At 48.1% G+C, this 70,632-nt stretch overlaps 1 protein-coding gene across 4 annotated transcripts; it reads left to right on the top strand.

Moving 5' to 3' along the window:
• The first annotated feature begins 14,402 nt into the window (after positions 1 to 14,402).
• RPS6KA1 (ribosomal protein S6 kinase A1) lies at positions 14,403 to 49,386 on the top strand. 4 transcript variants are annotated; one of them, XM_072975030.1, is made up of 22 exons: positions 14,403 to 14,670; positions 20,649 to 20,693; positions 28,727 to 28,843; positions 29,092 to 29,173; positions 30,864 to 30,944; positions 31,127 to 31,206; positions 32,264 to 32,370; positions 33,043 to 33,080; positions 33,425 to 33,567; positions 33,972 to 34,042; positions 34,351 to 34,439; positions 35,440 to 35,504; positions 35,760 to 35,862; positions 37,330 to 37,460; positions 38,592 to 38,717; positions 38,934 to 39,023; positions 39,382 to 39,540; positions 46,074 to 46,235; positions 46,485 to 46,561; positions 46,839 to 46,956; positions 47,947 to 48,084; positions 48,438 to 49,386. In XM_072975030.1, exons 1-22 carry the CDS (start codon positions 14,608 to 14,610, stop codon positions 48,558 to 48,560), a joined length of 2,208 nt encoding a protein of 735 aa, XP_072831131.1. In that variant the 5' UTR covers positions 14,403 to 14,607; the 3' UTR covers positions 48,561 to 49,386. The 4 variants fall into 4 exon arrangements, with proteins under 4 accessions (XP_072831131.1, XP_006196886.3, XP_015095694.1 ...); XM_006196824.4 differs by lacking the exon at positions 14,403 to 14,670 and adding an exon at positions 15,357 to 15,373; XM_015240208.3 differs by lacking the exons at positions 14,403 to 14,670; positions 20,649 to 20,693 and adding an exon at positions 25,992 to 26,102.
• Positions 49,387 to 70,632: the final 21,246 nt, after the last annotated feature.

Genomic DNA, 70,632 nt, shown 5'->3' with positions numbered 1-70,632 from the left:
GCTCGAGAGGAGCAGGGTCTCAAAAGCAGGTCTCCCCGAGGGCGGCACTCCGCTCCCGTGGTAGCCAAGGCATGGTCCCCCGCCCCAGCCCTGAGAAGTGTCCTGGTGCCAGGCAGGCGCTGCTCCCTGTCGCCACACGGTGGCAGCATAGAGCCGAGCTCCGCGCCCTACCTGGGAAGCGCTGGGGAGGCAGAGCCTTATCGATTGGCCCTCTTGGGCTCCCTGCTCCTTACCCTTGCCAGGACAGGTCACGGCATTCTAGCCGAGGGCTGTTGGGTCTAGCCTCGCCTCAGTACCTCCGGCTGGCCCCTGAATTCCCGATCCTGGTCCAGGCACTCCCAGCTCACTTGACTTGCCCTCTACCTCGATAACCGCTCCTAGGGGCCACGTTGCCTCGTCCTCAGTCCCGTGCAGCACACCTGACGGGTACCAGGCCAGACCTCCCTCAGACTCAGGATCCAAGCTCGCCGGATCCAGACCGAGCGTCTGATCACACTTCCAAGTGCGCCAGCCCGGAGGGAAGGAGGTGGGCGTGGGCTCCAGCTCTTCAGTCCTCACTGCCTGGACCTCTGGCCCTGTCCGCCCGCTGCTTCCGCTTCCGGGCCTGCATCTTCTCAGAGCTTCCCTGAACGCCGCGAAGCCGCTTCCCAACCCTCAGAACGCTGGTCCCAGGGACTGACTGCACGGCCAGGGGCTGACCTGCAGAGGGGACCTTTTGCAGGCTCTGAGAGGCGAACCCGGCGCGCGCGGGCACGTGCCGAGGCGGGGCTTCAGGCGCGGGGGCTCGGAGGGGCGGGGCCTCCGGCCTTGGGTTCCCTTGGGCCAAGGAGACACACGAGGCGCGCGCGGGGTGCCGGGAGCGAGAACTATGCGGAAATGGGGCGGGGGGAGGTGCAAGCCTGGGGGCGGGGCGGGCACCGGCGGTGGTTTGAGGGAGCTCAGGGCCGACTATACCTGGGAGCTAAATGGGCCGGCCCTGGGGTTGGGCCGGGATTTGGGGCCCAAAAGCGAGAAGGGCCTGAGTGGAGAGAGAAGGAGGCAGGAACCCCGCCCACTTTCCGTGCTGAGTTCTTGGAACTAGCCCGGAAATCCTGGGACTCAATCTGGGGCCTAGATCTGTAGGCAATGGTTTTTATAGAGAAGGCTGATAGGGGCCCCCATTTGGTTTTTATAGAGACGGCTGATAGGGCACTCATTTCCCCTACATTCCAGGAACTGCTCAAGCTTTTCCGGCAAGTGTTTGGGGGCTAAGCAGCTCCCTCCTCACACTGCAGATCAGGCCCCATCCAAGAACCCGACCAGGCCCTGATGTCCCTCCAGAGCCCGCCCTTATCTTCAGTTTCAATAAGATTGGGGGAGAGGGTAAGTCTTGGGGGCCACATGCCACATACATCTGGAAAGATCTCCAGGCCCCAGGGCTTTCTCTCCCCCTAGTCCTCTTGACTCCAGCAAACTTACTCAACTTAGCAGAGGTATTAGAGGGGTCCCCATGGGGAGAAAAGAGGGAGTAATTTCAACTGGCTCCTTTTGGTTGCTGTCTCTAAAAGAGAACTTCGCAGGGCTGAAGACGGGATGCGCTCTTAACCCTTCCTGCCCAACCTAGAAGCTGGCAGGAGCTCAGCCAGCTCAGCGGTAGAACTGAGGTGCACAGAGTCTTGGATTCTTTAGCTTTCTGGTGCTCTATTCTGTTGTGGGCCTGGGAAACGAGGGGAAACCCTCCCAGCCTGTTCTCCGCCCCTTAAGTTTTTTTATTTTATGTGAAATTAATTCATACGTCTTAAAAAAAAATTAAACCTTATGAAAATACAGATTTGAAAATTGAAAAACCCTCATCTTCACTGCTCAGATAGCTGTTTTTTCTTGTTTATTTTCTTATCTTCGTGTTTATAACATACTTAACATATATTAAATATATGTGTGTGTGTATATATACACACACACATATATGTATATGGGGGTCACACTGCACATTACTATTTTGCAGCTTGCCATATACTGTGGACATTTTTTCTTGTCTTATTTATGGAGATACCTCATTTTTAAAGAGTTCATAATATATCAGAGTATGCGTACCCTATAATTCATTTGGTCCTCTACTCATAAACATTTAGTTTCATGCCCATGTTTATAGTGATCTTGGTGGTGTTTTTATTTTAAATTACAAATATGTACTTACTATAAAATCTTTTTTAATGAAACATTGATAAAGGCAAAAGATACGGACAAAGACAAAATGAAATTCACCATATTCCTACCAACTACAGATAACTCCTTTATCTTGTAAGCTACACCTTATTTGAATGCATACTATATGCCAGATACCATGCTAAGTCATTCATGGAACAGCAACCTGAGGTTTGGAGAAACAACTCTAGTGAGGCTTGCCCAAGGTCACACAGCTAGAAAGTGGCAGAGCCAGGACCTGGGCCCAACTTTCTCTGATTCCAAAGCTTTTTGGTGGCATCTTATTAACATTCAGGTGTATTTCCTTCCAATCTTTTCTTTTTTTCCTCCCCTATGCAACAGGACAAAAATACTCACACATAAATTTGCACTGCTTTTCTTCCATCCTAGGCTTAGATCTAAGGAGCCTTTGTAAGGAGGTTGGAGGGAGAGGAATAGCCCTAAGCAAAAGGGTCCAGTGACGTGGAGGAATTTCCTCCCAGTCCCCTCAGGAAAAGCTGCTACTGAGAGAAGGGAGGGGAGTGAGCTGGCAGAGTTTGGGTGGTCAGGAATTTGGAGAAAAGAGAAAGAAGGGAGAGTTTGGGGAGCTGTTGTGTTAGTGTGGAACTTTGAGGAAGAGATATTCAGGAGGGTTTTGAAAGAATGTCTTGCCAAGAGCTGTGCTGTGTAACCCTTTGCAGTTGCAGTGTCCTCCAGAGACCTTTTTTTTCCTGTCAATGCTTTATGTAGTTGGATCGATTTCTTTTGGGCAAGGAGGGAGCAAAAAAGGCCAGCTTTATTCGGGTTCACATGCATTGTGTATGTTTTTTCTTTTATAAAAATGAAATAGCCTCTCTTCCCTTGTTCACAAAGTACCCTCCACCTAGAATGCCCTGCCTTTCCTTTGTCTATCTCCATTTCCCTCAATCTCTAAGGTCCACCTGTGTCCATCTCTTTCCCCTTCTCTGTCCATCTCTTTCCCCTCCTGTTGGCTCCAGCTCATTATCACCCAGATCAGGACAGATGACTGGCTCCCTACTGGTAGAGCATATTAATTAGGGATTTTTCCAACACCAGAATCTCTTTGATTACAAGAAACTGTGCTGGTTTGTTGATTTTAGACATCTCTACATGTCCAGCAGAGTACCCTTGCACCAGTTACCAATCCGAGGGCAGAACTCTAAACACTTCTGCCCATTTCATGTATCTGAGTAGCCAAGGAAAACACAAGGCAGCCAAGTGCTGGATGGAACAACGCTTTACTCACCCAGAGAAGAGACAGAACAAGATCAGCTTCAGTAGTGGGTGCTGGCCCTTCACAGCCTGCACATCTCTCTCTCCCAGTGGCCAAGGCAAGCTCCCCTTTCTTGCACCACAGTGGAAGGACCTGGTCCCCTCCCAGAGGAGGATAGATATAGCAGTGGAATTGGCTAGATGCCATATGACAGACACATTTTAAGCAGAGACAAAAAGTATTCCTGGCATCTGAAACAGGAAAGATACTCCCACATAAGGTGATAAGGCTGTGTGTGTTCTTTATCTCTTGGTTAGGAACTGTTCTAGGCCTAAGGCTCATTCTTAAAAGATTAAGTGAGGATCAAAAGACTGCAGGCATGAGACTGCCTTTCTCAACACTTGGCCAGAGTACCTCTTGTTTCACTCTTTGCTTTGACTGCTAAGAAGCTCAGAACCTTTCTATTTCTGGATCTGTATTTTCTCCTTGTCCCAATTTTCTTAATTATTTACTTTTGGCCTTAAAAAAATTTTACTATGAAATATTTCAAACATACATAAAAGTAGAGAGGATATAGTAAATTGTCATTACCTGTCACCCATCCTTAATAATTATAAACATTTTGCCAATCTTATTTCCTCTACCTCCCCACCTTTCCCTCCCTCGGGAGTATTATAAAGCAAATCCCAGACTCATATCATTTATTGGAATTATTTCAGCATGTATTTTTAACAGATGGGGCCCTTTCAAACATAACTGCAATGTCAGTAACAAAGTTATCATGCCTCACAAAATTAATACAAATTCCCTAAAACCATTTAATATCTAGTTCATGTTCAAATGTCTTTAATACTTGGTTTGTTCCAATCAGGATTCACGTAAGGCTCCTACATTTCATTTGGCTGATATGTCTTATAAGTAACTTTTCATCTGTTACATTTCCACTTTTCTTTCCTTTCTTTTTTCATGCTATTTATTTGTAAAAGAAACCAACACATTTGTCCTGTAAAGGTTCCCACATCCCAGAAGATTTGACTGATTGCTTTCTGATGGTGTAGTTTAACTTGTTCTTCTGTCCCTTGTATTTCTAATAAACTGAAAGTTAGATCTAGAGATTGATTAGATTCAGGTTTAATGTCTTTGGTGAGAATACCTTATGGTGGTGATGCCTTCTACTTATTATTATATCACATCAAGGCACGTAATATTGGGCACTTGGCCTGCTCTCATTATAAAATTCCCCATCAGCCTTCTATCTGTTGGTTTTAGCATCCACTCGTGATCCGTTATTTCATTAGGTGTTATAAAACAGTGGCTTTCTGATTCTGTCATTCATTTTGCATTCATTAGCAGGAATTCTCCCACAAAGAATAAACTTTCCTCATTCATTATTTGATTTTCCTGAAATAGTTTGTACAAGAAAGACAGGATAAATGCTGATTCCTTTTATGGATTTTTATAAATTGCCTAAACTCCTTTGTGGAACAAAGTGTTGTTTTTTTTTCAAAGTGAGGGCAAGTGGAGTAGTGGAATGGAAAGACCACAGGCCTTAGACAGAATCCTGACTGCATCACTTGTTACTTGTGTGACCTTGGGTCATCTTTCTGAGCTTCAGCTTCCTTAACTGCAAGTTGGGGATATTGATCCTAACTTCCCCAAACCTTCAGTAGAATCACTTCCAGGCCTAGATAAAGCAATTCGTTGTACAAGAAGTAAAATATATTCATTGTAGAAAGTTTAGAGGATGCAGATAAACACAAAGAAAAGGATACCATGAGCTCTGTGAAAAGCATCCAGCACATGCTTGGCATATAGTAGGTATTTTTGACAACTCCAGCTTGGATCTCAGCATTCTCCTGGAAAAGAGTAAATTTAACCAGCAGTGACTCCAGCTTCAGCCCAAGAAAATCCTAGCAAGAGTTGGGGTGGGGGGTGCAGTCTCAGGGAGGAAGCAGGAGGTGGATTCGTCAGGAGCTAGTGATCTGCACTCAGACAAACCTGCCACAAACTTGCAGTGAAATCCTGTGAGAGTCGTTTAACCTCCCAAGCCAGAGTTTCTCACCTGTAAGATAGAGGTTGTCAAGGCTGACCTGCCAGAGTTGTTGGGAGGACCACTTGAGATGCTGATGTGGAAATGCCCAACTTGGAGACAACCGTCAGGAGGTGCTCAGGAAATAGGAGTTAGCTTGATCTGTTTGGGAACTCCATTTCTGAGCTCCCATCAGGTGTAAAGTCACAATTGTTTCCTGTAACTGAAAGGCTGAGGCCTGGCTTGGAGCCCAGCTTTGTCATAAAAGTGCTGTGTGAATTGGGTAAACCTCTTCCTCTGTGGGGCTTGGATTCTTCCACTTGTGAAACGGCCAGATTAGGAGTCCAAATCCAAATGCCCCTGGGAGCAGACAAGGAACAAGCAAACAAAATGGGCCAGGTTGAGACAATAGGGGATGATGAGGATTGTAGTGACCCGATGAGATTGCTTTATTTAAGAGAAGCCACAGGTGGGAGGGTAATAGCTCAGTGGTAGAGTGCATACTTAGTATGCAGGAGGTCCTGCGTTCCATCCTTAGTACCTCCATTTAAAAAACACATTACGAGGGGCTGCCACTCCATCCTGCTAATGGTCACAAAACAAAAATGTGAGCCCAAATGGCCTGAATTTTACCAAAGCTGGAAAGCTGTATTTTTAATTTTAAATTAAAGTGATGACAAGTTATTTGAGATATTTAGCGACCTGTATGGACTAAACAAAACAAACAGAAAGTAGGGTCAAGAGCATGGGCTCTAAAGTCAGAGATGTTCTTACACCAGCTTTACTGCTTAATAACGTATGTCCTTGAGCAAACCATTTAGCCTCTCTGTACCTCACTTTTCTTATCTGTAAAATGGGGGTAATTATTGCACCTACTTCATGGGATTGTTGTCAGGGTCACATGAGCAAGGACGGTACTAGGGTGAGGTTACTAGAGTGAGGTAAAGAGGAATTATCTTGAGTGCAAAGTTTAAGGGGGCAACAAAACATTCAACAATCAAGATAATTAATATTTTAATGTAATATTAAGTGTAAGAAGTCAAAGTTAAGGCAAAAAAAAAACATCCATGATGAGCAAAATACCAACATTTTAAGTAAAGACAGGTTCTGACCTTGCACTTGTATGACTTGGACTCACTCACCTCACCCTAATCCTGGGTCTTTGGATTCTGTCTTTATTCTTAAAATAAGATGATACACAAGGAGATCACCCATCCCACCTCCTGGCCCAGTGACTCAAGGGTGAGAGAGATAAAGCATTTGACTCTGTTCACTGCCATATCCCCAACACCTACAAGGTTGCCTCACACATGGTAGGACTTTAATAAATATTTGCTGAATGAGGAAAAAAAATGAAATGATACGTGTCAAACCTTAGAACAGTGCTTGGCACCAAGTAGGTGCTCAATAAAATAATGATGATTATGATTGAGAAGATAATAATGATGGGGGGAAGGTATAGCTTAAGTGGTAGAGCACATGCTTAGCATGCATGAGGTCCTGGGCTCAATCCCTGTACCTCTAAGAATAAATAAACCTAATTATCTCCCCTCCAAAAAAAAACAAAACAAACAAACAAAAATGAAGACAATAATGTCATTGTCTGTGGGTCCTACTCTATCTTCAGGCCAATGGTAAACCCAGTATATTTGACAGCCAGAACAGATCATTTTATTAACCCCAACGTGACAGAATTTTCTTCAGTAATAATCATGAAATAAAACAAATAATGGCAGAAAAGCAAAGAGACAGTAAAAATTCACTTTTATTGATCATCATATATACACTCAGACCAATAAAAATATTTTAGTAGAATAGAAATTACAGTACAAAGGAGAAAAAGTAATGGATGAATAGTTTTTAGTTCTATCAATGTATTTTTTTTATAAAAAGGAACACACACACACATACATGAAGAAATGCCTCCAAAAGAGGCAACTTGGTAGGGTTCAGAGAACGATTTGCACAGAGAATGACAGAACTGCAGTAACTCAAGGGTTTTTTCCCTTCGTTTTTACAGTCACTGCGCTATCATTGTTGATTTCAAATCTGCTGTTTAAATGCAGGGACATGAACGCTTGCGACATGAGCTCTAATGATGCTGACCTGCTATGAACTCTCAAACTGAAAGTGTATGTTGGGGCCAGTTGTGTAACCTGGAGTTTTTCATATTAGTTTCCATGTAGAATATATTATTTATTAAAGGTTAGGTGATAAAAATGTACTGATTTGAAGCACATATATATCTTTTTAAAAACTCATGATAATCATAGCTGTTATTTAGAACTTAGACCAACTTGGACCAAGAAAGATCTCTTCAGGAGGAAGGATTTTATCACCAAAGTTGTTTGGAACTGCCAGGGCATGGTGATAATAAAAGCAGGCTCACCCAGTTTCATTAATGTTTTAAACTTCTCTATAGACAATGCATGCCTTATTTCTTGCACATGGAGGGTTTGCCACCACCCTTACCTGATTCACCTCTGCCTCAGGCCATCAGTTTCCTATCTCTGGCTGAGACAGTCCCAAAAGCCCTTCCATAGCTGACATTGCACTACTTTCTAATTCTGGCTCTACAAGTTATATCAAGCTATGTGACCCTGGGTAAGTCAGGTCATTTCTCCAAGTCTGTTTCCTCATCTGGGAAACGGGAACATGACTCCAACTCATGCCTTACCCTATAAGGGCTCCATGAGGTAGTGTGGGAGAAGACTTTTTGTAAAGAGGGAGGAACTGCACACAACTGGCAGGTACACAGGTGACATTGATGACAAAGGTGATGTTGTTCATTTGAAGTCATGTAGCAGTTTTTCGTAGATCAAGGATCTGGAATAGGAGAAAGGGATCCAGTGGGTGCTGGTCTTTGCAAATCACTGACAGTGACTTTTTCCTTTCAGGAAAAGGCTGGATCCTCCTGGCCTGGAAGCAGGGGGCTGATCACAATGACCCTGGCTCCCGTGCTGCTGTCTTATAGCTCAGCTGGATGGAGCACTTCCCTTCCAGGGGAAGAGGGCTGAGCCCGAAGCAGGGTGTGAGGAAACACTGATGCCAGCTGGCTCTTGTCCTCAGAAGCTCTCTGTAATGAGCTTACCTGCTTGTTTAACTCTCTCTCCAAAGAGAATGTAAGTTCCTAGAGCAGGGGTTGACAAACTTTTTTTCTGAAGAGCCAGCTAGTAAACATTTGAGGCTTTCCCAGCCATATGGTCGCTGTTGCAACTACTCGACTCTGCTGTTGTAGTGTGAAAGCAGCCCTAGACCATACGTAAACGGAACGTGGCTGTGTTCCAATAAAACTTTATTTATGGATACTGAAATCTGAATTTCATATAATTTTCAAATGTTATGAAATATTCTTTTGATTTTTTTCAATCTTTTAAAGATGTGAAAACCATTCTCAACTTACAGGCACATAAAAAGAGGCCAGATTTGGCTCACGGGCCATTCATAGTTTACCCACTTCTATCCTAGAGGGGAGAGACCCTGACGGATATTCCTTTGTTGTGGCCCCTGTGCCCAGGACAGTGTCTGGCAAACAGCTGGTGCCCATAAGTATCTGTTGATGACCAACTGCTGCTTCTCCTTCTGCCCCTCTACCTGCAATTCCATTCCCATCTCTTGCTGCTACTGTATCCACCTCTACTGCTAGCTCCATCCTCTCTAAACAGTAGCAACAAGCTTCTGCCTCCCCCGCCCCACTGTCCCGGCTCCAGGCCAGTGGAGGAGCCCACTAGCCAGTTGTCCAATAGCCCTGGGCCTATCCCATCTGGATGCTCCTGTTTCTTCTCTTCTTCTCTGACTACTCCATCTTTGGCCTCATTCACTTGTTTGTTTTTCCATCATCCAAAGTCTTTTTAATAACAAAGCAAAAATCTGGGGTTAGCTTTTGTAGCGCCTGGCCCATCTGCCTCTGGTGCTCAAACTTCCTGCCCTTGGAATGTAGTAGGTTGCACGTGGCTGTGCAGGGTTCCTGAGGTCTCACTGAGATGCCTTTACACCTCTTCACCTTTGTGAGGACCCGACAGCAGGCCAGTGCCACAGTGCTTGGGGGAGTCCAGGGCCAGCTGGTGAGAATCTTGCCCCAGGTCTTGCGGATGGGGCTCCAGGTATGGCTGCACACACCTACAGTTTGGGCATTTCCTGGGCACGTACATCATTGGTTATAGTCCCTACAACCACAGCTGTTTTGCCTTCCCAGCCAGGAAGCTTCATCTTCTGGATCATCTGGGAAAGGGACAGAGGCGGCTGGTTGGTGCAGTTCATGAACAAACTCTTCTGCATAACTTGATTGAAGGAGTTGTTTTGTCTGGCCAGAAACCTGTACAGCCTGACCAACAGTCATACATAGATGTCCTGGTTCTCAGCCTCATTCTTTACCAGCCTCGTGATTACAGTCATGGGATTTCCTTAAAGCTGAAGCCTCTTCTCAAATCTTCATCTCGCACCCACGGAAAACCCATCCGAAGAGCTCCCCGACCCCAGCCTCCTGCCCTCCTACTTTGTAGGGGGAAGAATTTGAAGGGCAGGGAGAGAGTCTATGATTGTCACCTACCACTTCTATTGAGCACTTAGCATGTGCCAGATACCGCACAGGTATTTTGTTGCCTGATCTCAATACTTATAACCACTCCTAGTTAACCGATGTGGACAATGAGGCTCAGATGGGTTAACAGAAATGCTCAGAGTCACACAACTAGGAAGTGGCAGAGCTGGGATTAGAGCCCAGGTTGGTGTGGCTCTGTTCACAGCATATTTTGAGGGTTTACCCTATGTCAGCTGCGTCCAACGATAGAGCAGTAAACAAAATAGACAAGCCCTACCTCATGGAGCTTTGTTCTAGTGGGAGAAACAAATAATAAACAAACAAGTAAATATACAATATATTGCTGGTAGAGAGTCATACCATGAAAAAAAGAACATAAGGTGATACCATCCATGTGGCGCTTCCTGGATAGGGTCAGTTCTCAGAAAAGGTGACATTTGAGCAGAGGTGCAAATGAAGTGAGGGAGTGAACTCTGAGAGCTGGAGAGGAAGAACGTTCCAGGTGGAGGCCACAGCAGGAGCCAAAGCATGAGGTGGGAACATATCTGGCAGGAAGCCTGGTGGCAGGGGGACAGTGAGCTCATGAGTGGTAGGAGAGGACGGGCTGGGGGAGCAGGGAGCTGGGTCCTGCAGGGCTTTGCAGGCCCAGCAAAGTCCTTGGATTTTGTATGAAGCATGATGGGGGAGCCGTAGGAGGGTTTCAAGCACCCCCATCCCTCAGACCTGGATGAGGCAGACAAGAGACTTCACCACCTTCCCTGCTTACCACTACCCACCCTCTGCACACTGAGTCCCCCTGAACTCCCTTCTGGGCTGACAGTGTAGTGAGGTGATCAAGAGCATCAGCTTTTGTGTCTGAGAGAACTGGGTTCCCAACCTAAAAGTAATACTAGCTGTCAGACCATGGGCAATTCCATCACTCCCCAAACCTCAGTTTTCTCATCTGGAAAGGGGGGACAATAATTTCTGTCTCATGGTGGTGTTGGGGTGATTTGATGAGCTCTTGCCTGTAATACACTCAGTTCTAGGCAGGTCACATAGTTTCTCTCTCAATAAGCATTGTAGTTGATAATGATTATTATTTAAATGCTGAGCCAAGTTCTGGCATTTTGTAATCACTTGTTAAAGGTAACTGCCATTATAATTGTCCCCTCATGATGTTCCACCTGCTGCCAAGAGACACGTGTGCCAAGACCCTCCTCTACTGAAAGGCCAAGAAAGAATAATGACAGACTCTCTTCCCAGAGCCCATCCAGAACCCATGCTCTTGAACATCACAGCAAGCACATGTCCAGGCTGCAGTACAGGGACCTAAAACCCAGCGCTCAGGCCCTGTCAGCTCAGCCCCCTGCTCCATGCCAGAATAATCTCTTCCACACGATACAGAATACGAGTATGAACCTCATTGATGTCCAGCAGATCCCTTTCACATTCATGAGTCATTCATTTAATAAACACCTCAAATGACTGCCCAGAACAGCCTGTTTCAACCCCACTATTATTAATAATAATAGCATTTATCCACGACTCACAGTGTGGCGTTTCAGAGCATGGGGTTAGATTGCCAGGGTCCAAGTCCTAGCATTACCATTTTGTATGTAGCTGGATGATGTTGAACCTATCACTTAGCCTCTTTGAGCATCTACGATACGCTAGGAAGTGTGTCAGGTGCCAGGAAGACAACGAAGAGCCAAGAGGACCTGACTGCTGCCCTCTCACAGCTTACTGTCTAACTGAAGTGCCAGATGTTAACTGAATAATCACAAGAACAAATGGAAAAGTATACCTTGAGAGGCGCTAAGAAATGTCCATTGCCATGAGTGTGTATAACAAGGAGGTAAGGGAGGACGTCCTGGAGGAAGTGACTGTGGAGATAAGCTGCCTTGAGGAAGAGGGAAGACAGTTGCAAGAACAAGGAGCAAGGCCCTGTGGCAGTAAAACTGAAGGAAAGTCAGTGTGGCTGCAGCCTAGAGTAAGAAATGGAGAAAATTGTGAGCTGAGGCTGCAGCAGTATCAGGCTTTGTAAGCTAATGAATTGGTCTCTATAGCTCTCTGCTGAGTGACTGCAGCACACCTACAGCAATGATGGGCAGGCTGACCTGCCCAAGCTCCCGAGGCAGGGCCCAGGTGTCCTCTGGGCACATCGCTCCCCTCCATTCCAGCACCACCCATGCCTCTCCGATACCCTTGGGAGAGAGGACACAGGAAGTTAAACTTATTAATAGGAAAGCACAATCACTCCTGGGTCCTTAAATTGGCAGGATGCAGTTGATAGGGAATCCTTTCCTGTAACAAGGGGAAGGAAGAGGGCCAGGAGCACAGGAAGAGGGCAGACTGAAGGCAGAATCACTCCAGTTTTCCCCTCACCTCTGCCACTCCTGCCTATCCACCTCATTTCCCTCGCCCAGTCCTTTGCCCTCACTCTCTGGGTCCCAATATCTCTTACTATGTTCAACTTAAATCCGGCTTGCAGCCAGATATTTGACACCTGTGTGTAACCTGTTCCAAGCCCTGAGTAGGATGACTAGATTTAGCAAATCAACATACCCAGGATACCCAGTTAAATTTGAATTCAGATGAACAACAATTTTTAAGTCTAAGTATGTCCAAATATAAAAGCCTAGCCCTGAGCAGCAGGGGTTGGGCTTTGCAGACTGACTCTAGGCAGCTGAACTGGGTGATACTAACATGGATGTTAATAACAGCTGCTAAGCCTGGCCCTGGTTGCCTCCGGTTTAGCTCTTATCAGGGAGGTAATAGAGTGAGTGAACAAGAGAACGAACTCTGGGCCCAGACTGCCAGGGTTGTGTTTCAGCTTTGCCACTTTCCAGCTGTGTGATCTTGGAGAGACCCAGAAAATGAGATGCTTAACTTCTCTGTCCTAGGTTTCCTCATCTGCACGCTGGAGATGATAACAGCACCTAATAACCTCATATGGTTGTTGTGAGGACTAAATGAGTTTACAGGTAAAGTGCTTGGAACAGTAAGTGCTATGTTAATGTTCGCTGTAATTATTTATCTAGTCAAACCAGACTGAATGTAAACTCCATGAGAGCAGGGGCTTTCTTTTATTCATTGCTATAGGCTCAGCATCTAGAAGCAGGACTGTTTTATACTACATGCTCAAGAAGAGGGCCTGGGATGTAATATATAGTCATAAATATTTATTGAATTAAATCTAGTCCTCAGGATATACCTGAAAGATTGGGATTATAACAGGTTTAGAGACCTGAAATTAGCTTCCCAATGTTAAAAATGTGGCAGAGCTAGGATCCAAATCCAGATTTGTTGGGTTCCAAAGTCTTTTCCACTCAAAACTCAATTCACTTCAACAGTTGAGGTGCTACCTTGGGAAAGTCATGGAATAATGAGAGCATCTGGATTTAGGGGAAATCCTCACCCACTTTGATTTTTTAAAAGTCCTAATCCATTCTAGACTTGCTGTGTGACCTTGGGTAGTTCACTTTATCTTTTTGAGGCTGTTTTGTAATATGTAAACTCGGTGGTGGTGAGGACCCAAGGAAATCACGTGTTGGTGAAGCCTGGTTTGCAGAAGGCTTCTGATAAACAATCCTTCTTTATAACAGCTTTGCAAATGGCCTTTCTTCTCCACCCATGAAACCTGCAAGCCAATCTTTATACTCCCTGATGGGTCAATAAATGGGTCACGGCACCTCCACCCCAAACACCTCTTTAGGTGTAGGCTGAATCTCTCCAGGGGGAATCCCTCTCCCTGGACTTTTACTCCCTGTGCAGCCCAAGCGTCGGTCTATCCTGGGAGCCTGGTCCCTGTCCTCCTCAGAGTGGGGCAAGCTCACATTAGCCAGAGTTAGGCCTGTAGCTGGAGAAATTCTGGGGAGAATTGGCTTGAAAAGAGTAAAACATGAGCATTAAAACACTCTAGGGGCACTGTGGGTCCTGATGATGGCGAAAGAAGTGCTCGACCCTACGTGGGGCTGGAGCCCTGAAATCCCCAGGGGAATCCCTGTGTTGGCTGTAGCGGGGTCCCAGGGCCTCGTAATGAGGGGAGTAAGGCCCAGGGTCCTTTCCAGCCTCTGCCTGGGTCAGGCCCAGGACATTGGGTGAGTGTGCGAGGGGTTAGGGGAGGAAGGAGGAACAGGGAAAACAGGCCCGCTGCGAGGAGAAGGAACATCTACGGAGCGATCCCAAACGAGCAGAGGGTAGGAGACCGGTGACCCCGGCGGCGTGGTCCGCTGTAGGGGACCAAGTTTGGGAGGGAGGAGCCGGGAGGGCCTCTTCTGGGCGGTGCAGAGCGCGGGTCAGGGGCTCGCAGTGGAGGCGGGGCCAGAACGCCCCTCGCGGCGGGGGCGGGGGTCTGCGCCGGGAATGCCGCGCCGCGGGGGCTGGGGCGGGGCTTGTGTGGCCCCGCCCCCGCGCAGGTAGCCAATGGGCGCGGCGGCGCCGGGTGACGGAGGGAGCCGAAGTGCTAGTGCCGCGGCGGCGGCGGCGGCGGCGGACGGCCCAGCCGGGGCGCGAGGGTCTTGGCTGGGGCTAGGCGGCGAGGCGGCGAGGGGGCGAGGGGGCGAGGGGGCGCCGGGGCACAGGCCCGGGGATTCCGAGTCCCGGGAGGCGGCGTGGCCCGGGCCGCCGGAGGAGCGCGGGCGGCCCAGCGGCGACGCGATGCCGCTCGCCCAGCTCAAGGAGCCCTGGCCGCTCATGGAGCTGGTGCCGCTGGACCCGGAGGTGAGTGAGCGGGGCGGGGGACAGGCGCCGTCGGCCGGCGAGCCCGGGTCCCCACAGGGGCGGGGCGGCCTGCGGCGCCTCTGTAGCCTGGCGTGCGCCCGCGAGGGCGCGAGTGCCCTCCGATTTCTTGCCTCCTCTCCGGCTCCACCCCCTTATTCCCTGGGTGTGTTTGTGTGTGCTCTCTTGTGTGTGCGCGAGGGCAGTTTCGCCAAGCGCCGAGAAACCGCTTAGGCTGGAGAGGGATCCCGTGCTGCTTTGATATCTAGCTCCCCTCAACCCACTCACCTAGGATCTGTACCGGGAGCTGTCGGAGTTTCCTTCATTGGCGCAGATGGCCAGGGCTGGGGTGCGAGATGTCTCAGATTCTATGAGACAAGGGTCATGGGACCCCTACTTCTTCTTGACATCTCCCAGAGCCCTACCCCAAGAGCTCCCCACTTTTCCACTGCTGACCCTAGAAAGATTGCCCCTCTTGACCCTGGCAGTTGTAGAATGTGAGGTGACACCGCCCGTCTGGGGCTGAAACTCTTGGTTTTCTTTGCCCCAGGCTAGGGTCAGAGGACACCTATGTCCCCTGCCCCGTGTGGAGAAGAGAGTGGGGAAAAGCCCTTGGACCTTGTGAAGATTATTCGTGGAGATGAGGAGGACCTTGATGCCTACCTCCCTTCATGTGCCCTCTCCCATAGGAAGGGCTGGGCCCCTGGTGAGTTTGGCCTCTACCTGCCTAGCCTCTCCCAGAAGCAACTCCTGACCTCTGAAGATTCTGTGGTACCAGACCCTAAGCATGGAGAAGGCCAGCTCTTCCTGAGCCCTTTGACCCCCAGGGTCAAGGTCAAGCCCCCGAACCAGCAGATGGAGAAAACTTTCCCCTTAGCCTCATTCTGGGAAGGAGGTACGTGATACCCTCTTTCCAGAGGGTATGTGGGGATATGCAGGGAGACCTTAGTGAACCTGGGAGCCAAGGTGATTTTCTTCTGGCTTGGGCTGTAGCCCCTGCTTACAACCCCAGCTCTGCCCTCTTACCTGTGGCAACCACCAAGGGCCCTGTCTCTCAGGACTACAGGTTGAGATCAGAGTGAGGATCTCTGGTCCGCAGCACCCAGGGTGTGCTGCCCCTTTAAAGGGATGATCACGGCTGACACTGGCTATTGGAGGGTGGGCACGGCAGGATTAGGTAACCAAACCGAAGGTGCAATTTGGAGTAAATTGCTCTGGGATCCCTGCCATGGGGTTTTTACAGGCCCTGCACAGCTCAGAGGAGGTTCTCTCGCTGACTCACCCTCCAAGGTGAGGAACACTGCCCTCTGCAGCCCCTATCCACCCCTCCCAACCCCCAGCCCTTCCCCACCTCCCCACTCCCTTGCCCAGGACTGGGGCACAAGGGGCTTGGGCTGGGGTGCTCAGAGGTGAATTCCTTTGCCCTGGCATGCCCCTGAGACCTAGGCCTCCCTAGGGGAAGGTAGACTGGGAGAGACCAGGGAGGGACTTAACCTGAGGACGGGGTCATACTAGTAGGGAAGGCAGAACCCAGGAACTCAATTCCCAGTTCAGGGCACTACTTCCTGATTCCTTTTGGAGAATCCTGGGACAGGGTCAGCTTAACTAGGGACCAGGTCTAAACAGGAAACTCAACTCAGTTTTAGTATTACTGCACCTGAACTCTGTGAGAGGAAAAGACTGGTTTATTTCCTAGGATTAGAGGGGCTGTGATTTCTTCAGGAGCTTCACCTTGGAAATGCTGTGTGACCCTCAGTCAGTTCTTAGCTTCTCTGGACCTCTGTTTCTCCAGTGGCCAGGGCTGGGTTCTGGTCTCTGTTTTCTGGGCCTGAGAGTGTGCTGAGCCCTGGGTACTGCGGCCCATTTTTTCCCTCCCCCACTCCACGGAGGTGCCAGGTGACTAGATGTTATTGTTTGGGTAACAGGAGCCATGGGGAGCCAGGACGAAGGTTGGGCTGTTCTCACTGGAGAACAGGGCCTCGCTGTTCTTAGCCCAGGTGAAATGTAAGTGATACAGTAGCCTGACCTGCAGGTACAGGCGCTGCCGCCGGCTCCTGGCCTGGAAGGAGGCAGGCAAGGGATTGGCGGGGGGCATTTGGCAGAGGCCTGGGATCTGGACTGCCCTGCCTTCCCCATGACGCTACCGAAAATGGGCTGCTAGGAGGCAGGGCCTTGTCCAGGGTGTGGCCCAGGTGGAGTAAACCCATTGGAAATATAGGTGAGATGCTGCCTGGGCCTTCCCTGACCCCGCTGGAGGCAGTAACCTTGGTCCCAGGCCCAGCCTCGCTGTGTACAGTTTCACTGTGGGGTGCCACCCACCCCACTTCACCTCTGTTACCTTATTAAAATAAAATAATTCTCAAAACAACTTCTCAAGGTAGAGGTTATTACCCATTTTCATACAGAATAACTGAACTCAGAGGAGATCTGGCTGTGAATTAATATCAGGGTCAGAATTGGAACCCAGATCTTTCTTCTACTAAGTCTAGTGGGGTTTAAGGAGAGGGAAGAGCTGCGATCAAACTGATCCAGGTGGAAGGTATTCCAAGAGAGGCTCCGGATGTTGGCAGACTCTTCTGTCCAGCCTTTGCTGAGGGCTGGTGGTGCCAGCCGGCTCTGGCACCTGGCCCCAACTTCCAGCAGCGTACAGGGCTGCCAGTGCTGGGCTCTGAACCCAGCTCCTGGGGCTGCTTCCTGTCTATGGGGCACGTGTTATCTTTGTCCATCTGCTGCCCAGCTTCTCCAGACGCTGCCCTGGCCCCTTTTCCCAAAACAGAGCTACTTGGGTAGGAAGGAAGGATGTTTGTTGGAACCCATCTCTGACCTCTGGGGACGGGGCATGGTGGTCTGGGGGTCCTCGGCAGTTGTCCCCATGAGCAGTGTTCTCTGAGGAAGCGGGAAAAGAATGGGTCTCCATCCTTTTAAGAGGCCAAAGGGCCTTTCCTGTACCAGACTTTTTATTTAGACAAGATCTTTTATTCAGTATTCTGCAAACTCGGAATCATTTCCCCCTTTCATTCATTCATTCATTCATTCAGTCAGCAAATATTTATTGAGCACTTATCATGTGACAAGGACTATTCTAAGCAACAGGGTGCAGCTGTGAACAAGACAGACCTACCCTCATGGTACAGATGAGGAAACCGAAGCTCAGAGAAGCAATATGACAGACCCAAGGTCAGAGTGAGTGTCTGGTAGTGCTAGGATTAGCATCTATGTTCTTTTCACCAACTGTGTAGCAGTCTGGCCAGAGGGGCAAATGAACCTTGTCTTCCCAGAACCCTGGTTCAGAGAGGGAAGCTCACCTGTGGTCCTTCTTGCACTTTCAGTCCTTTCTCCAGGGCTGCCTATGCCCCTGTAGAAACCTTGTGCATCAGCTCCTACAGGCATGGGGTTCCACGAGGATGGCACCCCGGCCAGAGGCCCTGGGACTGGGGGCAGCCAAACAGGGCCTTTGGGGTCCCCTGAATCCTCCAGGATGCTGCTCTATGAGTGCACACCTCTGAGAATACCCAGCACCTCCTCCCCTCCCTCGTCGGGATTCAGGCTTACAGCCACGTGACTCTGGGTCATGACCCCATATTTGTCACTTGCTAGCTGAGGGATCTCAAGTAAGTCCCTTAACTGTCTGAGCCTCATCTGAAAAATGGGAGTAACAGAACGTACTCTGGACTCCTTACTCTCTTTGCTAAAACATACTGTGTCTCGTTTGACAGACTGTGTGCTGGGTGCCAGAGAGATGATGCTAGACAAGCCACGGCTCCTCCCTGAGTTAATCAGCAGTTTTCTCAGTACTGTGAGGCCCAGAGGAGGGAGGAAAGGACGTGAGGCTGCGTGGACAGAGGAGATGACATTTGAGCTGAGTTCTGAAAGAAGACCAGGAGTTTGCCAGAGTGACCAGGCAGGAAAGGTTTTCCTGGTAGAAGGAGCCACCATGCAAATGCTTGGGGATATGAAATAAGCTGGTCTGTTCAGGGTCTCATGTTGTTTGGTTTAGCTCCAGAATAGGGCCCAGTAATAATCATGGTGATTGCTTATGAACCAGTTATGTGCCAGGTGTGTATATTTTATAGATTCGATTTTGTGTGCTTCTTACAGTCACTCAGTGAGGTACATTATTTTATCCTCATTTCACAGATGAGGAAACTGAAGCCTGAGAAATGAAGTAACCTCAGGTTCATGCAGGTGGTAGAACCCAGAATCTGAACCCACAAAATCAGGTTCCAGAACCCACATTCTTAGTCACCTGTGTTGGGCAGTTGGAGATGACAGCTTCGAACACCATGCCAAGGAGCTAGGACTTTATCCTGCAGGCAGTGAGGAGTCATGGAAGGGTTTGGGGCCTGGTACATAGAAAGTTCTCAGTAAGGAGTGAGTGACCTGGGGAGTCAGTCACTCAAGTGTAATGATTAATGTGATGTAATGAGTTTTAGGAAGGGTCAGGGTTTGGAATGGGGATGGCTGGTGTGTAGGCTGTTGACCATCTCCAGGAATTATGTCAAGAGTCTAGAATGCTGGGTGAAGTGGAACTCCATTTACAAATGCATCGCACATGCCTCCCCCACCCCTCAGCCCTGGTTGACCTGGTCCTTCTCCCCAGGCTTCTGAGAGATGACATGTATGTGTATGTGTATTTGTGTGTGGTGGGACCTGCAGAACACTGGCCCCCGGGGAGGATTGGGGCATTAAAGGAGCTCTGGGGCAGGGTGTCCTGGGAACATAAGACATAGAGGCGCTGCTCCAGGGGCAGGGAGATTATGTAATGGGCAGAGCACAGCTGTGCTTGCTGCTGCCGAGCAAAGCCACAGCTGCCCTGTGGACCCGGCCCCTGGCTCCAAAGTCCTGGGTCTTCCTAGCCTCTTCACATTCTTGCTGTGGAGGGGCGGGAACAGCTCCTTCCAGCTTCCTAAGGCCCAGATGGGGTAGGTTACTCACCTCATATCACACAGGAAAGGGATAGGCTGGGTTTGGTATGCTCCAGGGTGAGTAATACCCACCTGAGGGCAAAGTCTGGGGGCTGGAGGAAGCAGGACTGCCCAGAGATGGGCTCCAGTGTCTGCCTCTCTGCAAGTTCCCCTGGCTGAGCTGTGGGCTGTTCTTTCTCTATGCTCTTTTGAGCACCTTCTGGTGTCAGTGACCAGATTTTGAATCCCCACTTACCAGCGGCGTGACCATAGGCACCCTCACTAGGTCCCTACGCACCTCAATTTCTTCCTCTGCCAAATGGTGCCAAGGCCTCCCTCCCAGGTCAGGAAGTGTGAGGCACTGAGCCAGTGCCGGGCATGTGGCAGGGGCTGGGAAGAGAGCAGCTGCTAGCACCAAACCCTAATCTCTGCCCTCCCAGGACTCCCAGTTTATTAAGAGGGGCAGACCTGTGTGTAAATAATTCCTGCATGGTGATAAGTGGTAGAATGATGGATTGCAGGGCCACAGTGGAGCAGTAGTGACTCTCCAAGGATGGCGAGGGGTCCCTGAGCAGGGAAAGCCAGGGCAGCCACCATCTCTGGGCTGCACACTTTCCCAGACTTTGTCTTCTTCAGCCCTTGCAGCAGCTCTGGGAGGTGGGTGTAAATACCCCCATTTTACAGATCAGGAAACTGAGGCCTCTTGAGTTGATTAGTTGGCATGAAGTCACAGTTTGCCTGTGGCATTGCTGGAGCCCTTTCCTTCTCACTAGGAGGAGGTGACATTTAAGCCAAGACTTCAAAGATGAGGTGTTTGCCAGGCAGAGAGGATGAGGGAGGGATGCTGGGAGATGCTGTGCCTGAGTTGTGAGGGGATGTTGCACGAGGCTTGATGCCTTTGCCCTCACTGTGAGAGTGCAGGGAGAGGGGATTCACCCAGAACTTCTGCCCCCACTTCCATGGCCCTCCTAGCTATCGGGGGCAGCCAAGGGCAGTGGTACCCCGTGGGATCTATCTTCACTCTGTGCTACTCTGGTGAATTCTGACAATATTCCCCAATCTCCCTTCTCTTTCCAGAATGGACAGGCCCCAGGGGAAGAAGCTGGACTTCAGCTGTCTAAGGTAAGGACCAGGGTTAGCACTGGGGCTAGGGACTGTCAGGCATGGGGAGACTGTTTGTATGGCTGTGGAGGAGTAAGGAGGCCTACCCTCATCCCACCTGAGTGTAAGGACCCTTGACCCAGCTCAGCCTTCCTTCTCTGATCACACCTAATCCTCGAGGCAACTCTGCACGTCAAGATTACTTGCTCTAACCTTCGTATTTCTCAGGTGAGGGGACTGTGGCCCAGACAGGGTCAGGAGCAGAATCTAGGCTAGAACTCAGGTTACCCATCACCCAGGGCAGGACACTTACTCAGTTTATTTACTCATGGCAGCTTGGCTAACTATATTGAGGGGGTCCAAAGGAGTGATGGGAGAGGCTCAGGTCTGTGGGGCCTGACAAAGGCCTGGAATCATCTGGGCACATGGTGCTGGAGGGAACCTGGTAACCTCAAGTCTAACCAGGGCCTAGTGCCTGGCATGTGGCACACAGACCAGTTCTCAGGGTTCCCACTCCCCAGCCCCAGGATGACTCCCTCTGCCATCTCTGCTTCCCTGAGCCCCTCCCATTAGTCCCTCAGCTCCTGTTGCTGATTTTGTGTATTGACAAAAGTGCCAAGGCTGGGTGACAGTTGTGTGACCTTAGGTGGGTCCTTTGTCCCCTCTGGGCCTGAGCTTTCTCATCTCCATGTTGGGAAAGATCACACCCAATTCTCAAGGAGATGTGAGGTCACAGAGCTGCTGGCTGTGGAGGGACTTTGGAAGCTGCCTAGGCAGGACAGAGCATGGGTTCTGGCCGTAGAGCTTACCTGAGTTCAAACCCTGGCTCCATCCTTGCCATTTGACCAAAATCTCTTCTCCTGTCCAAGTCTCAGTTTCCTCAGCTATAAATTGGAAATAATAGCGCCTACCTCGCAGGAGTGATGTGAAGGACAAATGAGGTAGGAACTGCCTGGCATACAGTGACTTCAGCACCAGCTGCATGAACGCCCTGATGTGTAACTCAGCTCCACTGCCTGTTAGTGGCCACACCCTCCAGGCCTGGGTCTGCCTGGGCACCAGAAAGTAAGCTCGACCTTTGAGATAGACCTGGGGCTGGTCCTGATGTTTGTCTTGACTCAGCCTCCTAAGATAAGTGAGCTAAGCTACCTGGGGTTAGGGCAGGGTGAGAGAAGTAGTCTCCTAACCCCTCCTTCTTTGGTATTATGGCAACCTCAGGCCACAAACGGCCAGGCTAAATCGTGTGGACTGGACCCCTTGACTTGTCTCAGCGCCATGTCTGGAGAATCGCCTCCCACAGAGTAGCTGCCCTGATTGCCTAGTAATGAAATGAGGAGCTGTAGGTCTCCAGTGAAGACCCACGATCTTTAAATCTTGGGGCTGTGGTTCTGGGGGTTGCAGAGGTGTTTGCAGCTTGGAGGGAGCTGGTGGCGAGTGCAGCTTCTCACCTCAGAGCTAGAGGGACTAGCTGGGAGAGGGCAGGAGTTTACTAAGGTGGGTAACCTACATCTGCTTCTAAGCCTATAACTCCTTCCTGCTCCAGAGCAGAAGATCCTGGGGTAGGGAGGGAGGCGAGGCTGGACATGGATGGAGCAGGGAGAGCCTCAAATGCCACATTAAGGAAAAGAAAGCACCATGCCAGGACTTTGGTTCTCATAAAACCCCTGGAAGTAGAGATTGTTACTATACCCATTTTACAGATGAGAAAATTGAGGCCCAGAGTCACATAGCTGATGGCGTTGGAGTCAAGTCTTGCTTGACCACAGAACCCACACTCCTCCCAGCCCAGGGAACACTGAGTGATGAAGAGGAGAAGGAGCATTGGGTCCCAGTGACCCCTAACTTCCCTCATTTCTTGGCACCTGCTCATTTACCTTCTCTGTTGCCCCAGAACCTCATAGTATCCCCAGTGCCCACTTCTGGGCTCAACACACCAGGGGGCGCTCAGCCTGTGGTCAGGACCTCATGGCTTTGTGCAGTAGAATAAGTTGGCAGCAGGCTGGTTTATCTTTGGCTTCATCAGACTTTCAGTGCACCCTACTGTGGCATGGGGACCACAAAATGAAGTCAACATCCCCACCCTTAGGGAGTTCCTAATGTTGGGAGAAGGGTAGTGACAGGAGAGCTGTGATGGAGAAGAGCATGCTGTGGGCGCAGAGAACCTGTGTTCTGTGCCAGGCCTTATGGTGGGCAGTGAAATATACCACCTTCCCACTTGTCTCTCAGCGGCCTGATGAGAGGAGCGTGAGAGCGGAACCCAGCCAGTGGCATCTGAACTTGGGGCTGAGTGTGACCAGATGGATGGTCATGGCTGTGTGTGGCAGAACAGGAAGAGTTGGGGTGGGCTGTGGGGCACCAGGTCACCTTCCCTGCAGAGCTGGCATTTGGCTGGGCCTCAAAAGACAGGATTTAGGTAGCTGGAGACATGGGCCTTCTATGTGGAGATGAGGCTGAGAGGGGGACTTGTGAGTCACGTGCTCTGAGTTTAGACTCCCGCCCCTCTTTCCTGTTTGCTGTATAACCTTGGGCGAGTGATTTGGCCCTCTGAGGATCAGATGCTTTTTCTGTAAAAGGATAATAGAGTCCAGCCCTCAGGGCTACCCAGAGGAGGGAGTGTGATGCGTATAAATTAAAGAATCCAACAGGGTTTGAGGCATAATGTTGGTGTTTAATGCTTGTTTATTTTATCCATTTCAGGGAGAAGTGGGTAATTGGGGTTTTAGGAGCCACAGTGAGGACTGCAGTCTAGGGTGAGAGCTCCCTGGTGCACCTGGCGCCCTCAGGAATGCTGGGGCTCCATTCACCCTCCCTCCCTTCCTGGGGGTGGACTGGGCTCCCCAGGCCCCCTCCCCCAGCTATCTCCGGAGCTGGACCCCTTTGAAGCGCCTGCAGGTCTATTTTGAGAGCTGAGCATCCCCCCTCCCCTCCTCTCTTCCTGTTTATGAAACCCTGATCCCTCCCGGATCCCTCCTGCTCCTCTGGCTGGAGCTCAGGCAGGATGTGACTGTGGACTTCGGGGAGCCTTGGGAGCCTCAGGTGTTGGGGGGAACTTCCCTTGGACTGGCCAGGGCAGGCTAGCTCTCTCTCCCAACACCTGAGACCTGGTGGGCTCTGTCCCTCTAGCCCACCCAGAGAAGACCCTGCCGCAGTAAGACTCCTGTGTAATCTAGGGAGTTCTGTTTACCACATCCCTTTGTCTCTGTGGCCCATTTTGCTTCTAGAAGCAACCTTTTGAGGGTTGAACATTTAGTTTTAACCTCTGTTTTACAGAGGAGGAAACTGAGGCTCAGATGTGGAAAGAGATTTGCCTGGAAACACTCAGCTAGTGAGTAGATAGTTCTTAACTTCCTACACTCCTGGCTTCAAGTCTCTTTTCCACACTGGTCTCTCTCTACACGGAATATCTTTTTTCCTCCTTTCTGCCTGGCTAACTCCTGTTCATTCTCAGAGTCCAACAGGACTGCCCTGTCTCTGGAAGATCTTCCCTGACCTCACCCCAGGCAGGTAGTTACAGCCTCTGGGCACTTGCAGCACATTGATTACAGCTCTGTGTGGGACAGTTGTGTTTTGTTTTGTGTATTAATTTTGGGAAGTTGCCTGAGGACAAGGCCGAAGTCTCCCTTAATGTGTGCGCCTCCTAGTGTCTGGCTTCTGACCTGGGGACAGAGAAGCCATTAGCTGTGAGTGATGTCCAGAGGGGAAGCAGGCTGGCAGGCCTTGCAGGAACGGTGATAACGAAGTGCTTAGAGTGTAGGCTTTGGAAGCAAACAGACTGATTTTGCCCTGAGCTCTTCCCCTTTCTAGCCACGTGGCCTTGGGCAGGTCACTTTCTCTCTAAGTCTAGTTTCCTCACCTCGAAATGGGATGACAGTACTTCCCTTGGAGCTAGGACACAGGGCCTGGCAGAATCTACACCAACAAAGGCTGAAGGAAAGAATGGCTTCATGTAATAAATGCTCAATTAATAGATGCAATTCTTATTGTTATTCCATGCCAGTCCTAGCCTCGTGCCGCAGGCCAGCTCCACCAACAAGGATGCCTGGGAACTGTGGACCCCTCCTCACCTGCCCAGAAGCATACTGGGAGATGTGTCTTGCAGATGCTGCCAGCTGGGGGAGGGGCTGTTGGTGTCTGTTTGGGCCAGAGATTAGCAGGTGGGCTTGGGCTGCAGCTGGTAGAGGGAGGCCCTGGATGGGGACTGGGGGTCAGGCTGCGGGGCTCTGGGCTTCTCTCCAGCTGCCTTGTGGGAGGAAGTTAATAAGAGGAAGTGTCTATAGGGGGAATGGGGCAGGGACCCGGGGCTGTGGTCTGCTGTTGTCCTCCCCACTTCTGCCACCAGAGGCCTCAGAGGCCCTGCACATACCCTTCAGGGAAGGCACTTCTGAGACTGTTTCCTTCCTGTTGCCCCTTCCTGTACTCTGCTAGCCATGGAGAGTCCTTTGCTTCTGAGGGACACAAGGGTTGGTGGGGGCCCAGCTGGCACTGGACTGGAGAGCTTTGGGGCTCCCAGGGCTGCCCCAGCCTCCAGACCCCTGCCTGAAGAAGCTGGGGAACAGTGAAAGGCCTCAGGCTAAGGAAGCATCTTTCACAACAGCCAGCAGGCCATCAGCCTGTTACTGGAGGCCTTGTGAGGTCTGGAAGGGGAAGTTTGGTGTATGTGGGGGATGTCTGTGGAAATGGTTTCCGATCATCAGACTGTGTGTATTTGTGTGTGTGTCAGTTCCTGTGGGTGTACTGGTGTGAGTGATGTGGTGAGGACATGTGGCAATGGGCTGGGCCTGGTCAACCCTTGCCCCACGGCTACCTGCTCCTCCTCTCAGGCCTCTATGAGGTCCATGCTAGGGCCTTCTGTCCCCTTGCCTGTCCCAGGGCCCAAGGCTGGCAGGCTTCTTTAGGGCAGGGCTGGGTGTGGTGGTGTTTGCTCTGTGGGCTGCCATTTTGGATGGGCCCAGTCATGAGATGGTCACTTCGGAGAAGGAGTGCGTGCACATGCTCTGGGCTGGGGCAGTAGAGATGGTGGCCTTGCTGGCTCTGCCCCCGCATTCTCTCAAGGGGATGTTTTCAAGTGTGAGGTGCCCACTGTGTCACCGCCCCATCGCTTTGTAACTTCTGTCTGTGTTCCAGTCTCCCTTCCTGAGGGTCAGAGGAATTGAGGAGTGTTTCCCTGGGCCCCCTGGAGTCATGGGCTTGAGGTCTACAGTATCCCCTCCTCAACAGGGGAGCCTGACCCATCATGTTCTGTCCCTCCTCCCTGCAGAGGGGGAAGTGAGAAGGAGGGTGTCAGGGACCCTGCCTTCTGGGCCAGGAAAGCTGAAAAAGCAGAAGTAAGGGGAGTAACCGGGCCCTCTGGCCAGCGGCTGGGGCCCCACTATGCAGACCCCGGCAGATTTCCCCCGGGTTGAGAGAGACTGGCTCCCCTGTCTCAGAAAGGTGAGCAGAGGGTTGGCCTGCCTCCAGCGGTATCTGTCACCATGACTCTGGGCAAGAAATGGGTTTGAGGGTGGCTCTGTCCCCTAGGGTTTCCGGGTGACTGCCTCTATCCCCAGGGAGTGTTCTCAATCAGAGGCAGCCAGACATGCGGAGGCTCAGACCTCAGGGCTGGGTAGGCAGGTATTGCTGTGTGGTCTTGGCCCTCACCAGGCCCTCTCTGAATCTGGGTTTCTACCTGTCCCACCCACTGGGTTACACTCAGGGGCCTGATTAGCCTGCAGCCTTTTGTGACTGCAGCTTTTGTGGCTGTTCAGGGTCCCCTGAAGAGGGGGCTGTGTCTCTTAGGGTCAGGATCTAGAATGGGAAGTCCCCAGACTGTCCCTGGTACTGAGGGACGGGGCAGACTTGAAAAGGCAGGTCATGGCTCTGGCTGACTTACCTGCCCACCCTTTCCTGGCATTTGAGGTCTGCTGACCAGGGGAAGGACTCAGGTTCAAGCTGGCTCTGCCACTGGTTCATTTTGAGCCTGGATGAGTCACTGTCCTGTGGGCCTCAGTTTCCTGTTCCTGAAATGGGGATGACAGCCTTGGGATATTTGGATCAGAGTCAAAGTCATCAGATTGCATTTGGGAGATGTCCCTCTTGGTCCAGTGTCTTGGTCCTAGGCCCTTCTTGAGCCCTGGCATGGGAAGAAAACCCCATAGAAATGGAAATGCTCAGAGATGGGTCTGCCACACATACTAGACTGCTCTCCCAAGTGCTGAGGGTTTGCATGTGGTGTCCCCTCTCCACTTTCCCATCCCTAAGCAGACCAGCAAGAACCTGGAGCTCCATCCTTAAGTCCAGGACCTGACTCTGGGTATCTGTGTGTCTTTCTTGCCTGTGTCTGCCCTGGGTATCTGTCAGCCTCCTTGGGCCACACTGGCACTGGCTGTCTGAGTCTGCTGCCCGCCTGCCTCTACTATTGGGTTCCTGTCTCTGTCTCCACTTAATGAGTGCCTGTCTTCACCTGTTGGGTCATATCCCCTTCTGTCCCTGCCTGTTGAATACATGTCTCCATCTGTCTCCACCTGTTGGATGCAAGTCCCCATCTGCCTCTGCCTATTGGATCCCCATCTGCCTCTGCATGTTAATCATGAGTCTCTGTCCACTTCTGCCTATTAGGTATGAGTCTCTTCCTGCCTCTGCCTGTTAGGTCCATGTTCCTATCCATCCCTGCCTGTTGGGCACGTGTACTCTCCTACCTGTCTGTTGGATGCCTGCCTTCATCTGTCTTCACCTATTGGGTGTCTGCCTCTGCTTGTTGGGTGTCCCTCTTTATCCGTCTCTACCTGTTGGGTGGCTATCTACTCCTTAGCAGCTGGGTTGGCATGGGACTTTCCCTTTGCAGGCCCACAGGGAGGATGGGGGGAGGGCCACAGGGCAGCCCTCAGGCAATGGGGAGGGGGGAAGAGAGAGGAAGGGAACGTGGTAAGGGAGCTGGGAAACCACAGGCCCTGAGTGATTGGTGGCCCTGGGTTGGGCCCAGCCCCCGCCTTCACCCTGCACATCCGCCTTGGGCCTGGCCACCTCCGCAGCAGCCCCGGCCCGTTGCCTGCTCCTGCCATGGTGCCTCGGCCCTGTGGGGCGGATGGAGCAGGATCCCAAGCCGCCCCGTCTGCGGCTCTGGGCCCTGCTCCCCTGGCTTCCCAGGAAACAGCGGCCCAGGATCAGCCAGACCTCTCTGCCTGCCTCTGGCCCTGGGTCTGGCCCCAGGCGGGACTCGGTGAGTGTGCCCAGATGTCTGGGCCTGGCTTGGCTGTGGCCCTTGGAGCAGGTGCCTGGGTAGCCAGTTTGGCCTCAGCTGGCTCTGGGCTCTCCTTGCCGAGGTCTGGCCCTCCTGGGTGATTGGACCTTGCCACGACTTGCTACCAGGGGAAATGAGGAGACACTTCAGAGCTCCAGGGCAATATCGGTTAGATTGGAGGGAGAGCAGAGGGGTCCTAGAACAACTGGGACCCCTGGCAAGGGGTTTCTAATAGACTTGTATGAAGGAAGTATCAGAGGGTGGGGCATGGAGTCTCTGGTCTTAGCTCCTACCCACCCGACTGGCACTTACTGGGTTGGTTGGGGAGCCTTAGGTGACTTGGGTCCTTGTGTATCTCAGCCCTGTCCTTCTAGCCAGAGAGAGACTATCATCCATCCTGACCAGGAACAAAAGCCCAGCCATACCTTTCCAGTGTGAGAACAAACCCTACTTCCTATTGTGGCAAAACCAAAAGCTTTGCAGCAGGGGGAGGGAGGACCTGGGGCAGGTCTGTGGGCCTCAGTCAGAGCCTGGGGTTGGCTCAGCCTGGCCAGCCTGGCTGTGCCCAGGCATCCCTCTGGGCCTGACCAGGCTGGAGCAGCAGGAGCAATAGCAGCAGTGCCTCACCTTAGCCGGCACCTTGGTAGTTTGACCCTCCCCAGCTTTTGAGGCCCTTTTGGTATTGATGAACTGGGAGGCCCTATCAGGGTAGCTGTCTGGTTTGGCCTGTAGGACCCTGTCTGCTAAAGTCTGGTGGGAGTGGACTTGGATGGGGGGACACACCCTATGCTGGCCTGAGTGGGGCCCACTGTGCCTACCAGCTCTATTCTTCCATTAGGATGAGGGCGTCCTCAAGGAGATCTCCATCACGCACCATGTCAAGGCTGGCTCCGAGAAGGCCGACCCGTCCCATTTTGAGCTCCTCAAGGTTCTGGGCCAGGGATCCTTTGGCAAAGTGAGTCCTGAGCTGGGAGGGCAGCACTGGTCATGTCAGAGATGGGGGTGGGAGGGTTACCTTGGGGCTCAAAAGATTAGAGGGCTAGGGTTGATGGATCTGAGAGGAGGAGAGAGGTCACTTTGATACCCAGGGGTCGCCTTGGTGCTCAGGGAAGTTGGAGGTCAGCCTGGAAGCTGATGCGTGAGAGCTGTCAGGTTCAGCCCCCTCCCCAGCTTCTCCCCTGCTTTTCCTCACTGCCTTCGCAGGTCTTTCTGGTGCGGAAGGTCACCCGGCCTGACAGTGGGCACTTGTATGCCATGAAGGTACTAAAGAAGGCAACGCTGAAAGGTGAGTGGGGGATACCTCTCATGCAGAGCCCAGGCTGGGCACAGGATTGAGGGAGACAGCCCAGTTCTCAAGGACCTTGGGTCTGATGGAGGAGATAGCTCTATCACCAGGAGTACATGGTCTGAAGGTAGAGAAACAGGCCTGTTCTCAGCCACTCCTTATCCCTCCCCTCACCTGATGGCAAAGACAGGGTCCATTCAGAAGAAAAGACGCCCGAGGATTAACCCGACCCCATCCCTCTCCCCCTAAGCCAATGCCAGTGACTGTAGCTGAACGTGACTCTCTGGAAGAATGCAGAGGGTAAGGGCAGTGTGTTTGTGGGGCTCAGGGCTTCAGATATCAGGCATCAGTTTGGTTGGATAGAGGCGTTCTGTCAGTGGAGTTGCTTTGCAGTGCTCAAACCTCTCAGGGTAGAGAAGGGCATGAGAGGAGGAAACCCAAGGAGGGAGGCAGCCGGGCAGGTAGGAGAGGGTCAGTCAAGGCAGGGTCACAGAGGTGGATGGCAGAGAGATTCAGAAGGGAGCTGAGCCTAGTTCTAGAATTCCAGGACTTACAAGAGGCTTGAGGGTGGTTGGTAACTGGGCTTTGAGCTGGGCAGTGCCTCTTTGACCAGCCTGGAAACCAGGTGGAGTAGGCCCCAGCTGAGGTGAGGGAGGCGAATAGGAGCAGTTGGCCTTGGGGTCGTGCGGCTACAAAGGCTGTCTGTGGGGTGATGTAGCTGCGGTGCCCCAAAGCCAGCCTGGTAGGGATGGGAGCCCTTCCCCAGGAAGGATGGTAGGAGGAGAAAGATGCTGTGAAGGGCTCCCAGGCTGGGGTGGCAGAGGCTGGGCAGATCCCACCATGCAGTGCAGTTGGTGCTGTGACCGGGGATCCCAGGGAAGGGTGGGTTATACCCTCATAAGTGCTGGGCTCACATAAGAGTAGCCATTTGAGTCGTACCTTGAAGGATGAGTTAGACATTCTATAGACTGAAAATGCAGAGGAAGGATACCCCAGGAAGAAGTAACTATGTCTGAATAGAAGTATAGACATGGTTTGAAAATGTAAGGTGTACTTGGAAAACAGGGACTAGGATAGTTTATCTAGCATGGTCCCAGCCATGTCTGGTGAGGGAAACAAAGAAAGTTAAAATAAGAGTGAAAGGTGCTCTGAAGGGGGGAATCATAGCACTGCAAGAGTTCAGAAGGCCCCAACTCAGCTTGGCAGGTTAAGGAAGGCTTCCTGGAGGAGAAGAAGCCCGAACTGAGTCAAAGAAGAACCTACTGATGATCAGAATTGCCTAGCATCTTTTACTCTTTAAAAAAGTTAAAAAAAGAAAAAAGTGTTTATGGGATACTTGCTGAGACCCATGAGTCTGAATTTCAGGCCCAGGGAATCTGCCCTAGACTGGAATTGGGGACTTTTATGCTAGATGGAGAGGGAGCTGATGAAGGCTCTCAGGGGAAGCCACAGGGGCAGAGGCTAAGGGCACACAGGGAACAAGTTGCTAGACTGGCTGGATTGAATGGCCTCCTTGGGGTATGGTGAGAGACAGGGCTGGAGAGATGGGCAGGACACCAAGGGCCCAGCCCTGGTCACTGCCAAGAGATTTGAGAAACAAGTAGAAAAGAGAGCCCTTCTTATTCAGGGCTGGGGGGATGGCTGTGTTGGCTGGCTAGGCCCTTGGTGACCGCCTTCCTCCTCTGGCCAGTGCGTGACCGTGTTCGGACCAAGATGGAGAGAGACATCCTGGCTGACGTAAACCATCCATTTGTGGTGAAGCTGCACTATGGTGAGACCAGAGACCCTACCTGAGCTCCCACCCTACCTGCCAACCTTTGCCCTTTGCCGGTGGGCTGCTGCCTTTGCTGTATGTTGCCCTGTCTGCCACCCAGCAGACCAAGGGAACCAGGGGCAGAGGGGTAGGGCCCAGGGCCCAGCTGGCTCCACCATGGCCTTTTCCCCTCTCCCTAGCCTTCCAGACCGAGGGCAAACTCTATCTTATTCTGGACTTCCTGCGTGGTGGGGACCTCTTCACACGGCTCTCTAAGGAGGTGAGATAATGCCCCACTGCCAGAGGGCCCCAGGGTGGAGCTGGGGGGACAGTGAGGCCTCCCATCCCAGGGCTCTGTGAAGAACATGTCCGATGTGGCCTCAACCTCGGGCTCCCCAGGTCTGCCTAGCAGTCCCTGACCCACCCTGGGAAAGAGCCCATTCCCTGGGAAAGCATCTGAAGGATTCCCTCAAGATGGACTGAGGAGGATCAGGCCCCAGATCTGATGCCACCCTGATTCCAGGAGCTAAGGGTGGCTGTCACCTCTTCACTTCCATTCTTTCAGGGCTTCCCTGGGCAGAACTATGAGGATAGGGAGAAGGCTGGTTCTACCCAGGAAGCTAGATACTTGAACGTTATGTCCACCTGTTAACCAAAAGGATCTTAAACTGACATCCAAGAATTTGAGCCAGATGTAAAAATGAGACCATTAATATAACTTAAACTTCAGAACAGAACCAAATTTTTTTAATTTTTAAAATGCTATTTTAATGTTTGAATAGGTAATAAATGATTGCAAAGAAAAATATTATTGAGAAGTCCTCCCATCCCAGCCCTCTCTACCCCCCCATAGGTAAACATAAAAACATAAAAACTGGTTTCTTGTCTAAGCTTCCCATGTGTCTTTGGAAATACAAACCAATTCAATATGTGTTCTAAACCTTGACCCCTACTTTCATACATAAAAAGTATTATTTTGTATATATACCTTGCATTTTTCAAGACAGTATGTCTCGGAGATGGATCTGTATCAGAACATGGAGGAACTAACTCCTTGTTCTAGTTTATGGCTGCATAGCGCCCCGTTATGGGGAGAGACAGTTTATTCTAGTCTACCGTTTGACCCTTCAGCTGTTTCCAGCCTTTTGCTATTTGCATTTCAATGCTACCATGAGTGACTTGGATATTAGTCATTTCATTCTTCAAACTCCTTCATAAAGAGAAGGGTGAATGGCAGTGGAATCTCTAAGGAAGGACCAGGGAGCTGCTGACTGCCCAGTGGCCCAGCTCCTGAGGAAGAAGCCATCCCAGTGGAAGCCTCTTCCCACCTATTGCAGGTTATGTTCACGGAGGAAGATGTGAAGTTTTACCTGGCCGAACTGGCCTTGGGCCTGGACCACCTGCACAGCCTAGGCATTATTTACAGAGACCTGAAGCCTGAGAAGTGAGTGAAGCCCCAGCCCCACCCAGCCTCCCCTAGCCTGGCAGGGATGGGTGTGACTCCCCACAAGAAAGTCCTGCTCTTTTGGGGTGCCCCATGAATGGGGAGGCGGAGCAGAGTGGTGGTGGCAGCAGGCTTACTAGGCGGGCTGCCTGAACACTACTGCTACCATTACCAGGGGCCAGGCACCTCTGTGCCTGGGTGTTACCTCGATGCCACCATTAAAGGTCATTCCTTGGTATGACCCTCTCTGGAATTTTCCTTAGCACCTAAATATCCTCAAATGATAACTTGTGGGCCGGGGGCAGGTGCTGAGGTGGAAGGAAATGTGGCTTTAGAGTCAGGCAGACCCAAATTTAAGTCTCATCTCCACCCTCTACGAGTTTTATGACCAGGGGGAGTTATTTAACCTCCCGGAGCCTTAGTTTCCTCATCGTTAGAATGGGGCCGTGGAAGTACCTACCTCACACAGTTGTTTCAAGAATTAGCAAAAAGGTAGGCAACAAACCCACACAGCACCGCCACCACCAGCTCCACCCACCCATACATCAGAGGGACCTGGGCAGATCACCTTCTCTGGGCTGGGCCCAACCCCCTCAGCTCCCTTGGTGTCACCTGAACCAACCAAGGGCCCACAGCAGCTGAGGGGTCCTGACTCCCTTCTTTCCATTGCAGCATCCTTCTGGATGAGGAGGGCCACATCAAACTCACTGGTGAGTGGAGGGCACCTGCCCCCTTAGGTTTCAGGGGAGGGCAGGATGGACTTTTAATGGGCCTGGGCTGAGTGCTAGGGGATCTGTTCTTGAGAGGCTGTGCCAGGCACTTGGAAGTGGTCAAAGGCCCAGGCCTCAGACCTGGAATGGCCTAGGTTTGAATCCCAGCACCCTCCTGTGTGACCTTGGGCAAGTCACCTATCCTCTGTGGGCCTTAGCTTCCTCCTGAGTGTTATGGAGGTGATCCCCTCAGGCCTCTGGGCAGGGGGGATGAGTGTGCAGGGGTGGCAGTGAGGGAGGCAGGCAGGTCCTGAAGATGTGTCTTCTTACCCTCATTGCCACAGACTTCGGCTTGAGCAAGGAGGCCATTGACCACGAGAAGAAGGCCTATTCCTTCTGCGGAACGGTGGAGTACATGGCCCCCGAGGTTGTCAACCGCCAGGGTCACACCCACAGTGCAGACTGGTGGTCCTATGGAGTGTTGATGGTGAGTGCCCAGGCAGGGGTAAAGCATGCAGCCCAAGCCTTGGGCCTCAGTTTCCGCATCTGTATAGTCAAGGGTTGATGGTCTCTAAGGCTGTCCTCTTGTCCTCTCATAGCCAAGCTGGCCTCACCCTCCACCTAGCTGCAATTTCCTTCTGTGGGAGGACTCTCGGCTCTACCCCAGGTACCCCCAGCCCAGGACTGGGCTTCTTCCCAGCCTCGGGTCATTAGTACCACTGCTTCTTGTGATCTGATTGACAAAGGGGAGGGGGCAGACACAATTCATGATCCAGGTGGACCTCCAATAGGCCAGCGAGAATCCTGGGAATGGAGCTATGTGGCCTGGGTGTGAGGAGGTGGGGCATGGGAGATGGGACCAGAACCTGAATAGACCTTTGTCCTCTGCAGTTTGAGATGCTGACAGGCTCCCTACCCTTCCAAGGGAAGGACCGGAAGGAGACCATGACACTGATTCTGAAGTAAGCTCCGGCCCCTCACCTCAGGGTCTCCCCGGCCCCTGATCCCAGTTTGGGGGCCAGAGTAACACTCTATACCTGCCAGAGATTCCCCATCAATGAGACACTCCGCTGGGTCAAGCATTATGCTTTCCAGGGCTCCCTTGTCACCCATCAGGGCCTGTGGGAGGGGATCCCTTAAGTCTTTGGGAGGTGAGTGAGTGGATGGCTTGTCTGGACTGAGCTGGAAACTAGATCTGGACAGAGGCGGGAGCTGAGACAGGGCTTCTGGGGCGGGGCTCAGCCCTGATGAAACCCGGGGGCTGTTTCAGGGCAAAGCTAGGCATGCCCCAGTTTCTGAGCACGGAAGCCCAGAGCCTCCTGCGGGCCCTGTTCAAGCGGAATCCTGCCAACCGGCTCGGTAAGCAGCCCCAACTCAGGGGAGGGGACTGGGGTACAGCTGTGGCCTAGGCCATGGGGCCACATCTGGGGCTGAAAGGGGCCGTTGTCCTTTGTGTGGGCAGACAATGCCGCCGGCCACCCTGCTTTCTGGCTCCATGTGTGGTGTTTGTGGCAGGGGGGTGACCTGTGTGTGGGGGGAAGGCAGGAACTGAGTCATCTCCACTCCCCCTGGGGATGAGGACAGAGGCCCCCCCATAGTTCCTCGGCCAAGGCTGCTGGCACAGGAGCAGGAGCACGAGCTCAGGCGTCAGAAGGCTCAGGTCCAGATCTCGGCCCCGTGTCAGGTCCCTACTGCTTGGCACACAGTGGTCCCTCCACAAATATTTGTTGAACAAATGAGTGCCATTTATGAGTGAAGTGACCCAAGGCAGTTGACTTCACCCCCCGGAGCCCCAGGTTCTCGTCTCCATGGGGGACAATGGTCTCAAGCTCTGTTGATTAAATGAAGTCGTGTGAACATGCTAGTAGTAGTAGGTGCTTATTATGTGTTGGCTCCTGGTTCGCCTGGACCATGACCGGTTTTGTAAGGTCCTGTCCTGGTCCCTGGGGTTGAATGGAGCGAGAGCCTCTCTGGTGGCTGACAAGGGTAAAGGGATAAGAGGAGCAGAGATGAGGCCTGGGTTGGGAGGGAGGTGGGAGCCCTCTGCAGATCTTGAAACAGGTACAGCCTCTGTCCTGACTGTGTGGCCTTGGACTAGTTGCTGAGCCTCTCTTCTCTGGGTCTTCCTTCTCCCATCAGTACTTTGGAACTTGATCATAAAGGGGCCCCAGGAAGTGGAAAATGCTGAGTGGGCAATAGGCCTTGGGGTGATGGCTGGTTGGATTTGGGGCAGCATGAGCCTAGCCTCCCTCCTGCTTCAGCCACTGGTCCCAGACCACAGTGAGGCCGCTTGGCAGACAGGGTGGGTGTCTGGAGGTTGGAGCATCCAGGGGCAGACCCCTCATCTGGGCTCTTTCAGGCTCCGGCCCTGATGGGGCAGAGGAAATCAAGCGGCATGTCTTCTACTCCACCATTGACTGGAATGTGAGTGTGTCTGTCCACCCCAGAGCCCCATTCAGAGCTTCAGCTGTGGTGGGAGGGAGCTATTACCAACTGGAGCCTCACATGTGGAGCAGAGGTGACAGCATGGCCTTAGAGACACGGGCTGGTTTCCTGAGGGCGAGCAGTTATGCCCTGTCTGCATAGCCTGTGCTCCAGGCCATTACCTCCTCCTGCATGGGGCTGCTGGCGGGCTCAGGGGGTGCCACAGTGACCAGGGTGCCCACCCCCACCTTGCAGAAGCTGTACCGGCGTGAGATCAAGCCACCCTTCAAGCCAGCTGTGGCACAACCCGATGACACCTTCTACTTTGACACTGAGTTTACATCCCGCACGCCCAAGGGTGCGTTCCTTGTCTGGTTTGTCTTTGGCTGGTGTAGGATGGATGCAGGGACTTGGGGGCCCCTTGGGACTCAGAAGTGGTCAGGACTCTGGCAGGCCCAGGTGTGTGGGCAGGCAGGCGGGTGGGTCTGACTCTTTGTCCCCATCTCATTCTGCCTGGCTCTCCCACTCCAGGGCTCTGTGGGCCTCTTTGTGCCTGGGTGAGGGGGTGGGGGTGAGTGGGTGGTTAAGGCCACAATAGAAAAGTCAGAACCCTTGCCTGGGGCATCTTTTGCCCACTGGGAAGACCAAACTCATCAGGCTCACATTTTCATCAGGGCTAAAGAATCTGACCCAGCAAAAACATGAGGTGGAGACAGTCTGGGAGAGCAGAGGTGACAGCGCCCACAGGTCAGGGGCAAGTGTGGGAATCAGCTTTAGCTACTCTGACCTCTGGGCTTCAGTGTACTCATCTGGAACATGGGCTCAGCCACAGACCCACTTAGTCCATGGGGTTACTGCTAGAAGCCAAGGAGGGGGCTTCTTAGAGGGAACTTGGTAAATCTAGTATTTCGGCCAGGTACTGGAGAAGAGTGTTTGTGCTGGAAGGCCTCCTGGAGGGGCAGGTTTTAGCAGAGGGGCTGCTTTTCTCACTGTGTCTTACACATCTCTGATGTTAGAGAGCTTAGCATTTCTCTGCTAACATTTCTCTGCCCAGTCTGTCCCATGTTTATTTATCTGACAGATGTGTACCAGGTCCCTACTGTGCGCCAGCCATGGGGGGATTGATGATGAACAAGACAGACCCAGGCCCTGCCTTCATATGGCTCAGGCTCTAGTGGGGCTTGAAGAGATGTGAGCACAGCTACTGGGCAGCATGACAAGTGCCCCTTAATAGGGGCAAGGGGCGGAGGAGCAGCATCAGGCCAGATTCTTCAGATGAGAGTATGTAAGCTAAGCCTCAAAGGGTGGACCAGGAGTGGATTGTCTGGTTAGCAGGAGCAGCATACGCAGTGGCTCAGAGTCTCTCGTAGGGATCTGAGACGCCTGGCATGGCTGAGCCGTGGAGTGGGGAGAGAGGAGGCTAAGATCACAAATACCTCAGTTGCCACCTGAGGGCAGAGGGGAGCATTTAAAGGGTACAGGCAAGGGGTAGATTTGTGGTTGGAACTATCCCTCTGGCTGCTGCGTGGGAGATGGACCCAAAGGGGCAGACCAGAGGCAGGGAGGCCTCCAGGAAGGGATGAAGTGTCTTGGCCTGGGCCGGGTGGTGGATGTGAGGGTCTTTATATTCCTTGTGTGTCAGGGCTGGGCTGGTCTAAGCACACATGGACCGGTGGGCTAACTAAGGCTGGGGATGAGGGGCCCTGCACAGGCTCCCACCACGGCCAGCTGCTGAGACAGGCCTGGAAGACCTGTGGTCCACTTTGCTGGGCTACCTTGGGTCAAGGGTACCTCCTCCGCTCACATCCCCCTCCTGCCCCTGCAGACTCCCCAGGCATCCCCCCCAGTGCTGGTGCCCATCAGCTGTTTCGTGGCTTCAGCTTCGTGGCTACTGGCCTAATGGAGGACGATGGCAAGTCTCGGGCTGCGCAGGCGCCCCTGCACTCGGTGGTACAGGTGAGGGGCAGGAGACTGCTGCTCAGTTGTCCTTTTCCACCTATAAGGCTCCAGGGCAGAACGGCTGAGAACACAGGCTCTGGACTTGGGTAGGCCTGGGTTCAAACCTTGACGCCACCATGGAGCCCATTGGGCTTCCTGCCTCCTTGAGCCTCAGTTTCCCCATCTGTAAAACAAGGATGACAGCATGGATATAAATTTCCTGATACAGAGCCAGGACATTGTAAGGCCTGGATAAATGCCAGGGGGTGCCCAGGGTGGTGGTGCTGGGGGTGTCAGGTCCTGACAGGGATAGGTAGGTGGCAGGGCACTCGTGCCTCCCATTTCTACACTTTCCCAGCTCCATAGGAAATTTAGAGTTGAGACCCAAGAACACAGACTCTGAAGTTCACTGCCTGTGTTCAGGGCTTCCAAGGTCAGGAACTGCTTCCTCATCTGTAAATGGGGATGATGATAGAACCTGTCTCCAAGGGTTGTTTCGAGGATTATGGGAGTTAATGTGTGTAAAGTTAAGGTGACTATGTGATTTATTTTCCAGCTGGAATATCTTGGTTCCAGACAAATATTAAACCAGACTGGATGTGAGGATGACAGGCATAAACCAGGGCTGTCCATGGGCTGTGTGGGTCACCCGGTGAAAAGTGCTGGGAATCATGCCTGCCACACATTAAGCACCATAGAAGCACTTGATACTGTTAATGTCTCAGAGCCTTGAGATACCCCACAAGGTGGGCTCTGTCACCCAGAAAGGGAGACAGCTCACCAAAGGCCACAGTAAGTGGCAGAGCTGGGACCCAGCTCAGGGCTCCTGCATCCCTCTCAGGCCTGCCTGGTCTTCTCAGAGCCTCAGACTGCTCCGTGTGTCTGTTGTAGCTCGTTGTCTGCCCCCTCCAGCAGCCCCTGACCACAGACTGCAGCCCAGGTAGCCTAGAGCCAGCGAGTGTGCCCATCACATTGTGTAGAAAACTGAGGCCCAAAGAGGGGCAGATACTTGCCTGAGGTCACACAGCCAACATCCCATAACAGCCCTCCTGGCTGATATGGAACCATTTCTACTGAGCCAGTAGGTTCTGGGAGTTGACCCTTGCATTCAAGAGCAGAGGGTCAGTCCCACCTTTTGGTCTCCTGCAGCAACTACATGGGAAGAACCTGGTTTTTAGCGATGGCTACGTGGTAAAGGAAACGATTGGTGTGGGCTCCTACTCTGAGTGCAAACGCTGTGTCCACAAGGCCACCAACATGGAGTATGCTGTCAAGGTGGGCCTCCTGACCATGGCCGGGAACGCTGGGCTAGGGCTGGGGTGGGGGCAGTGTAGCCCCAGCCCTTTGGTCAGGGAGGTTGGTGCCTCAGGCTCTGTGGATGGGCGAAAGATGTGCAGCTGAGACTCCATGCCCTGCAGTGTGGGCTCTGTGGCAGGGAGGGACTTTGGAGTCTGTCCCCCTTACACTGCCACATGCACCCCCTTTCCTCAGGTCATCGACAAGAGCAAGCGAGATCCCTCAGAAGAGATTGAGATTCTTCTGCGGTACGGGCAGCACCCCAACATCATCACTCTGAAAGATGTGAGTGGGGGTCCTTGAGAAGGGTGGGGGCTGGAGCACTTGACTCCAGGATTGGTCTCAGGCTGCCATTCCTTTGACTTTTGATCCTCCTCCTCTGCTTATGGATGGGGAGGTCCCTTGGTGCCTCTAGTCTAGCTGTCCCCAGGAGCATTCTCTGAGAGCTTTCCTGCTCATCAAGGGGACAGATCTAGCATCTTCCTTTCCAGAGAGGACAGGGGCCCAGATAGGTGAACGCCCTGCCAAGTGACTGAAGCACAGAGCATAGCACATGCCCAAGGCTCATGGCCTGGTGAGCTGCTGACCAAGGGGCCCAGGCCTGGCATCGAGGGGAGGGGCCTGATGGTGAGGTCTCTGGCAGGTGTATGATGATGGCAAACACGTGTACCTGGTGACAGAGCTGATGCGGGGAGGGGAGCTGCTGGACAAGATCCTACGGCAGAAATTCTTCTCGGAGCGTGAGGCCAGCTTCGTCCTGCACACCATCAGCAAGACAGTGGAATATCTGCACTCCCAGGGGGTAAGCCTTGCGTAGGGGGCACCGAGTGGGTGGAGGGGTCTGCCAGGGGTCATTACCATCAGCAGAGTGCATGAACCATAGGTGGCCCAGGCAGAGGGAGTCTTCAGCCAGACAGACAGAGGGGAGACTAGGGATGGGTGATTGAGCAAGTAGTTGGACAGAAGGAAGGAAGGGAGGGAGGGAGGCAGAGATGAGGCCAAATTGTGAAAACGAACATTTTTTCAGTACCTAGGCAGGCATCATGCTAAATTCTCTCCTTACATTATCTCAATTGATGTTCACAACAACCCTATTCAGTAGGTGCTGTTACTGGCCCCACTTTATAGGTGAGACGTCTGAGGCTCAGAGATGTGAGTTCACTTGCCCAAGGTCACACAGCCCGGGAAGAATGGAGCCAGAATGTCTGTCTAAGGAACTTGGGTGGAGAACTACAGATGGGAGTGGGTTTTTGAGTTAGGAAGCAGCAGGATCACCGTGGGAGCTACAAGGCTTCATGGAGATGAATCTGGCCGTGGGTTCGGCTGTTAGAACACAGGAAGTAGATGTAGGAGGAAATGCTGCTGGAAACACAGAGGAGTTGTATGTCCAAATGGTAGAAACTGGCCTTTATCACTGCACAAGGTGGAGCTGGAAAAGGTCCCTATAGGTATCAAAGCCAAAAACAGGGTCAGCATGAGTTTCTGTCTGGACGAGGTGATGTTTTAGTAGGGGTTAAGGATGAGGCTCTGGAATCAGACTGACTGTGTCCAGGTCCTGTGTGTGAGTTTGGGAAAGCCTCTCACCTCTCTGTGCTGCTTCCTCATCTGCAAACTCACGGTAAAAGAGCTGCCCCCTCACAGGGTGGACGTGGAATGAAGCGAGTGCTGTGCTAGGTGAGCACCACAGTCCAGTGCAGTCCCATGGAAAAGGCCACAGGAATGTTAGGGGGAAATAGGACCAGATCATTGCTATGCCTTTTTTAACATTAGCTTTTAGTACAAAAATTTCAAACATGTATGAAACTATAAGAATAGTGTAATGAACCCCCAGATACCAGATTCAAGAATTATCAAGATTTTTACCTCCCTCCCTTCTTTCTTCCTTCCCTCTCCTTTCTTTCCCTCTCTCTGTTTCCTATTTTCTTTCTTTTTTTATTATTGCTGAAATAGTTTCCCAACTTTTTATTGAGGAAAAAGTTCAAACCTGTAGAAAAAATTAAAATAATAGTATAATGAAAAAAATTTCCCTTTTAGATTCACCAAATCTTAATAGTCTACCACATTTGCTTTCTCTTTTTCTGTCTTTCTCTCTATATATATATACAAGTATATACATATATTTTTTATGGGTGCATTTAAAAAACAGTTGCAGACATTAGGACACTTGACCCATAAATACCTATAATTAAATTATTTTAAAACCTATCTCAGCCCTCACATCATCTTAGTTCTTTATCTATGCCTCTAAAAAAGGCAAACATTTTCTTTCATAACAACTAACAAAATTAACAATTCCTTGTTTTCACATAGTACCCAGTCAATAGCATGTTTTGTCTATGGTCCTTTCAAAAATACCTTTCTGTGATTAGTTTATTGGACTCACAAGTCCAATCTCTACAAATCCACACCTTTCGTTCCCTTGTTATACCCCTTAAGTCTCTTTTGTAAAACTGAGATAAAATTGGAGTACAGTAGGTCTTAAGTGTCCAATTGGATGAGTTGTTAAATGTGTATATCCATGTCACCTCCATAGTAAAAATTCCCTTTTTTCCTGCATGTAATACATTTTATTTTATTTTATTTTTTATAGAAAGTATAGTTGATACCTCCCTTTTTGAAGAGAGCAGTTCTGTGGGATGTTCCACATTCTGAATGTGTCTGTTTGCTTCCTTGTAGTATCACTTTAATTGATTTTTCTGTTGCCTATATTTCCTGTAAACTGTAAGGTGCTCCAAAATCTTAATTAGATTCAGCTTCAACTTCTTTTTGGGAATGAGGAGTAAAAAACACTTCATGGGTGCAGTGTGCTCCATACGGCATCACGTCCACGAGCACAGCATTCCATTAGGCATCAGTCATGTCGAGGGGTAACAGTCTGGGGATGGGTGTATGGGTGGCAGGCAGTGGGTGGGCCTGAGGCGTATCATCAAGATACTCACCAACCCTTCATGCAATGGTTTCATCCTTGCAGGACCTTTGCCTGAATCAGTCATTTCATTAGGATTTGCAGAAATAGCAGTGTCTGATTCTGTCTAACTTATTAGGAGGGATTCTCTTGTGAAAAAGAACTTTACCTCATAACCAGAGCTTCAGTTTTGTTACTGCGTGAACTGTTAATGGTCATATTTGAAGTGGTTTTGTTTTTTGAAATGGCCAGTGCAAACAGACTGATATGTAAATATGTCAGGTTAGACAGTAAATGTGTTTCCTTTTCCTGTTTTGTTCTCAAGTGAATGCTAGCTGAAGTTACCCCCAAGAAGATTTAGAAGACAGAGCTGAAGCAGTGAGTTTCCAGTGGGCTGCCTAAAGCTCAGAGAAGGGACAGGCTTTCCAGAGTGGGAGCTGCCTCCAAAAGTAGTGAGCTCTCCATTAGGGATAGGTGAGCTCCAAGCACACACTCTGTGCAGGTGTTATGGGAGAAAACTGTTTCTTTCCCAAAGAAAATCTTTAGGATTTTGGAGTCTTTGGGTCTCCAAATTTTTTGGCCCTTTCCCAATACCAGGTACAGATGATGAGGGAGTGGGAAGCTCTGGTTGAGGTATCTGGAGGGAGATTCTCTGGGCCAGTTTCACTTTGGCAGCAACCGTGGTCTCGAAGCCGGGAATCTTACAAGAGCCAAGGAATGGGAAGAGGGTGACCAGGAGCAGGGTCCGCTGGGACTTCCTGTTTGTTTTAACGCTATCTTATCTTTCTATTGAAATAGCGCATAAACACAAATCATCATATACAAGTCAATAAATCTTCAAAAAGTGAATACGCCCAGGTAACCAGCAAGAAACAAAGCATTTCAAGTTCTGCGCAACCCCCTCACACCCCTTCCAGTCCCTGCCCCAAGGATAACCATTCTAAACGAACTTTAATTTGATATAAACATGCTCTTCTATATCTGACTTCTGCTACTCAGCACTCTTTCTCTGAGATTCACCCACGATGTCGTGTGGCTGCAGCTCGCTCATTCTCATTGCCGTGCGGTTTCTGCTGTATGAACAGACCACAAATTAATTGTCCCTTCTGCTGTTAATGGACATGAGGTTGTTACCAGTTTTGATTATGACGAATAATGCTGCTTTGACATCCCTGCATTCGTCTTTGGTGAACACATGTCCATTTAACAGTGGGTGTAAACCTAACAGTGGAATTGCTGGGTCAGAGTATAGTGTATGTTCACCACACTATGATGTAGTAGATGTCAGTTTTGCAAAGCTGTTTTACCAGTTTTCCCCCAGAGGTGTGAGAATTTTGGTTCTCGTCAACACTTGGTATTTTCCATCTTTTTAGTCATAGTCATTCCAGGAGATGAGTAGTATCTCATAGTGGTTTTAACTTGTGTTTCCCTGATGACTGATGAAGTTGAGCACCTCTTCATGGGTTTATTGCCATTTGGACAGCCCCTTTTATGGGATGACTGTTCAAGTCTTTGGTCCAGGTAAAAAAAATTGGATTGTCTACCTTTTTCATCTTATTTTGCAAGAGTACTTTGTTTAATAGTTGGAGCCCTTTCAAGTCTCTAGCTTCCCCCAGCATGCCTGGGACAGCCTGTTTGAGAACTCAGTAGGGCTTCACACTGTGACTTCTCTGTTTAACCAGATGACTTACATAGAAGAGTTTTATCTTTTTTCTGTGTGTGTGTGTGTGTGTGTGTCTGGTCACAAGCACTTCCTCCAGTGACGCTGATGATGACAAAGATGCTGTGGCTGATGCTGGCAGCTAGCACCACATAGCACTTTACACAGGCCACACAGAGTCCTAAGCTCTTTATGTATCAACTCATTTAATTGTTCCAATGAACCTATGAAGAAGGTATTATCATTTTGCCCATTTTATAGGTGAGGGAACAGAGGTTCTGGGAGCTTAAGAAAAAGTCTCATAAAAGCTGAAGTGGCTTCAGAGAGTGTGCTGCTGACTTGTGTGTGTCTGATGCTGCTCTGGACAGCATCTGTCTTCTCGTCTTCCTGTCTTTCTTGTCCTCTAATTTTTAAGTGCTTCTCAACAGGCACTCACTGTATCTTAACATCCAGCTTGCTGGTGGGGTTCAGCCCCAGGGAGGGCTGGGGTTACTATGACAGCAGCTGCCATTTTCCAAGTCCTGTGCTAAATATCCCTGGTGCATAACTCAAATACTGCTTCCTATAACCCTGGGGACTGAGCACCTTATCAGCCCCATTTTACAGATGAGAAAACCAAGAGCTAGAGAAGTAAAATGACATGCCAAGATCACACAGCTGTTCCTGGTAAAGCCAGGTTTCACACTCAGGCCTGTCTGCCTCCTGACTGAAATCACAGCTCTGGAGAGGCCACAGCCTGTTGACTCATTGGCTGCGTTTGGCCTCACACATACTTTGATTGGCTTGCACAATGCGTGTTTTCTTGGTTGGGATTTGGTTTGGTACTGTGGCTGGTTTAGAATCCTGGGCCTGAGTTGCTGCATGGTGACTGTCAGCTGGAGTGAGCTGCATCTGCCCTTGAGCCCGGTTGGTATGGCTCAGCTGGGGCTATGCAAGGACCATCTCATAAAGCCAACTAATCTGCTGGATGCAGTTGATCTTACCTGCAAGGTCTCTATGTGTTTCTGAGGTGTGATTCCTTCATTCATTGCACAAAGTTCACATAGCACTTGCTCTGTGTGAGGCCCTGTGCTGCATGTGGGGGTGATGAGCAGGCTTTCCATAGACCAATACGGTCATTTATGGCCTAAGGAGCCCCCACTGACCTGAGTTCAGGGCGCTTGAATCATGTGGTGGACAGTGAGGCTGGAACAGATAGCTGAGCCTCCCACACCAGGATGGGGACTCGAGGCTTTATCTTTCAGGTGGTAGGGAGCCATTGAAGGTTTTGGACAATGCCCAGGGAGGTACCATGAGTTCACTGGGGGAGGATCAAGAGGGTGAGATGAGTTTAGCCTGGGATGTGCTGGGTTTAGGGTCTCTGGAACATTCAGTGGTTGCTGTCTGGTTAAGCGGCTATATGAGCCTGCAGTCAGGAACGTTCTGGGTTAGGGTTAGAGATCTGAGAGTTGTTGATGATTAGGTGACAGTTAGAGGAGTGACTATGAATAGAACCATGCCAGGGGGAGAGGGAGGGATGAAAAGTTAAGTAGAATGGTTCAGCCCCCTCAGGTTACAGATAAGCAGATGGGGCCAGAGGAAAGTCATTTGCTTGAGGCCTCAGTAGTGTCATTCATCCATTCCTTCAGCAGATATTTGTAAAATACCTACTATGTGCTAGAAATGATTCTGAATGCTGGGATACAGCAGTGAGCAAAACACCCATGGAGCTTACTTTCCATGGCTGGATCCAGAAAACAGTTAAGTAAATATTGTGTCCAATGGTGGTAAATGCTGTGGATTAAAATAAAGCAGGGTGAGGAGACTAAGGAGTGCTGGTTTGTGATTGCTATTTTATGTGGAATGGTCCAGGGAAGGCCTTGCCGATAAGGTGACATCTGAGCTGAGACCTGAAAGAAACAAGACAGTCAGCCAGGCAGATGAGGGAAGGGTGTTCCAAGAAGAGGGAACAGCATGTGCAGACACCCTGAGGCAGGAAGGAGCGTGCTTGGCATGTTGAAGGAAGAGCAAAGAGGCTGGTGTGGCCGAAGCCAGCTGAGCAAGGAGGAGAGTGCTAGGGGACCAGAGAGTGCAAGAGATGTGGGTAAGGGCGGGGGAAACATCAGGTGGGGCCACCTGGCCCCGTTATTGAAGACTTTTCCTCTCAGAAGGGGAACCACTGGAGGATTTCAAGCCAAGATGACAAGATCTGACTTAGAGAATCACTCTGGCTTCTCTGTTTAAAACAGGCTATAGGAGGCAGGGGCGGAAGCAGGGAGAACAGTTAGGAGGTGGTTGCCATAATCCAGGGGAGGATTGATGGTGGCTGGGATCAGAATGCTGCCAGGAAGTGCAGCCAGAATGCGGGCCGGGAAGTGTGATTGGGCTCTGAATATATTTTAATGGTAGAGCCAACAGAATTTGCTAATGGACTGATTGAAGAATATGAGAGAGAGAAAAAAAAAAAAAAGGAATTGAGAATGACTCTTAAGATTTTGACCCAAGCAATAGGAAGGATGGAGTTGCCATTAGGTTGAGATTGTATGACACGCAGATTTCAGCGTGGATGGGTGAAGTTAGAACTGCCTTGCAGACACTAACATAGAGGTTTCAAATTGGTAGTACCAGCAGCATTAAGGCCCCTTTTCAGCTCCTTCCCCTCCTTTCAGATTCTGAGTCCTTCTGCCCCCTTCTCTGGGACCATCTTCCTAAGTCTCCCATCCGTGGCAGCTGACCTGGGCCACTGGCAGCCTGCCCACACTGGGAACTGACCCGGGCCCTCTGCCCCCAGGTTGTGCACAGGGACCTCAAGCCCAGCAACATCCTGTATGTGGATGAGTCTGGGAACCCTGAGTGCCTGCGCATCTGCGACTTTGGCTTCGCCAAGCAGCTGCGGGCTGAGAATGGGCTCCTCATGACACCTTGCTACACCGCCAACTTCGTGGCGCCCGAGGTGAGTGGCTTGGCCCCTTCAGCTGTAAGAGTGAGGGGACCTGTCACGGGAGGCCTTGTATCCCTCTCTTCTAGAGGCCCCACACTGCCCCGGACTCCAGTCTCTGTGGCTTTGGCCCAGGTACTAAGGAAGGATCAGCCCTCGCCTGGGGCCCTTGTCCTACCCTTTAGGGAGTAGCAGGCAAGCATATGGGGTCATTCATCGCCGCCCTTCAGACTGACCACCCTCCCCTGCCTCGCTTCCTGCCAGGTGCTGAAGCGCCAGGGCTATGATGAGGGCTGCGACATCTGGAGCCTGGGCATTCTGCTGTATACCATGCTGGCGGGGTGAGTGCCCCGCTGCCTGGATCCCCCTCGCCCCCGTCCCTCCTCCAGCCCTAGTGTACAGGCTAGGGTGCTGCTTGTCTGATGGGAGAAACTCAGCCCTGCCTCAGGAAGGTCTGAAGATAGGGACATGGCCCTGCCCTTGGGAGCTCCACCTTGAGGAGGAAGGGGCCGCCCTTGGGAACACCCAGTCTGAAGGAGGAGACACAGTCCCCCAACCCACACTGGCCCCAGGATGGAGGCCAGAGGCTATACCCAGACTGGGTTAACTTTTCTTCAGATACACTCCATTTGCCAACGGACCCAGTGACACACCAGAGGAAATCCTGACCCGGATCGGCAGTGGGAAGTTCACCCTCAGCGGGGGAAATTGGAACACAGTTTCAGACACAGCCAAAGTGAGTCTGCAAGGCCCAAACCCGGCTCATTTAGGGGTGGGGAGGCAGAGTCCCATCCCAGGGCTTTTCAGCATTTCACGAACAGGTGACCTGCAGCTTCATTTCTTTAAGTGGAAAATCCCACAAATCTCTGTTACTATATTTTTCCAAATTAAAGATTCCCAGGCAGACTGCTCCCCACCCCTTGTTTGGACAACTTGGGGAACATTCACTGGCCCTTCCCGTGTTCTGAGCCCTGAAGGGGGACAGAGGGCTGCATAATTAAAGCCCCTGATTTGTGGGAACTTAGCGTGGATGGAGATACAGGCTTGCACACAAAGAACTGAGATGCCAGGTGCAGAGAGTGGCAGGGCCTCCTGGCTAGGGGTACAGGCAGTGGAGGCATAGAGCAGACAGAGCTACTGGCCACGCCAAGCAGAGAGGCCTTCCCAGCAGAGGGAACATCTGAGCTTTCAATATTAGCAACAGATTCCAGTTATGGGAACCTCTGTGTCAGACACTGGGTTGAGCCCTTAATGAACAGTACCACCTCACAGTGACTTTATGAGTCAGGCATTGCTGTTATACTGTTTCTCAGAGGGGAAACTGAGGCCCAGAGAGTTGAAGTAACTTGCTCAGTTGAAGGATGTGCAGTTGATGAGCAGAAGAGTCAGGCTTTGAACCTGCCCAGCCCCAACCTTAGGTTCTTCCCAGCTTCCTGCATGGCTTCTAGAAGGTGAAGGAGAAAGGAAAGGGCCTTCCAGGAAGCAGTCCCAAAGAAGGGCACATGCTCAGGGAGGCCCTGGAGTGGTCTGAGAGTGGATCACGGGGTCTACTGCAAGGGTTCAGGCAGGAGGCGGCAGGAAGGCAGCTATGCTCACCCCTATACCACCAACACTGCACTGGGAGACGGCAGGAGATGGTTGCCTTACCCATTCCCCATCAGCAGGACACAGCTGTCTGCTCCCTGCTAGCCCCTCCCACCAACCTCCTAACCTGCTGTTCCCCCAGGACCTGGTGTCCAAGATGCTACACGTGGACCCCCACCAGCGCCTCACAGCCAAGCAGGTCCTGCAGCACCCATGGATCACCCAGAAAGACAAGCTTCCCCAGAGCCAGCTGTCCCACCAGGACCTGCAGCTGGTTAAGGTACAGCCACCTTGACTGCCAGGCATCTAGGGGCCCAAGCCAAGGTTCCATGGGGAAGTACTTGGGGTGGCAGAGCCAGGAGATGCCATATCTGTCTCTCTCCAGGGAACCTTAGCCTGACATGCAGGGGTGTCAACAGTGTACTCATGGGTCCCCAGTCCTCTGGAGGGCACAGCCTCTGACCTCTGAAGCCTCCAGTCTGATGGAGGAGGCAGGACTAATAACCATGATGAACCACCAAGATGGAGTAACAGGGGATTGGGTGGGCTGTGGAACACTGAGAGGGGCTGGTCCAGGCCTGGAACACATGTCCCTTCCATCATCATGAACTGACCTCCCACCTTCTCCCCCAGGGAGCCATGGCAGCTACATACTCTGCGCTCAACAGCTCCAAGCCCACCCCTCAGCTGAAGCCCATCGAGTCGTCTATCCTGGCCCAGCGGCGGGTGAGGAAGCTGCCGTCCACCACCCTGTGAAGGGCCAGAGCATCCAGGCCGCAGGGCGGTGCTAGCTCTATGAAAGCAGCATACTTCCCAGAGGGAGTGGGCCTGAGTCACAGGGCCAGAGGAAGCGGAGCCCTGAGGGGCCCAGGAAGCAGCCAGCCCAGGTCACCCCAGTGAGGGTGTGAGAAGTGCCTTCTCCTTCCCTAGGATGGATTCTTCTCGGCTCAGGCTCTGCTGACTGAAATCGATTCACTGTACAAACTCTTACCTTTTTTAAGGAAAAAATGGCATCAACCACCATGGATTTTTACAAGATCCATTTGCCTTCCTGGGAGCAGAAAGCCAGTGCAGCCCCAGGAGGGGCACTGAGTCACACTAGGGCTCTCTGTGTCTGAGACTCCTTAGAGCATCTTTGGGGTGTCCCCTAGGGGACCCCCCACGTTTGGCCACCTGTAGCCATCTGCACTCACCTCCAAGGCAGTCCAGCATCACCTTCCAGAGCCCTTGGCTGTTTAGCAGAACTTGCTCTATCCCCAGTCAGCTCCTTCTCTGTCCTGCTGGGAGGTCTGGAACCACTTCCTGCTAGAGAGGACCAGGGCCCTGTGGCTCCCAGCTCCAGGCACCAGCATCCCCGTTGGCCCCGCCAGTGGGTCCCCTGCAGTCAGGTTGGGCAGCCCCTGGAGGAGGATTCGGAAAGCACTTTTTGGCTGACTTCTGTTGGAGTCTGCCACTAAACAGAGTTCACAGGAGGCCTGTGGGGCAGGCTAAGGGGGCAGGGGCTTTTTTCATTTCTTCCTCAGCTGGTAACTCAGGGTTCATCTGTCCATGGCCTTTCTAATAAACTTACAGTTGAGTTGAAGCATGCTCGCCTCTACTCTTCATCCCTGGATTTGCCCTCCCTCTGCTCTTAGGTTTTCAGGACTTTGGGAGTGACAAGTAGTGGACCAGGGCCAGTTAGCCCAGCTGCTTGGAGCTCTGTTGGGGAGCATGTAGGAGTCCCGCTGGCCCTGCCCGCACATTCCTGCCAGGGATTCCATTATGGTGTTGATAACAGTAATGGGGTTATTAGCCACCAGTGACCGAGTGCTGGGTACTGTGCCTGGGCCTTGCTTGTACTTCTCATTTAATCTTAACAACCCTGTGAAGTAGATGCTGTCATTATTACTATCCCTGCTTAAGAGATGGGGAAACTGAGGCTCAGAGAGGTAATGACATTTCCTCACATAATAAATTTTTTCTGAGTACCTATTCTGGCTCTGTTCCAGAAGCTGGTGAACCAAGTAGAAAACAAGGTCATTGTTTTCCTGGGTCTTGTTTCCTAGTGGGGAAACAGACAAAGGTCAGCTGCTGATGTGACTTGCAGAGTTACATTAGGGTCAGATATGGGGTGATCAAGGAGAAGACCTCTTAGGGAAGAGGACCCAGAAACCGAGATCTGAATGATGAGAAAGGCCCAGCCAGGACCAGAAGGCAGAGGGCAGTGTCTGGACAAAGGCCCCAAGGGGGAAAGAGACTGGGCTTGCTCAGGGACTGGAGAGAAGTCATCGCTGCTGTGGTCCAGGGGTTTGCACAAGATGAAGTTTGGGAAGGAGGGCAGGGGCCAGGCATGCTGGGCTTTGTAGGCTAGAGTAAGGAGTTAGGATTTAATTCTAAGTGATACGTAAGCTCCTAGAAGAATTTAATGAAGCAGGAAAGTGATGTGATTTGATTTATACTTTAAAACAATTACTCTAAGTAATGTATAGAGAATTGATAGTGGGGAGAGGGCTGGTAGGAAGCAGGGTGACCAGATTGGTGGCTACTGCAGTAGCTCACACAGAGATGAGGCAGTCTGGACTAGGGTGGTGGGAGTGGAGATAGGGAAGGAGGAGACAGGGTCAGGATATGCTTTGAAAGTAAAGTAGACAGCACTTGCTGTCAGTTTGGATGCAGAGTTGAAGAGAAAAAGGAGACTCATTGATAATCTTCCAGATTTTTGACTTGAGCAGTTGAGTACTGAGGGAGAAGTTGGGGAGGAGCAGGTTTGAGAACTCTGTGGGAGATGCCTTATAAATATCCAAATAGAGGTATCAACTAAGAGTTTTGATTAGAAGTTGGAGTTGTGGAGAGAGGTTTGGATTGGAAGTATAAGTTTGGGACTCTTAGTTTGGGGAAAGTTTTTAGAGCCAGGAGGCTGGACTTTCAAAGTGTGGTCCACAGACCAGCAGCATCAGCATCACCTGGGAGCTTGTTAGGAATGCAGAATCCCATCCCCAGAACTGCTTAGTCAGAATCTATATTTTAATGAGATCTGCATGTGACTTGTGTCTACACTGAAGTTTGAGAAGTACTTTTGTAGGGGCTGAGAGCAGAGAAGAGGACTGTGATTAAGTCCTGGGACACATTAGCATTTAAAGATGGCCTAGAGGAGGGTGAGCCAGCAAAGGAGACAGGTAACAGTCACTCAGTGGGGACCTGCCGGTCTGGCAAGACTGAAAGCCTTGTGAACCAGGGTCTTTTGCTTCACTATTTCTCAGCCTCCTCACTTTACTGATAAGAAAGCAAGGGTCTCAGAGGTAGGTTGCATTATGATGGAAGGAGATACTGACACTAGCAGTTCAGCTGCAGAGCTGGCCGCAGCACACGGGTTCTGAGCTACAGCCTCCCCACAGGAGCAGGGAAGGCTGAACTGGAGCCCCAAGGACTGAGGAGCCCTCATGAACACCCACTGATGCACACATACCGAGCCCCTGACCTGGGTATATTCACTTCTCTGTGTGGTGAAACCAACATTTTCCGTCTTACCTGCCACCCGCAGTTGTCCACCCTGGACCCCATCATCCTTGCCGGAATCCTGGGCATCATCCCTGACTCTTTTCCCCACTTCCTACATCCAATCTGCCTCCTTGCCCCATCAATATTACCATCTAAATATTTTGGGGATCCATCCCCTCCTCTCCATTCTCCCTGCCCACCTGTCCATTTTTTTGTTCTTTGCCACAGCCTACCAATTCCATTCAGTTTTTGTGTCCTCAATGACATCTATTTAGAATCACAAATCTGACCCAGCATCTGCCCTGTTGTGGCTCCTCTCTGTTACAGAGAAAGCCCAGACATCCTAGCCTGACAGTCAATGTCCTGTGTGATCTGGTCCTTGCTGAGCCCCTGCATCAGCTCTCATAACTTGTCCCCAAACTGCTCACAAGACCCAAAGCTGCCATGCTCCTGCCTCCACTGGGTTCTAATTGGGTAACTTCAACTCATTCTCTAGGAAAATTCAAATGATACCTCCAGGAAGCCAACTAGGACACCCCAGACAGGGTTTGGCAGCCTCCCTTGGTGTCTCCAGACACTCTTACTCTCCACCTCTTTGTATATCACACAGCTTTGGAAATAGCTAGTGATGTGTTTTCTCCCTTTCAGTCTGTGAACTCAAAAGAGGTGGGCTGTGTTTTGTTTATTTCTGTATCCCAAGCATCCGGCACAGACCTGGGACACAACATTTTGGTCCTCAGCTAGTGTTTGTTGAATGGATGAGAGAGAGAATACAGGGACCATGGATTTGGTGATGTCGGAGGAAGCATAGAAACGCCACCCACGGAGTTGCAGGAGCCTGGAAAGGCATCTGGAGAGGAGGAAGGGAAAACTGATGCTCTGAGGCATTGAGCAATTAGTGTCTTGCTCCAGGCACCAGAGGGAAGATTCAAGAACCAGGAAATGGTGCTTGATAGAGTGGGAGCCCACAGCTGCTTTCTCAGCAGCCTCTCTGTGCCTCAGTTTCCCCACTTGCTAAATGAGGATCATAATCTGTGTTCATCTTACAGCATCACCTGAAGATCAAATGAGCAAGTGAATATGAACATATTTTGGAAGGTAAAAAGTGCAGCTTGTCCAGTTAAGCTTGTTTGAACTTTCACAAGGTCAGGATGACCCCCAGGAACTCAGCGGACTCCAGAACACAGTTCCTAGCCACCAGCATCTCAGCCAGGAACTTCCCTCCCTCAGAGCTGACTCCCTGGGCAAAACCCACTAATAGAAATAACCTAACTTGGGGAAACAAATTGTCAGTCCAGATGTCCCCAGGTTCCAGAGTCACTTTTCCCTTTGACGCTTGCCCAATGCTGGAGCTGCCACCCTGTAGGGTTCCCTTTCCCATAAAATGTGGCTCTGGTCTATTAAACAAATACTATGTGGAGGTGCTGGATGCCAGGTGTTTTCCATGCTTTATTTCATTTGATCCTCATGTGAAGAAGGAGATATGATTAATTCTATTCCACATGTGAGAAAGTTGAAATAGGAGGTTAAGTCATTTGCCACTTAGGACACACCTAAGTGGCAAAACATAAGTCAAATTGAGGTCTGTGTGGTTCTGAAACTTACTCTTAACGGTGTATTTAGAGGCCTCTCTGCTTCCAAGATGCCCAAGATTTACTTAACATGTTCTACAGACCTGGCTCCTTATCAACTTTCCCCTCAGCCAGCCTTGTGGTCATAAAGGTCATAAAGGTATAACACTGGGGTCTGGTCTCAATTAGAGCATGTAGTTGTTAGATAGTTACATTTGCCAGCTGGCAAACAGCAGAGAACAACTTAGGAAATTTGGGGAGTTTCCTATGGATAGCCTCAGAAGGTAGCGAGTTCTCCATTGCCTGGGCTGCACACGCGGAGAACTAATGAGACTTGTCAAGATTTTAGAGGAGATTTCTAGTTTCAGTTGCGGACTGTTTAGATGATCTTACATGTCCCCTCTGAGTCAGAGACTCTAATTCTCAATTGTTGGCAAAGGCATCAAAGTCCCTAATTTTTTCTTGTGTTTTGCTCACTTACATTTTGTGTTTTTCTTGATTATTTCTGAGACAGACATCCTTAAAGAAAAGGCTGGTTTCCCACAAATGTTAAGCATCTAAACATTTGGTGCTTTGGTTAACACATGGATTTAATCCTCAATTTGGCCATTCATTTAAAGGCATGGTTTATTGAGTTCCTGCTTTACACTGGGCACAATATACACATCGCCCCTAATACTCAAAGCAATCTCATGAGGCAGGTATGGCAATTTCCATCTTATAACAAGGAAACTGAAGTTAAGAGAAGAAACTTGCCCACAGTCCTCCAGCAAGGAGGTGGCTGGGCTGGGTTTTGAACCCAGGTCTATTTAGCCCAAAGCTCATACTATGCCACCTTTCTGCATGGGCTAAATTTCATTCCACAGTGACTCATAAAATCTCACAGTTAGAAGGGCCCTAAAGGCCCAGAACCAGTCTCCGCCCATGACAGGAATCTCCCATAGATGGTTATCCAGTTTCTGCTCAAATACCCCCAGCGACAACGGAGACTCTACCACATCACAAGGCAGCCCCTGACACGGATGGAAAGTTCCTCCACTTTGAACTGAGGTCTTCTGAGTAGGTTCCACTTCTTGGGGGGTTCCCACTAACTCCAAGGGAGAAATGACTCAGCAGTAGCAGGAGGGAAATCTACATGACACCCTCACCCACACCCCCAGTGAAGGCAGCTGCAGCCACAGGCAAAAGATTGGCGCTAAAGCTGTGCTGCTGAGAGAGAAAGACACGGGGAGGGAGCAGGAAGGCCTGGTGGGCCATCCCCACCTCCAGGGCTATGCAGTGCTTGCCTCCTGCCCAGCTCATCCGTGAAGGCAGCGGTCAGTGGGTGGTGGGAACTGTACTGGACGTGAAGTCAGAGGGATCTGCAATCACACTCCAGCCCCAAAGCTGACCTGCTGTGTGACCTTGGGCAAGTCATTTCATTGCTCTGAGGTTTCCTCAACTGTCACACAGGGCTGTTGTGAGCATTAAAGGAGAGGGTGTGCCTAGAGAGCTGCCGGGTTATAAGAAATCAGCAACCAGGACGTAGGAAGAATTCTAGAGCTGTGGTTAAGCGCATACCCCGGGGGTCAGGGCTGTTCTGATTCTGTTGTTTAGTTTTTTTCTTGAAGTACAAGCAGTTCTGCATTAGAATCCAATGTTGACCACTTGTCTGTGTGAACTTAGGCATGTCATTTAACCTTTCTGCCTCAATTTCCCCATCTTTAAAATGGGGCTTAATAGTAGTGTCTACTCTCTGGTGAAGGTAAAACCAGGTACTGCATCAGAAGCACACGGCACAGGGCCTGACACATAGGAAGTGCTTAACACTTGTTGGCTACTACTCTCTCCCTCCTCCCAGAGCACAGACCTCTCTGTTCTCTCCCTCCCTCTCTCTCTTTCTCACTCCCTATTTCAGGCAGAGAGAACCACATACAGGGCGGGGATACAGATCAACTCATCTGAGTATCTTCGTCCCATTGGAAGAAGAAGGAGCCCTCTCATAACCTTCTCTCTCTTTTTCCCTCCTACCCTAGAGCCTCTCTCTGAGTTAGAACTCCTGTTTATGACTCAGTCTGAAACTTCTTTTTATAAGTAATTTCCTCTGCTTCTCGTCCTTTCTTCCGCTCCACACCCATCCCCCCAGGCTGTGGGCTGAATTGAGAAATCGAGGGGCAGATGACACATGTTTGAGCTGAGCATGAGGCCTGCACCTGGGATGGGCCTGGAGTCACTCACCCATTGCAGAATCTTCTTACCAGGACTGGATTGGGGCAGTCATTCCTGCTGTTACTACAGAGCTTTACAATTACCGGACCCTTTGCATGAGCTTCAGAGAGCATCTAAAGCGGACTAAACTCTCACCTGGAGGGATGAGTATAGGGTTATAATCAGAAGGCATGGAATGAAGTCAAATCTCAACACCAGCCATGACTAGCTGTGTGATCATAAGCCAGTCACTTGGCCTCTCTGAACCCCATTTTCCTCATCTGCAAACCAACCTCGGAGGGTTATAAGAGTGAAGGCTCTGGCAGAAATTAGGTGCACAACAAATGGTAGCTGTGTTGCAAGAATGCCTAATAGAACTTTCAGAGCTAAGAGAGACCCTCCAGAACCAGGGATCTTAACTTGGGAGTCCATGGGCTTCCCAGGAACGTGGAAATGATATGTAAAATGGTGTACACATGTGTAGTTCTCTTGAAGGAGAGGGTACAGAGTTTTCATCAGATTCTCAAAGGGTTTTATGATCCCCTAGATTGTTAAGAACCATTGTGTCCAGGGGAGCAGATATCTAGCCCTTTTACTTTACAAGTGTGTAGAGCAACACTGCACATTAGGTCATTCAGTAGACATGTGTGTTTCAGGCACCGAAGATGCAAAGACGAATGCTCTTTACCTTTCTGCAGCACTGAGCTTCAGAGAGGACAAGTGATTTAGCCAAGTCACATGCTTCCAGGATTGGAAGGAAGCCTACTGCTGGGATTGGAGCCCCAAATCTCTGACTGCAAAGGTGGCCACTTTTGTCTCAGTAGAGGGGGACCACCAGGTCTGTGGCTTTCCCCAGTTCCCTCTGGTTAGCCAAGACCAGTGGGATCAGCATTCCATAAGAAAGGCCCTGGGGTCACAATGAGGGAGCTGGATTTGAGCTCTGGGCACACTTCCTAGGGGTGCTGATGAACTGCCTGCAGGTGGCAGGTGGCTAGCTCTGTCCTGAGCTGACGCAGAGAAGGGGGTTTCCCTTCTTAAACTCCAATACAGGCTGACAGATCATGAAGCAACTCCGCAAGTATATTTATATCAGCTATGTCGAGGTTTAATTGACATGCAACAAAATGCGTAGATTTTAAGTGTACAGTTGGATGAGTTTTGGCAAATCTGTGCACCTGTGAAATCCATACCACTCTCAAGATATAGAACATTTTCATCACCCAGAGGCTCCTCTCGTGCCCCTTCTCAATCTCCCCCAAGGTCGGGGCAGCAGCTATTCAGATTTCTGTCACCATAAGTGTTGCCTGTTCTAGAGCTTATATAAATGGGATCATGCAAGCTCATACCTTCTTTTGCGTCTGACTTCTTTTGTTCAACATAACGTCTGTGAAGCTTCGTCCGTGTTGTTGCCTGTATCAGGAGTTCATTCCCTTTTGTTGCTGAGTTCCACTGAGTGAATGTGCCACAATTTGTTTAATCCATTCAACTGCTGCTGGACAATTTTTCCCAGTTTTGGTTACTATGAATATTCATGTAGGATTTTTGTGTGGACATGTTTTTATTTCTCTTGGGTAAATATATAGAAGTGGCATTGTGCATCACAGGTAGGTGTGTGTTTATGCAAAAAATTACTAAGCTGTTTTCCAAAGTACGTTTTACATTCTGACTAGCAATGTATGAAAGTTCCAATTGCTTCATACCCTTGACAATCTTTGGTATCAGTCTTTTTAACTTTAGTCATTCTAGTGGGTGTGAATTGGCTTCCCTTTGTGGTTTTTATTTGCATTTCTCTAATGACTAATGATGCTGAACATCTTTTCACATACTTACTGGTTATTCCTATATATTCCTTTGTTCAAACCTTTTGCCCCATTAAAAAAAAATGGGATCTTTATCTTATAGATAAAGATAATTGGGTTCTTTATCTTGTAAAGAATTCTTTGTATATTCTCTATAAAAGATCTTTGTCAGCCATATATAGTGTGAATATCTTCTTCTAATTTGTGACTTGCCATTTAATTTGAAAAATAGTTTTTCATTTTGATTAAATACAATTTATTTCTCAAATTTTAACTTTGTTTCATTTTTTCCCCTATTTTTTATTTCTACCTATTTCTATCTAGTGGTCACAAAGATTTTCTTTTAAAGAAAATCTATAATTTTAATCCATAATTATACTTAGCAATCACTGAGCCCTTGGCAACAGGCCCTGTGCTAAACCATCAGAGTGACCTCCATGAAGTAAATTATCATCTCCACTCAGAAGATGAGGAAATTAAATAGTGAGAAGTTAAATAACTTACTCAAGGGCACACAGCTAGTAAGAGACAGAGTTGGGATTAAATTCAGGTCTGTCTAACCTGGAACTCCCTAACCTTTGCTGCTTTACTGCCTGTATAATTTTAAACTCCAATGATAGTTAGTCTGGGAATTTTAAAGGCCTGGAAAGTTTTTATCGGGATTGCATTAGATCTGTATCTTAATTTGAGGAGAATTAACACTAACAATATTGAGTCTTCCAATTCATAAACATGATATATCTTCACCTACTTAGATATTCTTTAATTTCTCTCAGCAAATATTTTGTAGACTTCAGTGTTCAGGTCTTCCATATATTCTGTTGACTTTATCATTAAGAATTTGATATTTTTAAATAATACTGTTTCTTATTTATTGCATGGGCTAGAATCTCTAGTACAATACTAAATTTAAAAACATCTCAATCTTAGGAGGAAAGAACTCAGTCTTTTACCTTATGTATGATATTATATGTGGTTTTTTCCTAGATGTCCTTTATCAGGCTGAAGAAATTCCCTTCCCTTCCTAGTTTGCTGAGAGGTTTTTTTTTTTTTTTATCATGAATGGACATTAGATTTTGTCAAATGTTTTTCTGTATCTGATGAGATGATCATATGTTTATTTGTTTTGATTTTTGTTGTTTTAGTCTGTTAATGTGGCAAGCTACATAGACTGATTTCAGATGTTAAGCCAACATTGCATTCCTGATATAGATAACTATTCGAATTATCTATTTCTTCTTGAATGAAATTTGGTACTTTGTGTCTTTCAAGGAATTTGTCCATTTCACCTAAGTTGTTGACATCTAATTTACTGCCATAAAGTTATTCAGAATATACCTTACCTTTAGTTTTTCTTCTTTTTTTTAATTTTTATTTTTTTATTCCCTTATCTTTTAATGTCTGTGTTGTCTATAGGAATGTTCCCTCTTTTGTTCCAGATATCAGTAATTATGTCTTTTTTTTTTCCCTGATCAGTGTGGTTAGAGGTTTATCAATTCTGTTCATTCTCTCAAAGAATTAGCTTTTGGCTTAATCAATTTTTTGTATTGTTTTTCAGCTATTTTATTGATTTCTACTCTTGAAATCTGCAGTGTTATCCTGGTTTCTCCATTGGAAGCTGACTAAAATACCAACCCTGCCAGGCCTCTTTCTCATAAGTTGCTGGTAGAGGTGCCTCATCTTTCTAGTGGGCACTGTGGCAGTAACAAAAGGTTTAAAAGGTGTATAAAGTGCACATACTTTTTGTTTCTGAAATACTACTTTGAGGAACTTACACAGTGGCATGCTGGAAAATGTTTAACAACTGGCAAAGGCAGGGAGAGAGGCCCCTGATTTGTAGCCTTTAGTGATTTTGTGATGTAAATGCTCCCACAATGGCCCGCACGCACATAAATGTGTAGTTGGGAAGAGATGCCCACCACTGGTTCTCATGAGCTAGGACAAATGGGCTCCAGTACACCACAGAATTTATGTCAAAGGAAGAATTGGGAATGAATATAGAAAATTATGTACAAGGGTGTCCCCAGTGTTATTTAATCGGTGGGAAATTGGGGAGACTTAAATATACACCAATGAGATAGCAAATGCATGCATGGTACAGCTATGTGGTGACACATGACATGAATAAAATCTTGTTTGGAGAAATTATTAAGAACTTGGGGGAATGCTCATGATATAACGTGTTTAAAAAAGCAAATGTAAGTACAATATAAGATCTTTTTATTTTCTTAATGTTATATGGATAGAAAAAACCCCCCAAATATAGACAACAAAATATTAACAATGACTCTTCTTCATGCTTTTTATTTTTGGGGGGGGGGGAATAGGTTTATTTATTTAATTATTTTTAATACAGATACCAGGGATTGAACCTGGGATCTTGTGCGTGCTAAGCATGTGCTCTACCACTTGAGCTATACCCTCCCCTTCCATGCTTTTTAAATACTTGACAAACTTTCTAAGATGAAGCTATGAATTCAGGAAAAAAAGCCACAAACTCATATATAAAAAATATGTACATGTGTGTGTGTTTTCAGACCCCAGTCCTTCCCCAAGCACATGTCCTAAGAACCAAAGACGAGGGGTGATTCAGAAGTAGCTGGCTGTACCCATGACCATAGCTCTATAGAACCACCTTCCTCCCTTCCAGATATCAAAAGAGAGTCTTAACTAATCCCCAGGGCCTTTGTAAGGATATTATGGCAAAAAAAATGATTTACTGATCTCCAACCCAAAAAGCTAGAAAGCCTGAGTAGGGATGCATGAGTGTTTTGATTGCCTGAAAAGCAACATGTTTTAGAAAGATAAAATTTATTTATTACACTATACTTTGCAGTGATGTTGGCATCTGTTCATTTGTCAGTCAACAAACATGTCCTGGGCACCCGTCCAGCATCTAACTTTTTGGAGGAAAAAAATGATAACTTTGGTTTGGTGTTTGTTAAAAGGAAACCCCTGTTCCTTCCTCCCATTAACTACATGCTTAGCTCTTAACTAAGGACTTTAAATGCTTTAGCTCTTTTAATTATCGAAAACCCCATCAAAGAAATGTTATTATTTCCATTTACACCATGAAAAAAATGAAATGTCAGAGAACTTAAATCAAATGGAATATCAAATAACTTAAATCCCTTAATCAATAGCTCATGTTTATTGGTGCCAACCTCTGTAGTAAGTGTTTTATACGTATTAGTGCCCTTACTCACTTACCTATGGAGAGAAAGCTTTGTACTCATTTTACTTATGACTATGAGGTTAAATTATTTTTGAGGTTAAATTATCTACCTAAGGTCATCCTGTTAGAAAATGGTAAAGCTGGTACTAATACTGGACTTGGCATTAGTGTTCAGATTTTACTTTTACATGTGATTTTAGGCAAGCCACTATAAAGCTCAGTTTAGTTTTTCCCTTAAGTTTTTTAATGTCAATTGTTTTAAAGTCATAAATGGACTTTATATACTCTTAAAGCACTTTACACATGTATTATTATTTAATCAAAACCATTATTCCCTCCTACACTATTGGTGGGAATGTAAATTGGTGCAGCCACTATGGAGGACAGTATGGAGATTCCTTAAAAAAATTGAAAATAAACTTACCGTATGATCCAGCAATCCCACTCCTGGGCATATATCTGGAGAAAAATATAATTCAAAAAGATACATGCACCCCAGTGTTCACAGCAGCACTATTTTACAATAGCCAAGACATGGAAACAACCCAAATGTCCATTGACAGGTTACTGGATAAAGAAGTTGTGGTACACACACATACACACACACACACACACACACACACACACACACACACACACACACACACACACACTGGAATACTACCCAGCCACAAAAAAGAATAAAATAATGTCATTTGCAGCAACATGAATGGACCTGGAGATTGTCATTCTAAGTGAAGTAAGCCAGAAAGAGAAAGAAAAATACCATATGATATCACTTATATGTGGAATCTAAAAAAAAAAAGGCACAAATGAACTTATCTACAAAACAGAAACAGGCTCACAGACATAGAGAACAAACTTATGTTTACCAAGGGGGAAAGGGGATGGGAAGGGATAAATTGGAGATTTGAAATTTGCACCTCTTGGGGTGTAATGAAAAAAATGTTAGCTGTCTTGCTTGTGATGGTGGTTTCATTGGTGTATGTACATCTAAGAGAATTCATCAAGTTATATATCTGAAATGTGCAATTTACTGCACAGGAATCATAGCACAATACAAGTGTTTAAAAAAAACCATTATTGATCACCAATTATGTGCATATCATGTACTGGGAGGCACTGGGAAGGTGCATAAATGAATGATTTGTTGCTCTTTAGTGGTTTATAGAAAAGAGATCAGATTTAAATATAATTAAGGACCACAAGTACAAGGAAATTCCATTCTCATAGCTAAAGTGGGCTCTGGAATCAGACAGATCCAGGTTTGAAAACTTGACTCCACCACCCGTTAGCTATATGACTTTGGGCAAATTATCCAACCTTTCTGAACCTCAGTTTTTCCCTCTATCATCTTCTATATAATATATTTACTTTGCAGAAGTGTTTCAGAGGACTGAGTTAAGTAAAGTGCCCAGCACCATGTTTCACGCAAAGCAGATATTCAATCAGTGGTAGTTATTTTATTTATTAAATGCTATGGGCAAGGTGCCTTCTGCCTTGTCCCCTCTGACTGTTTTCTCTTCTTCCTGGACGCTCAGCTAAACTACATTTACCGTGTTGCCCTCATGTTAGATGTGGCCATATGACAATATTCTAGCTAATGGGATGTGAGCAGACATTATCTGTCCATGAATCCTCCCCAAAAGATCTCCCCGTCCCTTTCTCCTTCCCATGGTTAGACAAGCATGACCACTTTGGGCATCATGTGGTGAAGATGGCAGAGCCATGAGATGGAAGGAGTCTGGGATAATGAACCACTACTTAGAAGAAGATCACATGTCAAACAGGGACACCTGTTTTGGACTTTTTATTAGTCAGAAATAAACTTGTGGGTTTGTTTCTTAAAGCAATAAATTATTACCCCAAGAGATCATTGAAGGGTCCATTCTCATCTTTGGCAATCCACCACCTCCAAGCCTACCTGGATCTGTCTTTCTGGACCTGAGAAGGCCGCACAGAGAGCCCAGCCAGGGTAGTGTCCCTCACTCCAGACCTCTTCATAATCTTCACTCCTACTAAGTAGATCTAGTTATCAAATGATGGAAGAGCTACTGACTAAACTCTGCATTCAGTATGTTAAATAGTTCCCCTGATCTAGGACTCTTGCAGACACACGGTCTCAACCTGAAAAATTAAGGCTCCAATAATAACATTTTGGGGTTGGCAGGCTTCCAGAGGAAAAAGCTCTGAATGTAATGGTGGGGTGCCTCCCAAACCATATTCCCATGAAGTCTACCTACTCCCCTGTAACTAAATTCTCTTGCTTACAGACCTCACTATGATTATCTTTCCAGGTTTCCATCAAATCCCACCTCCTCCAGAAAGACTTTCTTGATCATTTGAGCCCAACTGCTTGCTCTTGTCTCCTTTTATTTTTGTTGCTTACAACACTCATTTGACTGTTGCTTTCCATCCTTTTCTTACTGTTTCTTTTCTCTTTTCTTAACTCTATGAGCTACTTTTCTTAACTCTTTGAGACTCAGAAAAATGCTAGAATGAGGCAGAAGAAAAGGTGTCTCATGGAGAAATTATAAGAACACTGAAGCAGAATTATTGTCCCAATTGTTATTTACTAGTTGTGTGGCCTTGGGCAAGTCACTTCCCTCTCTGGACTTCAAGATTCCCAACTGTAAAATGAGGATTAAGACCCAACCAATGGTTCTAACTGTTTGAAAATCACTAAAGCTCCCTTTGTGTTATTTTCTCCTTCACCAATCCTGTGTCTATAATCAAACCACATTTGCTGATTGGCACAATAGGGAGAGACTGAAATCTGAAGTCACTTAGGTCTAGATCTAGTTAGATCTGTGTGACCTTAGGTAAATCTCGTTCCCTTTCTGAGCGAAGTGATACTGCTTCTCCCTCACCTTCTCTTTCCTCTTCCCCTACCTCCTCCTACTCTTTTTATCTTCTTCTTATCCTCCTTCTTATTTTTAAAATAAAATGTGCTGTTATAATTTTCATACAAAAAATACACCCACTTAAAGTATACAGTTGGGGAAAAAATAAAGTATACAGTTAGATGAGTTTTGACAAATACCCATGCAAAAATTCCCCAATCAAGATATAGAACATTTCCATTAGCCCCCAAATTCTCTCATGCCCCTTTGCAGTTAATCTCTCCACCCTAAGAAAATTAACGATATACTTTCTATTGCTATAGTTTTGCCTGTCCTAAAATTTCATGCAAAGAGAGCAATATAGTGTGTGCTCTTTTTGTCTAGCTTCCTTCATCAGCATGTTTTTTTGTTTGTTTGTTTTATTTTGGTGGGGGGAGGTAATTAGGTTTTTAATGTTTATTTATCTTTTTAATGGAGGTACTGAGGATTGAACCCAGGACTTCATGCATGCTAGGCACACACTCTACCACTGAGCTATACCCTACCCCTCAGCATAATGTTTTTGAGATTCATCCATAGTACTGAATGTATCAATATTCATTCCTTTTTACAGCCAAGTAGTATTCCATTGTATTATTAAACCACAATTCATTTATTCATTTACCTGTTGATAGACATTTGGATTACCTGTAACTTGGAGCTGTTACGAATAGAGCTGCTATAAACATTCATATACAAGACTTTTTTTTGACATATGTTTTTATCTTGAGTGACTATCTAGGAGTAGAATTGCTGGGTCATAAGTTAAGTGCATATTTAATTTTATAAGAAACTATTAAGCTGTTTTCCAAAATGTTTGTATGTAGCATTTTACAATCCCACCAGCAGCATATGAGGGTTCTAGTTGCTCAACAACATCACCTACACTTGGTGTTACCAGTCTGTTTAAATTATAGCTATTGTTGGGGGAGGATATAGCTTAAGTGGTAAAACACATGCTTAGCATGCACGAGGTCTGGAGGATGTGTACAAATATCTCATTGTGGTTTTAATGTGCATTTCCCTGATGCCTGATCATGTTGAGCATCCCTTCATGTGCTTACTGGTTGTCCATATATCTTCCTCGGAAAAGAATCTGTGCAAATATTTTGCCTATTTTTCATTGAATTTTCTTATTAAGTTGATAGAATCCTTACATATTCTGAATACAGTTCCCTTGTCAGAAATACATATTAAAAATATCCCCCCTAGTCTGCAACCTGCCTTTTTCATTGTTAAAGGTGTCTTTAGAATCACAGAATATTTTAATATTAAGTCCAATGTATCAAGTTTTTCTTTTATGGTGAATTTTCTTCTTAAGTTCTAAGAAAGCTTTTTCTATCCCAAGGTCTCAAAGATTTTCTTCTATTTTCTTGCAAAGTTCTATTATATGATCCATTTCAAATTAATTTTTTCATGTGGTATGAAACAAGGGTTGATAATTTGGTTTTTTTTATTTATGGTATCCAGTTGTTTCTGCACCATATTTTTTAAAGATAATTCCTTTTTAGCACTTTTGTTGGTAATCAATCAGCCGTGAATGTGTGGCTCTTTCCCTCAACTCTCTATTCTATCAATCTATGTCTTCATGTAATACCACACAATTTTGATTATCATAGCTTTATAGTATTTACATTACGTCCTAATATTAGGTAATGTAAAGTCCTCCTCTCTTGAATATTTTTGTGTTTTCTATTCTTTGATTTTGTGCAGTTTCACCATGATGTGATTCTTTTTTTTATAATGTTGACCCAAGAACAGAATTACTGAGACATAAGCTAAAGCCAAAATTTATTTGACTGTGTACTGACAAATTGCTCTCCAGAATGGCTACACTAATCTGCATTCCCCCTAGAGTCCCCATATCTCTCCCTTTTGCCTAATATTTAGCATTCCCCAGTTTTCTAATTTTTACCAGTCTAATGTTACAACCTGATATCTCCACGTGGGTTTTTAAAAACAGCTCTATTGAGATAAAGCTTACGTACAATAGACATACAATAGTGTACAGTTCGATGTTTTGACATTTGTATACACCAGCAAAACCATCTTCACAGATAGGTGATGAATGTATCCTTTACTCCCAAGACTTCTTTGTGCCCCTTTGAGTCTGAGCTTCTTCATCTGCAAAATACAATTCTGTTGTGAGGACGTATGGTGTGAGTTTAGCTTGAGGTCTGGAACACAGTAGGCATGGGGAAGTAGAGCCAGTACTGCTGTAACCAGACAGCTTGGTAATTAGGTGAATAGATGGGCCCTGGAGCCATACTACCTGGGTTCAAACCCATCTCTGCTATTTACTTCCTTGGACAAGTTATTCAATATCCCTATGAACCAACTTCTCCATCTGTAAAATTGGAACAATAATTGGCACTACCTCAAAGGATTGTTATGAGGATGAAAAGAGTTAATATGAATGAAAATTTTTTCCCTATCATAAATAATTGAACAATTTTAGCTAGAGCTTTTGAAATTTTGAAAATATTCATTAGCACCTTCTCTGACATGTAGGGGTTTGGAACTCCAGCTTGGTAACCTCTGAACTAAAGTGGTCTCTCACAACTCTTGTAAATTTGGTCCTATAAGGTCTGTAATTTATTTAAATAGTAATGGTAATTCTAGGAGTCACCACAAGAGGGACAAGGAAATTACTCTTGCAGACTGTGAGAACAATTCAATAATGTTTTTTATCTACCTACTTGGAAATAACAATATTGATATCTAAGCACCTAGCTCTTTCTTAGTATGCCACATCCAGGGCTCATGCGAATGATTCATTTTTAGTATTTTGTCCATCCTGAGTCTCTGCACTGTAATGTACATGTGACTAAAAGGACTTACAGTCTTTTGGAGGATAACCTGTTTAATAAGTAGCAGTTGTAAGAACAATAACAATAGTAACCAACATTTATTGAATACATACTTTGTGTTGGGCACTATTCTATGTAGTTTTCATTAACTAATCTGATAAGGTGGGGTTTTTTATTGGCACTATTCTAAGCATTTTTCATTAACCAATCCTATAAGGTAGGTCTTATTATCTTATTTCCCCACTTTAAAGATAAGAAAATTGAGGTCAAGAGAGGTTAGGAAACTTGCCAAAGGTCATGAAGTCATTAGAATGATTTATGGTTAATCTTAGGGGAATCCTGTAGGAGGGAAAAAGAGAAAACCTATTTTGATGAAGGTCTTTTTGTCACTTACCTGCTTTTGCCACTCATCTGACATTAGTTACTAAAAGTTATACAAACTGACAAATGATTCAACCAGATATACAGGTAAACACCCTGCGCAAAAAAAAAAAGAGTTCCCACCAAATGATTTTACCTTAGTCAGCCTATCATGACATCTTCACAAAGAGAAAAATACTGTATTCAGAGTTAGAAAAGACATCAAGACCTAATGGAAAGGATACACCTTTGGAGTAAAAACAACTAGGTTCAAACTTCTGACTCTCTGTGGGGGGAGGTGTAGCTTAAGTGGTAGAGTATATGCTGAGCAGCAACAAGGTTCTGGGTCAATCCCCAGTACCACCTCTAAAAATTACCACACCCTGCCCCCACCAAAAAAACTTCTTACTCCTCCAGTTGCTGTGTGACCATGCATAATTTATTCAGCCTCTCTGATCCTGTGTATTCAGATACAAAAAAAATTAAGTACATACTTATTCACAGAGCGTTTATGAGGTATAAATAAACTAGCTTTTGTAAGAGCACCTAACAGGTTCTAATGTATAGGAGAAACTAAGGACATGCTTAGTTGGATGCTTTGGCAACCTCAGAAGCAGACCCTGAGACAAGGATTCCTCGACAGGAGATTAAGGAAGTCCTCCAAGAAGCCAGTAAGAGTGAAGGGGAAGCAGGGCAAGGAAGGGGAAGAAGCCAAGCAAAAATGAGATTTCAGGCAGTCCCAGAGATGGTAGCTTTATTTCTTAGGAAACTCAGGAGTATAAATTCTGCTGGAGACAAGTAAACTGGGTTTCCAAACTCCCACATCTAATTAGTCATTTACTATAGACTAGAAAAGAGGGAAGAATCAAAGCCATTAGCCTGAGGATCATCCTTCTCAGAAAAGGCCACAGGTACTGGTTATTGGAAACAAAAGTAAACAGCAAACAAGGGAGATGGGGAGGAACTGGTAACAGATTTGAGGGGCTCTGGGATGAGCAAGAATATTATCTGCTACGGGGTATGGTTTTCTTTTCCCCCTCCTTTTAGAAAAGCTAAACTCAAGTCCTCGCTTTGCCACTTACCAGGATCAAATGAAGCAATAAAATGAAAACCTTCTGGAAGCTAAAATGTTAAAGAAATACTTTATTTTATTCAGCAAGCATTTACCAAACTTCCAGTATAAACCAGGCACGGTACTAGATTCTGGGATATACACCTTGATACAAGATTTATAAACTAAGGAGCTCTTAATCCAGTGAGGGAGTCAGATAAGGAAATAGAAAATTACTTGACTGTGTGATAAATGATGCTATTAAAGTATGGTGGGGGAGGGGAGACACTGGTACAAAGGAGGGTGTGGCCAGTTCTATGGAAGGACAGGACTTCAGGAAAGGTTTCAAGAGGAGCTGATGCCTAAACTGAGTCCCAAAAGATGGGGAGGAGTTTGTTAGGCAGACAGTGAGAATGACAGTGGGAACAGCATGAGCAAAATCACAGAGGTGTGAAATAGCCTGATGTATCAGGAAACTTGCAAGTTCAGGAGAGGCCTTGGATGCCAGGTCTATGAGTTTGAACTTAATCCCACAAGGCAGTGTAAACCATTGAAAGATTCTGAGCTGGGGAATAGCTTGATGGACCTTGCATTTTAGAATGATCACTCTGGCTGGCAGCAGTATAAGCAGTGCAGCAGAGGAAGAGAGACCAGAGAGGGAGGCAATTAGAATGGCCAAATCGAGGGACACTCCCATAGGACTTGGATTACTAAATGGAGAGTGGTGCTTTTTACCAAGATTATAAGTTATTGTGGGGAGGGTATAGCTCAGTGGTTGAGTGCATGCCTAGCATGCATGAGGTCCTGGGTTCAATCCCCAGTACCTCCATTAAAAATAAAAAAGTAAACCTAATTAGCATCCCCCCAAAAAACAACAAAAACAGATTATAAATTATTATTGTACCAAGAGTGAAGGGAAATAAAAGTTTTTATAGTTTCCCCATTAATGCCAGGCAAGAAACCAGGGCTATGGTAAGACTGGGGAGAACCTGTAAACAAAGTTAATTATTAATAAGAAATCATATGGAATATCATACTCTTCAAAGTTCTTTCACATCTGTTACTGGGTTGGTCCTCGAACAATTCTGGGAGAGGAGGGAAGAAACTGACAGATGAAAGGCTTGAGCCCCAGATTGTTGGAGTGAGTTGCCTATGGTCATGCAGGGTTTGTTTCTTTGATGTTTTTTAGTTAAAATATGGAATTAGAACCCAGGCATCTTTTACAGGAAATAAGTTCTTCCTCCATTACACAAGTTAATATTGCTCATTAAAGACAATTTGGAAAAGACCAAAAAGTAGGAAGAAATGTTTAGTCCCTCATGGCTGCACAGGGAACTATTGGTAATATTTTGGTATGGCTTTTTTTCCCCCTAAAATATTTATTTTTCATGCTTAGGTTTTAATCTGCTCTTTGAATCTGTTTCATTTTCATGTTGCATTATAATACAAACACACCATCATGTAGTCAAAAAATTTTAATATAAGCATTTATAATAGCATCAGAATATTCCACCAAGTATATTGTTCTAACCATTTGCCAGTTGGACATTTGAGTTGCTTCTTTAACATTTTTTTCAATACAAAATGATCATTGTGATAAACATCTTTGCACATACGGCTTTTCTGAGTTTTTACTTTTTTAAATTTTTTATTGAGGTATAGTCAGTTTAAAATGTTTCAATTTCTGGTATACAGACAGCATAATTCTTCAGTCATACATATACGTACATATATTCCTTTTCACATTCTTTTTCATTATAGGTTACTACAAGATATTGAGTGTTGTTCCCGTGCTATACAGTATAAACTTGTTGTTTATCTATTTTATGTATAGTAGTTAGTATCTGCAAATCTCAAACTCCCAATTTGTCTCCCTGCCCCCACTCCCCGCCTTTTCGCCCTTAGTAACCACAAGTGTGTTTTCTATGTCTGTGAGTCTGTTTCCTCTTTCTGAATTTTAGATTCATCAATTAGAAGAGGCTTCTAAGAGTGGAATAACTAGGTCAAGGTAAAGAATGTTCTACAACTCTTGGTACGATATTGCCAATTGTTTTTGTAAAGGATTGTCCTCCCACTTCTTGGACCCTCCATCAGTACTCTTGGACCTCACAACAATAAAAACAGAGAGCGATACCCTTAAAAGAAGGAAGATTTTAACTGTTCCAAAAGCCTTCATTCATCAACTGAGGGACATTTTAGCTCATCCATCCTGTTCCTCTGCTGTTGTTTCTCTTTTGAACAGCAGGTGGCGGCCTACTCCCACAACAGGTGGTCGTGACTTAATTTAATTGCAGGGAGAAGAAAATTGCTTCTTTTCCCACATGTATTTCTTTCCTGAGATAAACAGCATGTAAGTCATCTGCGTCTTTATTGGAAGTAAGATATGGAAGAAGGTGGCTTTTAGGCAAGGTAGTCAACATAAATTCTGAGCCTTAGGTTATCACCCTCCATGCAAAAAACAAATTTCTCAGAAAGAAGCAAACGGAGGTTAAAAGCCAATTGTTTAAATTCCACATATTCTAGATTTCCCCAGTTAATAATCATAAAATGTTTATAGCCAGAAAGTCACAGAGGCCCTTCTGTTGTAATTGTTAGAGTTTAGAGTCAGTGGGAACACCCTTCTCACCCAGGGGATTTTAAAAGCCTATCCCACCCCCTCCCCACAATCCTCTCCCCTAGCACTCATTTCCCATCCCTTCACAAAATTGCCGGGGGTAATTGACTCTTAGATGAGATGAGTTTGACTTTCTACCCTGATTTTGTAACAGAAGTTCTTTTGGTGAGGTTCTTTGTTTGAAAATGCACAATAAAAATGGCTTTAGAATGACTTCAGAGGACTCTTTCTTTTTCTGGTGCCAACAACAGATTCCAAAGCAGCTATTATTCGAGGTGGGTGATAGGATCCCTTGAGACTGTTTAAGTATCGGTTGTCAAAGTGCTTAGGAACCTGAAATGTCCTGTATGGTATATTTGCAGGTGCATAATTGGCCAAGTGCTCCAGGGGTTATAAAGAGTGCTTTCCTGTAGCTGGAATAGACAGATTTAGCCTCTTACTGAAATTGAAGGCTGCAATGTCGATAACAAATCTGATTCTAACTTTCCCGTGTCACTGCAGCCCAAAGGTGCCTTTGTCTCCCAGGAGAAAGAGGTTGGAGGTAAGTGAATGGCCCTTTACCAGAGCCATGTAGAAAACATTGCTAAGAAAAACTTTTGTCCTGAGAGAGTATGTTTAGGGCTGTTGCCTGTGAGGCAAATTTGCTTTGTTTACAGCCAACCTGCCTGAATGCAAGAACTGTGAGGTGACTAGGGCTGTGGAGCAGCAAACTGCTTTAAAAGCAGGCTTTCAGTGGGAAACATCAAGCATACAATGGCTTTATTTTTGTTAGACATAGTTCTCCAACCTGGCTTTTTTTTTTTTATTGCACTAACCAAAATAAATCTGGATAAACTTAAAAGGCTGCCTTGATGTCAGAAGAAAATGGGTATTGTCTCTCCTGAACATGTTTGAATGATAGT

This window comes from Vicugna pacos, chromosome 13, assembly GCF_048564905.1.
Source record: "Vicugna pacos chromosome 13, VicPac4, whole genome shotgun sequence".
NCBI classification, from domain to species: domain Eukaryota; kingdom Metazoa; phylum Chordata; class Mammalia; order Artiodactyla; family Camelidae; genus Vicugna; species Vicugna pacos.
This window is presented reverse-complemented; position numbering and strand designations above follow the sequence as displayed.

What these genes read in the sequence shown, in the direction of transcription:
- RPS6KA1 (XM_006196821.4), top strand. Translation starts at nt 27,733, where the DNA reads ATGGAGCAGGATCCCAAGCCGCCCCGTCTGCGGCTCTGGGCCCTGCTC. An exon ending in GGTCCTATGGAGTGTTGATG is followed by an intron (nt 33,568 to 33,971) that starts GTGAGTGCCCAG and finishes TGTCCTCTGCAG; the next exon opens with TTTGAGATGCTGACAGGCTC. An exon ending in CTGTATACCATGCTGGCGGG is followed by an intron (nt 46,562 to 46,838) that starts GTGAGTGCCCCG and finishes ACTTTTCTTCAG; the next exon opens with ATACACTCCATTTGCCAACG.